General features: G+C 33.0%; 2 protein-coding genes across 2 annotated transcripts in view; one reads left to right on the top strand and one right to left on the bottom strand.

Annotated features, from left to right (window-relative positions):
• The first annotated feature begins 46,080 nt into the window (after window positions 1–46,080).
• Window positions 46,081–53,004, top strand: LOC114368646 (NEDD8 ultimate buster 1-like). The gene is made up of 11 exons (XM_028325861.1): window positions 46,081–46,382; window positions 46,738–46,860; window positions 46,966–47,062; window positions 47,731–47,766; window positions 48,191–48,378; window positions 48,524–48,626; window positions 51,184–51,365; window positions 51,434–51,511; window positions 52,068–52,170; window positions 52,240–52,333; window positions 52,404–53,004. Exons 1-11 carry the CDS (start codon window positions 46,081–46,083, stop codon window positions 52,766–52,768), a joined length of 1,671 nt encoding a protein of 556 aa, XP_028181662.1. The 3' UTR covers window positions 52,769–53,004.
• Window positions 53,005–71,161: 18,157 nt separating this feature from the next.
• The window catches only part of LOC114368186 (protein MAIN-LIKE 1-like), a 2,180-nt gene continuing 1,252 nt past the window's right edge, over window positions 71,162–72,089 (bottom strand). The window contains exons 3-4 of the mRNA XM_028325524.1: window positions 71,556–72,089; window positions 71,162–71,471 (exon numbers count right to left, since the gene is read on the bottom strand). The exon at window positions 71,556–72,089 is cut by the window's right edge and continues 54 nt beyond it. Coding sequence (XP_028181325.1) covers window positions 72,084–72,089 — 6 coding nt within the window. The 3' untranslated portion in view covers window positions 71,162–71,471; window positions 71,556–72,083. The remainder of the gene's footprint in view (window positions 71,472–71,555) is intronic.

Raw genomic sequence — 72,089 nt, 5'->3', positions numbered from 1 at the left:
ACAATGAATTATACTCAAGCTTGCAAGTGAAATCAAATTACTTGACTTAAGTACGCAACACAAAGAATAGTTTACACTAGAATCAGAAGGTATGGTCAAAAGAGTATTCTATATGAAATATATCTCGATACGAGTCCTCAAACAATAGAGTATCAACATTGCTAAGAACAAGAAATCACGAACAACCATACTATCTATGCAATTAAGGCAAAACACCATACTACTAACATACCCAGAATTATAAGGTTCTTATAATAAGTATACAACGTACATATAAGAAGTAAGAATTTAATAGTTAATAAGGATGTATTAAAGAATCACAAACTTCAACTACTACATTCACGACTACACACAAAATAAAGTGAGTTAAGTAGTCATGCGTTTACACATCAAGAAAGTCATACTCATCCAAGACATATATATGGTTCAAAAGGTTTTCACAACACTAATCCACACATCAAGATAGAAATAAGTTTATTAACAACATACACGCAAGAAGATAAGGGCTAATTAAAGATTATCCATTAGTATCAAGGCTTCTTGTATCACCTAACGGCTTGCCATAATGTCGAACCGCACTTCACAAATTATAGAGATGGCCAGTCTCATAACTCATGACTCAACAGTGGATTTATGGTATAGCAAACATTAAGGATGCAAGGCACATACAACAATTTTTTTTGTAAGTCTCATTTGATCATGCAAAGGAAAATAAATTAATAATTCAAGCATGTTCATCAAAACTAGTCATAAGTAACCATACAGAGTGCACACCAGAATATGGCAAGCACATAACACACTGGCCAAAAGGTTCGACCTACTCTGATACCACAAAATGTGACACCCTCTACGCCTCACATATATACTAATAAAGGAATAAAAATTCAAATATTAATTAAAAGTATTTTTAAAACATTTTTAAATACAAGTTTTTCAAAGGGATAAAAGGCTTACATTCACTTTCTTTAACATCATATTCAAACTTGTCCAAATAAATAATAAAGTCATCTCGGCTCAAACAAGGTCGTCCAAGCTTCATAAATTTAATATAGAACCTATATCCTAATGTCACATCCTATCAGAGCATTGTGTTCCCGTGTCCTCTAGCATGAGGTTCTTCATAGTCATTCACCTATCCATCTGCTCCCCCGAACACAAAGTTCAAGATCATCACAGGATCCAAACACAAACAGCAAACCAGGAGTGAGTTATCACATTCCTAACTACTAGAGAGAAACAAGACAACATATAGTACCAAATACAATTTACTTAGCATATCTCACATTATTTCATCACTTTGTCATTCAAAATTCACTTTTCAATCATCAATCACAATACACAAGAATCACACACTCCGATCAAGACATAACAACACATCAATTTCATAATAAACAATTAGCAAGCGTATGCAACAGTTATGCTAAGACTCAAGCCTATATGCAATGTGGTACCATGTCAGTGAAAAACCTTGTCGGGCGCCTAGGAGTACATAACAAAACCAACCACACACCAGGAAGTCAAGTCACTCTCACTAGGTAATATCATAGGGAGACCAGTCAGGGTCACAGTGTTTTGCGAGAATGCTCCAACCATATGGGATCAACATAGGCTTAAAGGAGCACTCAAACCGTGTGACCCCCAAGGCCTATACTCCGAAGAGTCCGTCAGGGCCTCTCCCTCCTGATTCAGGTCCAACCCAGAAAACATTTTAGCACACAGACTCTATCTATGAACTGTACAAAACACACAACTCCTCAATTGTTCTCAAAATAATTTTAACTTGTTGCCCTTTAAGGGTCTTATCATTAACTCGTCGCCCTTAAAGGGACTTAACATTAACTCGTCGCCCAAAAAGGCACTTAGCATCAACTCATCGCCCTAAAAGGGACTTAACATCAACTCGTTGTCCTAAAAGGGACTTAGCATTAACTCGTCGCCCTTGAAGGGACTTATGATCGTGTGATTGTACAATTCATAGTTCACAACTCAATGCACATATATATCTCAATCATATACATACTCAATTTATCACATACACTTAATCTCAATCACAATGGTATAATATCAATTTAACATGTTATCACACCTCATGAATCATATACACTTTACCTATGAACTATGCAATACACACATATACTCAATTGTTTTCAAAATCATTTTAACTCGTTGGGTTCCCACAGTGGATCCCATCACAATACTCGTCACCCTTAAAGGGTCTTACAATTGTGTGATTGCACAGTTCATAATTCACAACTCAATACACACATCTCATCTCAATACACATGTATTTCATCATTCGTCACATGTTCAATTTATCACATACTCACAGTTTGAATCATCATTTCATAACCTCAACATAACAATTTATACAAAAGATTTTATCACAACATGGAATGTAAAACCTCTGAAATAGTTCCTCACAATTGTATCAAAATCATGGGTTAACACAAAGACATCAGCAACACTCAAGTTTATCAATCAATTCTCATCAGGACATCAATTGGTACATAGAACACAATAATATTGTATTCATAATCATAAAGAAAAATTATAATTCAATAAACATCCCAAAATAAACCCAAATTTAGTTCTCTAAGGATTCCTACACATGCTCATTCTAACCCCCCCTTACCTCTTAGCGGACTCACGTGTCTTCAGCTAGCGATAGTAAGATCTCTAGCGGTTCCCTGAGATTCCTTCAGTTATTCCTCCGACTGCTCCGATAGAATTCTCAAACATCAGAGAGACGAAGAAGAGATTGAAGCCTCCACTTGTACTGTCTTCATGCGATTCCTTTTTTTCCCTCCAAAAATATTAGCTTGCAAATCCCAACGGTGAAAGTGTGCGCAATTGAATTTCGAACAACATATCCAAATTTCATGAAAATCCAACGTTTAACGAAACCGGGATCGAAGGGTATTTCTCTTAGCTCTGATATGTTTTTGCAATTCCCAACGGTTAGAATGCTCAAAATTGGGTTGCGAACGTGGTACTCAAATTTCACAAACTTGCTTATTTTACCTGAAATTGAAATGGAAAGGTTATTAAATACACAAAAGTGGGATACTAAGTACTTATTACTTATATTTAACAAAAAGTACTCACAATACTACAAAAAGAACTGTCAATGGAAGGAGTCGAATACAATTTACACAACTTTTTTACACAAAAGTTTGTTGTATTAATCGACTAACAAGGATGGCGGGACACGATGCTCTGATAGGATGTGACATTGGGGTATAGGTTTATATATTAATTGTATGAAGTCTTAGGCGACCTTGTTTGAGCTGAGATGACTTTATTATTTATTTGGACAAGTTTGAATATGATGTAAAAGAAAGTGAATGTGAGCCTTTTACCCTTTTGAATGGCTTGTATTTAAATGTGTTTTAAAAACTTTTAATTAATTATGATTTCTTTCCTTTTATTAGTACATATATGTATGGGATAGAGGGTGTCACAGTGAGCTTTCTATGCACTAAGCCTGCAGTGCAAGTCTGGAGTATGCGTTAAGCGAGTTGTCCAATTCTTCAAACTTTTCTTCAAGGCTTTTTTTTTTCCAATTTTTGTTTCAATTTTTTCTCCAAAGCACTTGAAATCTTCTTCTTTTGAATTCTGCCAATCAAAAATTGCAAAGATGTTAATTTCTTCATTATTTCCTTAAAAACAATAATAAAGTAAAGAAATTACACTCATTTATTAGCCAAAATTGACTATCAAATTAGTTCATATTTCGCAATTATTAGTCACGAGGGCTAAATAATTTTGCTCTTCAATCACTGCCCAATTTCATGTTATCTAACAATGTCAACCAAACGGACAAAAATTCAATGTTAGACACAAATACCTATTGTGTAACACAAAAACGGATAAATAAAAATAACATACATCACAGACCGAGGCTAACCTTGTTTGATTTGAATGTGACTTCTATATTTAATGAGTGTATGATGACTTTTGGCCATTGGAGAAACTGTGAAAAACAAGAACTTGTCCCAACAATAGGAAATTATAAATGCTCAACTACCCAAATTTATGACATACCAAAATAATAAAAGTCAACACTGTAACATCCCATTTTTTTTCGTATATAAAATTTTAGAGAATAATGATGTTTTATAATTAAATAAATAAAAAAAATAGTTATAATAAAATAATTGTTTGAGAGAAAATAAGAAGGGTATTTTATTATTCATTTGATGGAGAATAAAATAGAGTTTCTTTTTTTATAAAATAATAAAAATAAATAAATAAAGTAAATAATAGGTCGTGAATTCACCTAGTTATAAATAACGACATGCTAGGTCAGTTTCGGACTGACTTCTCAGCCTCCTCTGCCTACCAATTTCGTTTTTTCTCTCTTCCTCTCCCAAAACCCTCTCTTTTTCCCGCAGGCCATCAAACCTGTCTCAGAAAAATGATGATCTCCGACTTATTCACCGTTGGATCGTCGTGAAATTTAAACAGCATGTTCGAAACCCATTTCCGAGCATTCTCACCTTTGGGAATTTTGATATCATGTCTGATCTAATAGAAATACCCCTCACATGGTAGCATTTTTCTTTCCCGTAGAAACCCAGAGCTGTCTTGGTAAAACTACGATCCCGGTTTCGTTAACCGTTGGATTGTCGTACAATTTGGATATGTTGTTTGAAATTCAGTTGCGCACGCTTTGACCATTGGGATTTGCGAGATAATGTTCGTGGAGGGAGAAAAAGGAATTGCATGAAGATAGTCCAAATGGAGGCTTTAGTCCTTTCTCCGTTTCTGTGACGTTTGGGAACTCTATCGGAGCAGTCGGAGGAAAAACTGGAGGAATCTTAGGGAACCGTTAGAGATGACGCTATCGCTGTGGGAAGAGATGTGAGTCTGCTTAAAGGTAAGAGATGAGTTATTCACAGTTGGGGATTAGTGAGAACATGTGTAGGGATCCTTAGAGGATTAAATTGGGGTTTTATTTTGGGATGTTTGTTAAATTGCAATTTTTCGTTTATGATTATAAATAAAATATTGATGTCCTAATGAAAATTGCTTGATAAATTGTGCTCTTGATATTTGTATATTTCGACCTATGATTTTGATATAATTGTGTAATATTATTTGAGGGGTTTTAGTCCTCATGTTGTGATAGTCTTTTATATAAATTGTTATATTAAGGATATGAAATGATGATTCAAATTGTGAGTATGTGATGAATTGTAGAATAACATGTTGCTTTGTGATTATAATATTGTTATTGAGATTGAGTATAAGTGTAAAGTTGAACATGTGTTAATTTGTGAGATACGTGTAAACATGTGATGGTGGATTGTGACACTATGAGATGTGAAATTGTGAATGAGTTCTAGTTGTGGATAAGTGTGTAGTTAACACTTGATGTGAAATTACTTGTGTTGTAAGCTATGAATTGTACAATAACCCGACCAGCGTTATCTTGAGAAAAGCGTTGATGCGCAGTGTTAAAGAGAAAATGTAGGTTTCCTATTTAGGAACCAGTGTTAAATCGTAGCGCAATTGTGTTGAACGTGTTTAAAATACAAGTGTAAGGTCGTAGGTATTGTATAATTTATGAGCAGTGTCTGCATGCAAAAATTATTTTAGGGGTTGGACCTGAATCAGGAGGGAGAGGCCCTGACGAACTCTTCGGAGTGTAGGCCTTGGGGGTCACCGAGTTTGAGTGCTCCTTTAAGCCTATGCTGATCCCATATGGTTGGAGCATTCTCGCAAAACATCGTGACCCTGACTGGTCTCCCTATGATCTTACTTAGTGAGAGTGACCTGACAAACTCATGGTGTGGTGTGTCTTGTTATGTACTCCTAAGCGCCCCAGGGTGGTTTTTCACTGACATGGTACCACATTGCATATAGGATTAAGTCTTAGCATAACTATTGCATAGGCTTGCTAATTGATGTGTTATTATATCTTGATCGAAGTGTGGGATTCTTGTGTAATGTGATTGATGATTGAAAAGTAAATTTTGAATGACGAAGTGGTGAAGTTACGTGAGCTATGTTTAAGCAAGTGGTATCTCATTTATATAATATGTATATTTAATTGTCTTGTTTCTCTATTAGCTAGGAATGTGATAACTCATTCCCTGTGTATTGTTGTGTTTGGATCCTGTGATGATCTTGAACTTGTGTTCGGGGGAGCAGATGAATAGGTGGATGACTATGAAGAACCTCATGCTAGAGGATACGGGAACACAACGCTCTGATAGGATGTGACATTAGGATATAGGTTCTATATTAATTGTATGAAGCTTAGACGACCTTGTTTGAGTCGAGAATACTTTATTATTTATTTGGACAAGTTTGAATATGATGTAGAAGAAAATGAATGTGAGCCTTTTTCCCCTTTGAAAGACTTGTAAAAAAAATGTTTTAAAAATACTTTTAATTAATATTTGAATTTTTTTTTTCCTTATTAGTATATATGTGAGGGGTAGAGGGTGTCACAAACATAACCTTATGACAAACAAAATGACAAAACTACTTCAAAGTAAGATAATTTAGGAAAATCATCCAATACCTTTAATATAGTTGCACAACTCAAAAGAGTTTTTTCATTTAAATGTTCACTTTTACAACTTACACTTTTGACTAACAAACCATGAACAGAAAAACCTTAATTATAATCAAAGAGGATTTCTAGATCATCTAATAAAGTAAAAGGCACACTATTAACAATAGAAAATGTTTTAGGAAAATAAAAGACTACAAATGCTAGAAGAATATACAACCTACAAAACTCATGTACATATTTAACTTTTTTCATTCTTTTTTGGTTGAGCCTTTTAACAATATTTTTCACAGTGATGTGTTCACCTTCAAACAAATGTTTCACTTGACACTCTCCATCATCATGTAAAGACACAAGTTTACCATAAATTTGCAAACCTAAGGCAAAACATACATTTGCTAATGTAAAGGGAACAAGATGATGCCTGCTCATAAATGAATTAGGACCCTCTACCCATCAACTCACTAATTCACGCAGTACATTACCAAATATTTGCAAATTTTTCTTTAGGTTAACAACCCATTTGAAAGGTGTGTTGTCAAGTGTTATTCGTTGAAAATGCGTTAAATTTTCATTGATTTGAATTATATGTTCGGTCTCCACAGGGTGCCTTAATCAAACCTTAAAAAAATTCAATCAATAAATTCAATATCAAAAACTTAAAACTAAATATAGGTAAAATATACTTCTTTTTCTTACCACTCTTTTTGTGTTTGACTTTGAACGAGCAATTTAATATATATATTGTATTCCAATCGAGAATATGTGTGTACATGGTAATTGGTTTGTGAAAAAAGTGAACCAATAAAGGTATACAACTCCACATTATCAAAGAAGGAAAAGGTCATTCAACTAGTGGAGATAGGAAAAGTCACATAATTGTAATCATTTAACACGACAACAAATACATATAATAGCTGTAGAAATTTTAAGGTCGCACAATTTTGTTATGGCTTATCAAACATCAATCTTTCTCTTAGAAAACTATAGGTTCAACAGAAATGCCAATTAGAAAAGGGAAAAAACTTTTCATACACCTCAGCTCACACATACTTTACACAAATTCCTTCCAAAATCATTATTCTATTAGTATAAATACACATAGATATCCTAGCTAGCAAAAAACATCAATTTGGTGCATCACAGTTGGAAACTATTATGTATCTCTTTCTATAGTAGAAAAATAGTCTATAAAAAATAAGAGGAAAGATTAATTCACCTTGCAAATGAAGTGTATATTAATTAATTGATTTTGCAAATGAAGTGTATCATTTCAAGAGCTAAAATTGACATAAAATGCAAAGAGTAACCACTGTTTCAATAGGGACACCTCAAAATAACCCCAACTAATTTATCACTTATAGCAACACTTACATAATTATCATAATGAATTAGACACAACTGACTTGTTCAATTCATTTTTTTCTAGTTTAATACATACCCACCATATAGTGAATTGAATATGTGTATCATCTATTCTTAAACAAACTAATGTTTAAACTAGAAGAATATTCACCGATTGTCCAACCTAGAAAATTGTATAATAAAAAACTAAACTACTTTTAGCAAAGCTTATGAAACAAAGGATCTTGTTAGTTGCCCTTCGATATCCAATTTTCAACATAATAGAACCTTGTAGAGAAGTTTTAAGTGACATACATATTGTTAAAGTACTGTTGACTTTATTGTTCTTTATGTAGCTTACACAATATACAATATATCATTATGTAATAACTTATCATTTCATTTTAAATGTGGGAGTAAGAGTTCGAGAAACATGAATATTTTTCTATAGCTATTGATTATTTTTGCTCATGCTATCTCATATATCATGTTCAAGAAATTCCACTTACTATGCAAGTTCATTTAACTTTTACCAGTTAGTATTTTTTAGATCATTCATTTTATCTTTAATCAACATAATATGACTAAAATTGATAAAATTTTGTAATTAATATGATTTTCTTAATTCTTCCATCTATCATAATCTTGGTGTAGGCAATAACATGTGCCGACAAATAACCAAACATAGATGAATAGGGATGGTAAAAGAATACTATGAATAATCCAACATCAAATATTGGCAATAATAACAACAAGGGAACATCGCTCAACACCTACCCAACTAATATTAATGCTAGGAAAGATACAAGTTATGTGATTTTCTCATAAATTGACAGGTTTGTGACAACAAGGAAAACATTATAAACATTGATTAGATGCTCAGGAACCAGAACAAGTCAAACATAAAATCTATGGCACCGAAATCAAATTATAGTACATCGGTACATAATATGCATCAATTCAATCAAACACTCAACACCACACAACAGAGATTTTATGCAACAACTATTGTTTTGAAATTTCACATCAAAAAATACATCATGAAGTAAAAACTTATGACCTTTAATGCAAGAACTAGCAATCATGTCTAACAAACTAACATGCACCAACTCAGGCAATAAGTTTTGTAAACTAAAATCCTTGGGTAGATTAAACACTTTATGTGATTTATTGCAGAAATAATAACTAAAGTATTTGCAAAATAAGATGGGTGAAGAGAATAAATCATTGATTTTTCCAAATTGTTCAAGCAAAGCAAAAGAATGTTTAGAACAAAGTAGAAGGTGTCAGGAAGCGTTTAAATGTTTTTTGTAAGAAAGGTATATATGCGTTTTTCGAATTTAGGTTGGGTAAATTCATTACTATAACATAAAGTTTACACAATTGACAAGAAATACATGCTCAAACAAGAATGTATGCACTGGCTAATTGGTGTACATAAGGCACCAACATATGCAATAAGACAACATAATATTTTTTGACAAGGACGTATGATGATTGAACCTCTATAATATATATCTTCACCAAGCAAAATGCTACGTAATATTTTTTTACAAGGAAATAAGATGACTCTAAATTGTCATGGAGCTTGGTTGCCTATAAATTCTATAGCTACATGTGGTGGTCTTATAAGGAATGAAGAAGGAGAATTCATGGGTGGTTTTGCTTGTAATCTTGGAAACAATTCTATTCTTTAGTCAGAATTATACTAAAGTGATAGAAATTTGTAGAAGCAAAGCTTCATAGTGAATCAAAGGTGATTCAAAGGTGTTTTGATGATAACAATGATGATAACAAAAGATGACGACAAAGGTGATGACAAAAGGCTCAAAGATCAATCAAGAACAATTCAAGAATTCAAGATAAGAATCAAGAAGAATTCAAGACTCAAGAAGAAAGTCTAGAGACAAGAATCAAGATTCAAGGTTCAAGATCTCAAGAATCAAAATCAAGATTCAAGACTCAAGATTCAAGAATGAAGAAAAGACTCAATCAAGATAAGTATTAAAAAGTTTTTTCAAAACTTTGAATAGCACATGAGTTTTTGACAAAACCTTTACCAAAGAGTTTTTACTCTCTGGTAATCGATTACCAAATTGTTGTAATCGATTACCAGTAGCAAAATGAGTTTGAAAAAGTTTTCAAACTGAATTTACAACGTTCCAATTATTTTCAAAAGGCTATAATCGATTACAATGTTTTGGTAATTGATTATCAATGCCCTTGAACGTTGAAATTCAAATTCAAAGGTGAAGAGTCACATCCTTTTACTTAAATGCTTTGTGTAATCGATTACACTAATTTGGTAATCGATTACCAGTGACTGTTTCTGAATAAATCAAAAGATGTAACTCTTCAAAAAGGTTTTGACTTTTTCAAATGGGTTTTAAGTTTTTCTAAAAGTTATAACTCTTCTGAATGGTCTTTTTGACCAGACATGGAGAGTCTATAAAAGCAAGGCTTTGTTTTTCATTTCAACAATCTTGAACACTTTTCCAATCAATCCTTTACAAGCCTTGAAATCTCTTTGAACTTCTTCTTCTTCTTTGTACCAAAAGCTTTCTGAAGTTTTCTAGTTTTCCAAACCTTGAAAACTTGTGCTATTCATCTTTTCATTCTCTTCTCCCTTTGCCAAAAAGAATTCGCCAAGGACTAACCGCCTGAATTCTTTTTGTGTCTCTCTTCTCCCTTTTCCAAAAGAACAAAGGACTAACCGCCTGAATTCTTTTGTGTCTCCCTTCTCCCTTGTCAAAGAATTCAAAACGACACAGTCTGAGGATTCTTTTGATTCTTCCCATTCCCTAATACAAAAGTATTCAAAGGACTAACCGCCTGAGAATTCTTTTGTATCCCCATTCACAAAGTATCAAAGGTTTAACAACCTGAGATCTTTGTCTTAACACATTGGAGGGTACATCCTTTGTGGTACAAGTAGAGAGTACATCTACTTGGGTTTGACTGAGAACAAGAGAGGGTACATCTCTTGTGGATCAGTTCTAGTGGAGGGTACATCCACTAGGTTCAAAGAGAACAAGGGAGGGTACATCCCATGTGGATCTTTGCTTGTAAATGGATTTTTACAAGGTTGAAATAAATCTCAAGGACCGCAGGTCGCTTGGGGACTGGAGGTAGGCACGGGTTGTTGTCGAACCAGTATAAAAACTCTTGTGTGTTTGTTTCCTTCTTCCCTACTCTTTTACTTTCCGCTGTGCATTTAATTTCCGCTTTTACTTTCTGTTAAGATTCTCTTCTACTCCTCATTCTCTTAACAATTTAGTAAAAGCCTTAAAAGAGTAATTTTTTAATTAGTAAAGGTTTAGGAATAATTAATTCAACCCGCCCTTCTTATTTATTCTGAGGCTTCTCGATCCAACAAGTGGTATCAGAGCAGGTTTCTTGTAGAAAGTCTAACAACTTCAAGATTAATGGCCTCTTTAGATTCTTTGTTTTTCAAAAGTATTTTCAGGAACAGGTTATTCCAAGATCATGATGAAGACCAAGTCAACTTTTGTCTCATGACAAAATCTCATGAAAACAACAAAGAAGAATTTGTAAGGAAGAAGTAATACATTGACAGTGGATGTTCCAAGCATATGACGAGAGATGTATCCAAGTTTACAACCATTTTCCCCAAAAGTGGACGTGTTACATACGACGACAACAATATCAGTAAAATCTCAAAAGAGGTAACATCTAAGCCATCTCTATGAATTAAGATATGATTAGTATTTTCAAATAAGTTATTTTTGTGGCAAATAGAAATTAATTGTTAAAATTGTTTGATTGTGTTTACAATGTTTAAATAACTATATTTAGTTTTAATTTTAAATATATATGATTAATTGAATTTTGTTTGAATTGATTAATGCTTGAATTGCTTATGCTTTGTTTGTTTTGACATGATAGAATAATTGAATTAAGTAAATAATTACCATGATATGTGTTGATGATTGTTATTTGATACTTAAAATTTAGTGTTTAATTCTCTAGTAATCGATTACCACTATGTGTAATCGATTACAATAGAATAGACTTAGTTCTATAAATTGAAGATAAGTTCAAAATTATTTGATTATGTTAAAATTTATTATGATTAATTAACTATATTTAGTTTAAATAATTTCAATATACATGATTGATTTTTTGTCTTTGGTAATTGTGTCCAAGTTATTGGAAGTTTCAAAATTAAAATTTGGAAGTTATTGGAAGTTGGAAGTTGAAAAAGGAAGTTACTGGAAGTTGAAATTTAAAATTTAAAATTTAAAATTTAACATTTGAAATTTAAAATTTGAAATTGAAATTGAAATTTTTTTTAAAATTTGATTTTTTTTAAAAAGCATTGTGCTTAAAAGTTATGTTGATTATTTTGATAATATATATTTTTAAAATGATTATGCATGATTTTTTATGTGATATGTAATTAGTCATTTATAAATGGTTATGTATGGCTTTATATCTCTTGTATGATTCTTGCATAATTTTTAAATATGACACGTGTATTACTTGCTTAAGGTTCATTCATAAAGTTTTTCAAAATCCATTATGTTATATTTATTTATTCTTATAAGAATTTTCATATATAAAGTATCTTTTTGATTCTGAAAAATGTGTTATCAAGCATGAGCATGATAAAGATATTGAGCATGTAGGTTTCAGAGAAAATAATGATTACATGATTGACTGAGTTCTTTGAACTTTCTAAGATTTTAAATTATCTTTAAAAAATCTGAATGTTTGATGATGTCTGTGATCTATATCTTTCAATCCTTGTATAATTCTTGTTTGATATATTTGAATTACTTGATTGATTGTTCAAAATATTTTTTATGCTTTTCAAAACTATTATATTTTATTTCAAATAAAATTATTTTGATGTGATGGAACAATCTATGTTAAAAAGAACTCATCTTGGTAAGTGTTGATAGTCAATTAACACTTAGTCTTAGGAAAAAGGTGACTGTGTTTTAAAATTTGTAGATACTAAAAACCAACTTGTAGACATCTTCACAAAACCACTAACTAAAGATTCTTTCTACACCATTAGAAGAGAATTAGGATTTCTAGATGCAAGTAACTTAGACAAATGATTTGTGTTTTGATGACTTATGACTTATTTGTTATTTATGCACATATGCTTCTATTATAATGTGAGGATAATTTATTATCGTGTTTGATTTCTATAAGCTTCTCTTTTCTTGTTTAATGATTATATTTTGTTTTTAAGCCTTGTATTTGGCTATGTTTTTATGACATTTGAATACTTAGTATTTATTTTAATACTTGCTTAGTATGACTGAATATGATGATTATATTGACTTGCTCTTGGTTGTTTATGATTATGTGTTTTAAACTTAATTACTTTAATTATATATGACTAGAGGTATGTACTTTTATTTGGTTATTATGAATGACTTTCTGGATTATATGACATTCTATGAAGTATTATATTTCTAGTGTGATGAATGGTTATGATATCTTGTTTGATTATTTTCTATTCTCGTGTTTTGGCTATATTATTATGGTATTTGAACAATTTACTATTTCCTTATTTGCATGGCATGGTTGAACAAGTATGTTATTTGACTATGTGGATTTCATAGTTAATCTATTTATGATTGTTGCTTCATGGTTCTTACTTCATGATTTGATTGATGGTTTTTCATGAATGTTATATGAATGTTTAGTTATATTTGTATACTTAAATTTTGATACGCACTTTGGCTTTTTGTTGATGCCAAAGGGCGAGAGAAATGAGATTAAATCAAGAACTCACATGAGTAATTAATTTAATTTTAAGATAAGCATAAATTCAAAAACAAAGGGGGAGAATTTATGAGAATAATCGACTAGGAAAAAGTGTGTGTGTGTTTCTTGATTTCAGAAGTTGTCATCATCAAAAAGGGGGAGATTGTAGAAGCAAAGCTTCATGGTGAATCAAAGGTGATTCAAAGGTATTTTGATGATAACAATGATGATAACAAAAGATGACGACAAAGGTGATGACAAAAAGCTCAAAGATCAATCAAGAACAATTCAAGAATTCAAGATAAGAATCAAGAAGAATTCAAGACTCAAGAAGAAAGTCTAGAGACAAGAATCAAGATTCAAGGTTCAAGATCTCAAGAATCAAAATCAAGATTCAAGACTCAAGATTCAAGAATGAAGAAAAGACTCAATCAAGATAAGTATTAAAAAGTTTTTTCAAAACTTTGAATAGCACATGAGTTTTTGACAAAACCTTTACCAAAGAGTTTTTACTCTCTGGTAATCGATTACCAGATTGTTGTAATCGATTACCAGTAGCAAAATGAGTTTGAAAAAGTTTTCAAACTGAATTTACAACGTTCCAATTATTTTCAAAAGGCTATAATCGATTACAATGTTTTGGTAACCGATTACCAGTGCCCTTGAACGTTGAAATTCAAATTCAAAGGTGAAGAGTCACATCCTTTTACTTAAATGCTTTGTGTAATCGATTACACTAATTTGGTAATCGATTACCAGTGACTGTTTCTGAATAAATCAAAAGATGTAACTCTTCAAAAAGGTTTTGACTTTTTCAAATGGGTTTTAAGTTTTTCTAAAAGTTATAACTTTTCTGAATGGTCTTTTTGACCAGACATGGAGAGTCTATAAAAGTAAGGCTTTGTTTTTCATTTCAACAATCTTGAACACTTTTCCAATCAATCCTTTACAAGCCTTGAAATCTCTTTGAACTTCTTCTTCTTCTTTGTACCAAAAGCTTTCTGAAGTTTTCTGGTTTTCCAAACCTTGAAAACTTGTGCTATTCATCTTTTCATTCTCTTCTCCCTTGGCCAAAAAGAATTCGCCAAGGACTAACCGCCTGAATTCTTTTTGTGTCTCTCTTCTCCCTTTTCCAAAAGAACAAAGGACTAACCGCCTGAATTCTTTTGTGTCTCCCTTCTCCCTTGTCAAAGAATTCAAAACGACACAGTCTGAGAATTCTTTTGATTCTTCCCATTTCCTAATACAAAAGTATTCAAAGGACTAACCGCCTGAGAATTCTTTTGTATCCCCATTCACAAAGTATCAAAGGTTTAACAGCGTGAGATCTTTATCTTAACACATTGGAGGATACATCCTTTGTGGTACAAGTAGAAGGTACATCTACTTGGGTTTGACTGAGAACAAGAGAGGGTACATCTCTTGTGGATCAGTTCTACTGGAGGGTACATCCACTAGGTTCAAAGAGAATAAGGGAGGGTACATCCCATGTGGATCTTTGCTTGTAAATGGATTTTTACAAGGTTGAAAGAAATCTCAAGGACCGCAGGTCGCTTGGGGACTGGAGGTAGGCATGGGTTGTTGCCGAACCAGTATAAAAACTCTTGTGTATTTGTTTCCTTCTTCCCTACTCTTTTACTTTCCGCTGTGCATTTAATTTCCGCTTTTACTTTCTGTTAAGATTCTCTTCTACTCCTCATTCTCTTAACAATTTAGTAAAAGCCTTAAAAGAGTAGTTTTTTTAATTAGTAAAGGTTTAGGAATAATTAATTCAACCCCCTCTTCTTAATTATTCTGAGGTCACTCGATCCAAAAAAATTAAATGTTTAAAAGTTCTCATAAATATAAAAAAACCAAGTCTAAAGTTTCTTCTTCTAAACATTTTTTCTTTTAACCTATCAATGAAACATTAGCAAAGAGAAGTTGTAAAAAGGCTAGTAACGACATATAGTTTGCAAAAAGGTGTAGATTGAAACCTTATTGTTATTGTTATGCCAAAAGGTGGAGGTGTGTGATATGCTTTTCAGAATATAATTATTCTTAAGAAAAATGAGTTTGAAAACATAATATACGCATTTACTCATCATGCATTTCTAGAGTCTAGACTTGTATACCTAATGACCTAATTGTTTGGAGTCTTTATATATAGGTATCACATCTAACATGGAGTAGAAGGCCAGATGAAAATCATGTTAAGATAGTCTTGAGTTACACAAAGATTCCACAACCTTCCAACAAGAACCTCCTAATTCACCTATTGTCGAGCACAAGTGCAACACCAATATATCTTCGAATTACAATTTTCCATTTGTGTGTGTGTTAGACCGTATTAATAATATGTAAATTCATTCCTTAAAATTAGTGACTTATATTGCTGGAAGACCACCAAAGTCCTTGTCACCCTATCCAAGCCTTCAAAGTATCCTTTAGTTTCTACCAGTGACTTACTCCTCCTCCATACTAGTCATCAGAATAAGCCTTGCACCTGTAATATAGCATAATGCTAGAACCCATCTGGACTGGATAGATGTATTTGACATGAATAATGTTAGCAGGACACTTTCTAACCTGCAAATAAAATATACATAATCTCGTTAACAAAAGACTACATAATATTTTTTGACAACGAAAAACACATGCTATGACCAAAAATTCAATCCAATCCCCACACTAATAATACCTAAATTTTCATTAAAAAAAACATATGACCTAGATGATACCCACAAACCCAAACAACCAAAGAAGCACAAAAAATAACAATCATACCTTTAGGTCAACATCGTTGGAGCTAACAACACCGATGGGTTTAAAATGAGTGCACTGAGGGTTCAAATAGAGTGCGTCAAGTTGAGGGTTTACAATGAGTGCATTGATGGTTCAAAATGGAGTGTTGATGGAAGGAGAAGTGGTGGCGATGTGATGGCAAAAGCAGAAGCAGTGGCAATGTATGTGGAGGCCTCCAAGAAAGGGAATCCTTTCTTCAATTTTGAGTTATGATTTTCCCATTCCCTCTTCTCTTTCTTTTTGTTTTAAAAATACTAAATTAATAAAGTAATCTAAAAAATATGTCACATTATCATTTTTTAACTAATTGTTGTTATTATTTAGATGTCTAAATATCGAGACTCCTATAAATAAACACTAGCTACTTGGGTTCATCTTTACCAAAAGTTTGAAAATTGTTGAACGTTGCATAAGGTTTTTGTTAATTGTTTTAATTAATTTTCCTTTTTCTTTGTTCAAGTTTTTTTTTATGAAGTGGTAGTTGTATATGTTGCTTATATTGGTTGATTGCATCTCCTTCTACACACATATCAATGTATATTTTCTTTTATAAACCAATTTGTTTTCTAGTTAGGAATTAGTGTTGGTCTCATATCATTAACTTTTTTAATTTCTAGAATTTTATAACCCTCCCAATTTAAAAAACATGTTGAATCTTAATGCATATTTATTTATGGTATTTTTAAAATCCTCAAATTATAAAACTATGTGTTTCCTTTTGACCAATGCTTCTAGATTTTTAGCAAAACGTGTATTCTTATTAGTTTTTCTAAGTTTTTCTAAATTAGTAAGTTATATTTAAAAAAAATAATTTTTATTGATAAATGTGAGGGATGCATAATTGCAACACAAGAATTTGATATAATCATACCATACATTGCTTGCACTACAACTTATTATGAATATAGTCATTCCCCAAAGTCATATTAGTCTTTGACTGATATTACAAAAAATTATTTGGATTGTTGTAGATAATTGATATAATCATTGTTAGTCTTGTCTTGATGATAACTTAAAGTCACCAATACATCCTCATCTTTGATTTTGGAACGCTTACTTTGCTCAATGTGGTTAAGCAAATATTTTTGTTGAAAGCAAGACCTACATAACCCCCATTATGATCCATCATATGTGATTCATGATGTGACTAGTTTTAACACCCATTGCATGCAAGCTATCTACTTGTGCTTATTCCGCATCACACAACCCATGATATGTACAAAATGAGGACACAATTTTAATCACACAATTGATGGTTATGAGACTCATGAAAGTTGATCACTTTCAATCTAAACTTATGTACAATTTAGTTGGACACGAAACCTTTATTCACAATTGCAATAGGTGAAAGGTCTATGATCCATCTTTCTATTAACTCTCAAAAAGTGCTTTTTATCTCTCAAACCTACCTGTTGCATAAAAAATGATGCAAGACAACATTACCATGTTCATTCATTGAAACTTAATCCTTTCTAATATCAAAACCATGACATCTACCATAAATGTAATACCATCTATAACTTTTATATTCACTAAAAAACTCCATTCCACAAACCTCACCTACAATAATTAATCAAAGTTTTGCAATTAAAATCATTGACATGAACATCTACATCATTTTCTCCATTAGCAACATCTTCATCATTTTTGTTTTCACTTTCATCCCAAACAATCAACATCCACATCATGTTCCTTGGTTAAATCATATTCATCACATTCACTAATACTTAAATATATGGCTCTACGTTACTAAAATCAACATCATTGTCATCATCCAAATGAATGTATGATTCCTCATTAATTATAACCATCTACAATGTAGTCACAAAATCACCCAATCATTAACATTACATTAAAAAAACTCCTAATACATCACAAACTCAAAAACATTTAAAATTGACCACACTACATATCCAACTACAATGCAATCACAAATATCAAATCTGTCTCCTATACTATCAACTTACAATGAATGCAAACCAACACACAAAAAAAAAGACTCATAAAGACAAGTAGTACCAACCCAGTAGCACAATGAATAAAAACCACCACCAACAACACCATTAATCATAATAAAGAGCCAAATAAAAAGAAATACAATAAGCACCAAATACAAAAAATAGCAATGTGATGTTATTTTATAATATTTTTATTATTTGCTACGTAGTTTGCTAGTAGTGAAGTATCTTCATAAAAAATGTATCTATTTTTTTATTAAAAAAAGCATTAATCTTGGAACACTAAATAAATCTTTAGGAAAATCACACTTGTAGAGATGAACCATTTACAAACAATAAAATTAAAAAAAAACTACATAATTCGATCATTGTTTATTGTTCGCTGTTCTCGGCAAGTGCACTGAGTCGCTCAAGTAGTATATAAAACGGTAAGACCGATTATCGTATCCACATGGAATTTGTTTCACTCAGAACTGTACATTCAGTGAGCAAACATTTGTTTACACCGAAAGCAAGTAAATATCAAGTTAGGTTTTTGTTCTAAGATTCAATTTAACTATAAACTAAATATCTACGGATGAGAAGTAAAAACAGTCAAGTAAAAAGCATTGGGTCATTCTACCGAATTTTCCTTGATGTTTTTATATATTTTTCTCTATTTAATATTAGTCTAGTGTTCTTATGCTGAGAAATTACTCAAACCAAGATCCCTCGAGTGAATGAGCCTAACTCTCTTTAAACCTCGTCCTTGATCCCTCAACAAACTCAACCTAAAAGAGTTGCATTAAGTCTACAACATAAAATGGACTAGGTCGCTGCACTTCATCCCTAGACATACAATTTTCTAGCTTGCTCTATCAAGTTCTAAGGCTTTAAAGCACTTCCCAGTGCTAAAAATCCTAACTATACATACAAATGGGTGATTAAGCCACAAGCATGTAAAAATAAGCATAGATAGAAATAATGAACACATAATAACAACATTAAATAGATAGTGAAAGAGTTTTACATCAAGGGTTCAGCAGAACTTCCCAACCAAGAGGTTTAGCCTTCCATTACAAGAGATAAACTCACAATACAAGGAAGAATAGAGTTTGAGTGAAGGAAAATGGATAAGGAAGGTTGAGGATGTCTCTTCCAACCTCTAAAACTCCTCTAACCTAAACTCTCTTGGTGGCTCAGTTTCTGTCGCTTCATCTCTTCCCTTGGCTCTGTTTTTCGACTCCTTTCTTTCTCTCCGCCAACTTCAGTGTTTTACAGGCTCCTTGACGTTTCAACTTCTAAAGGCTCGCTTAGCGAGATTGGCTCGTTAAGCGAGAGTAAGTGAATTTTGGCTTAGCGAGCTAAGCGCACTAAGCGCGAGAAGGGACAAACGACTCGCTGGGCGTGCTAGCGGTGCGTTGGGTGCGTGCATCTCTGACTGATCCTCTTTTAGGGTTTTCCAACATGCTAAGAGAGTTGCATGTCTCGCTTAGCGGATGTCACTCGCTAAGCGCATAGGCCTCGCTTAGCGAGATATCAGCTGCTAGAACCTTATCTTCTTTTGGCCAGAAACTGAAGTGGTTTCAACATTAATTCACAAAATGAGAGTATCCACTATATAAAATCATAATAAACATGAAGATATGTACAATTCCTACAAAATGAACTATAAATTGGAGGAAAAATGCTAATTTTATGTAACTATTCAATACAAAAGTTAGTCGTAATTAACAACTAACAAACTCCCCCAAATTTACAGTTTTGTTTGTCCACAAGCAAAGAAATAACAATTTACTTGTCCTCAAGTGACAAAATTCACAGTGGTTATCCAAAAATATGTTTATTCCAAAGCATTCAATCACATGAATATAAGTGGCAAGCAATACTTCAACCAACAACCCTTCATAAAGATATGCAGAATTTCAAAGATATGAACATGATCATTAAGCAACACCAGTGAAATAAGCTAGCAAGCAAGACAGGTATCAAGGAAGGTTCATTAAGCCTAATCCTCACGGTCACTGTTTCTCTCACAAGCACAAGTGTTTAAGGTAATTTTTCAAATCAACAACCAACACAAGTCTCAACTTTTGCATTTCATCTCATGTTATACAATCACAAACACACAAATTGAATCTGAATGACTTTCTTGGCTTGTAATGAGGTTGGGCTACAAACAGTTCATGGTTTTTCTAAGATGCAAAACATAGGCTCTAGGAGAGCATTCATCCTTAGATAAACTCTTTTCCTTTTATTCCCAGCTTCTATTGAAATGCCACAATCATATAAGGCACTTCACTTAAGCAACAACACACACAAACTTGCTTATTCTTGAAACTTGCTTATTCAAAAAACAGAGAGGAAATTGCGCTTAGCGAATGCGACTCGCTTAGTGCATGAACAATTTTTTTAGAACACTAAATCGCCTTGGGCTTAGTGAGACAGACTCGCTTAGCCCAGGCTTATTCACACATCAGAGGCATGGTGGCTTAGCGAGCATGGCTCGCTTAGCCGCAAACAGAATACCAAAAGCCTCATAGACTCTGACCTAAGTAAACTAACTCGCTTAGCATGGCATGCCGGCTTAGTGAGTTTATACGAACTCAAAAATTAAAAGGTGCAGAGAAATCAAACTCACCAGTATAGTCAAGACCTTCTGACATGCATCCTGAAATGGAAAAACATCAATGCCACCCTCATATAATGGAAAAAGGGAAATCATTCGTAACAAAAGAGAAATTGAACTCACCAACATAGTCATGCCCTAGAGTTTAAAAAAGACTCAACCCTTGTTGATGTCTCAACAATAATTGGGAATGTAAGGTCTACTTTTAAAAAAAACTAGTGGCGCAAAAAAGTAAAAAAAAATAGAGAAAATAAAATTTTAAAATGAGTTACTAAAATTTTCGAAACTATTATGGTTAGTCAACAAAAGAATCTGATGTGTAAAACATGTCACGTGGTGAATTGTCATTAGCCAATCAACAGAGGGCATTGATACATGTAACAACTCTGGATGTCATTACATGAAACACTAAGGTTTTAATGCGAAAAGATTCACTTTTAGTCTTTTTAAAACTCTTGAATTAGTTTAATTAATGAAAATACATATAAATTTCCTAAATATAAGCATGTCATATAAACATCACAAACAAAAGGTCCTTAAATCCTAAACCATAAGGTACTTGTGCCCTAAGGCACTACATCATCAAAAACACCATAAGCAAATCTCCGAAGAAACCACATAAGGTCCCATTATAATAATAAATACAACATAGGCCCATGAACATACTAAACCCTAAGTTGGTCTCCACTAAGACAAAACATAAAAAACTAAGGATTAGATCTCACCCCCAAGTCCTCTACTGGGTCGACATCAACCATGGGTGACATTCTCTTTAGAAGCTACATCAAAATATGCTCTGGTATCAAAGATATGATCATCATAGTTCAACAGAAAATGCAAGGGTAAGCTCATTTTAAAATAAACACGTAAAATTGAAAATAGTATAAGTTCACCATCTGAAAAGAGATATAGAAATCCTTCACTTTGTCCAATGACCATGTACTTAGACAACACATAAAGTAACATGTTGTTCTCAATTCAAAATTTATCAATCAACATGTCTGACTATCATGTTATGCTATGCTAACTCTCTACTCCCAAAAGATTTCACTTTGAGTGATTAACCTAAGTACATCCCTTAACATTGTCACACCTTGAGCATTCAGGGAAACTCGAATAAACCTTACTAATGAAGTGTGATTTTTATCAAAAATGGATGAGCATGGGTAGTAGCTTACCTCGGTAATGCTTGCAAAGATCTTAACCTATCTAGAGATTTTCCCACTCATTCATTCTTTAGGCTCATTCATGTTAACCATCACCACCAACCTCCAGCACTAGGTTGAGGGCCCACCAAGAACCCTCAGCTTGCATGCCTACTCACATGCAATGACATTCATTAATGCATGTATGTTATGATACATTATATCATATCATCATTACATTCATCCATCATCATCAATATAATTCATTCCATCAACAATTTAATCCATTCTTGATAATTCAATCTATCATCAACTGATCATGTCTATCTCATTCAACATATCATCAATTCATCATTCACATCTTGTTCATTTCATCATCAATTCACCATTCTTGTCATTCTCACCAATCATGAACTCTCACATAGTTTATCTAAACATCATGAGACTTTTTACACAAGTTCTCATAAGTCAAACACCAATCTCAACATATGAATGTGAATTACATGAGAATAACAAGATATATAAGCTCCATTCATTCCATTTAAGGTTCACATACACCTCAAGAAACATTTAAGATTGAATTTCAATTAAAATGCATCAAAGGCAACTTGACAAACAACTATGCTTAAGACTAAAAAAACTAAGTCTATGACTTCTCTCCTTCTCTTTGTTCACACTCCATGACTTCCTAAACTCACCCCTATTCCTATCACTTAAGACCCATCCATCTCAGCCCAAACACTCTAGAACTTGTTATTCACACCTAAAACAAGCTTTTTTGCACATGTAATAATCATATATACAAGCACTACACACCATCACCTCATAATTAATTACTTAATTATAAATACTTCAATTAAATTTAGTTCCTCTTGTAATGCAATTAAATCACTTGTAAAACAATTAGGAAAAGCATAATGTTACAATATTCCCCAACAAGAAAATTCACTTACTAGGGAATAGACTTAGATATTGCTCATGCATCTTGTCTTTAAGCTCCCACCTCATATCTCTTGTAGTGTTGCTTCACACCACCTTGACCAAACAGATGATCTTGCCTTTAAGTTGTTGGATTCTTTAATCCTCTATCCTTGTGGGTAAACTCTCATAGGTCAAATCCTCATGCACTTGCATCGTGTCCAATTCAAAGACATGCGTAGGGTCCAAATTATATTTCCTCAATTGTAAAACATAAAACACATTGTGTAGGTTGGCTAAGAAAGGTGGCAAATCCATCTCATAAGCCACATGACCTACACACCTAAGAATTTGATAAGGTCCAAGGAACTTAGGGGTAAGCTTCTTAGACTTAATCGCCCTTCCTACACTCATGGTAGGCATAACCTTCAAGAACACATGCTCACCCATTTCAAACTCTAGTCATCTTTGTTGCTTATCCATATAAGACTTGTACCTACTCTGTGATGCCTTCATTCTTTCTTGAATTAACTTGAACTTCTATGTAGTCTATTGTAAGAACTCTGGTCCCACAGTTATGTTCACACCATTTGGATACCAACAAAGAAGTGTCCTACACCTTTTACCATACAAAGCTTCAAACAACGCCATACCAATGCTAGCATGATAACTATTGCTGTAGGTGAGTTCTACAAAAGGTAGAACATCATCCCAATTCCCAAGATGATCAAATACACAAGCTTTCAACAAATCCTCTAATGAATGGATTGTCCTCTCTAATTGTCCATTTGTCTATGGGTGATAAGCTGAACTAAGCCTTAACTTAATTCCCAAAGCCTCTTGCAAATTCCACCAAAACCTTGAGGTAAACTTTGGATTTTGATATAAAAAAATAATGCAAGAATGCACTCCATGCAACTGTACTATCTCTTTGATGTACAACTAAGTCATCTTATCTAATCAGTAACTCATGTTAATAGGTAAGAAGTGAGCACACTTTGTTAAGCTGTCAACAATCACTCATAGAGCATCACAACCCCTAGTTGATCTAGGCAAGTGTGTGACAAAGTCCATAATGATACTTTCCCACTCCCACTCATGGATCTCCATGGTTTACAACAAACCACCAAGACTATGATGCTCCACCTTAGCTTTTTGACAAGTCGAACAAGTTGCCACATAGTTTGTTACATCTCTCTTCATGTTAGACCACCAAAACATCCTTTTTAACCTATTAGCCAAATGAACACCACCATGAGCAATGAAACCGTTGAACCAAACCCATTCCACCAAACCTATAAGCCAAATGAACAATTATAGGTTTTAGAAACCAAATGGAATTACCCCCAACCAAGCATCAATGATCCAATGCACAAAATCACCTGAACCAACTCCATATCAGTAATAATAACATTAAATCAAGATATATTTTAAAAATGGAAGTAGAAGTGTATAATTTTCTTAAACCTTGAGAGATGATTGTGTTGGTTTTAAAAAAAGGTAAGCATGTGTAATTTTTTTAAACCTCAAGGGAGGTTTGTGTAGTTTGCTTAAAAATCAATATATATTGAGTCAACTAGTTCAATTAGTGACCCACCGATTTGACCATTGACCCATTGACCTAGTACCTTGACCAAATCAATGGTTGGGTCAATTTTTACAACATTGCTATTATTTACGGTATTCTCAAAGCCAAATATTTTCCCAAAGGGGACTTAGATGCTAAGGTTGGTTTAAACCCTAGCTATACTGGGCATAATATTTGTGCATCTTAAGTAGTGGTTCGTCAAGGTTGTAGATGGCAGATAGGGAATGGCTTCAACGTTAATGTCTAGGATGATCCTTGGCTCTGTGATAATAATGTTTTTCTCACAACAACAGCTAATGTGGCATACAAGGATAGGAAAGTGAATGCCCTCATCGACCAAAGTGGTAAGTACTGGAACTAGGAGATGATTATGTCTATGTTCAATGAGATATATGTAGCTACTATCATGAGTATCCCAATTTTGCATATGGAAAATGAGGACACGCAAGTTTGGAATTGGAATAAAGAAGGAATATACACAATCTGATTTGTGTACTAGGAGATTGGAATGGAAACTTAGTGTTTGTCCAAAGGTCAAAGTTTTTCTTTGGAGGAACTGCACAAATTGCCTGGCAACTTGTGCTCAGCTACAATCACGAGGAGTTCCATGCAATTTAGTGTAACATCCTAAAATTTTAATATAATAATTGTTATTAGTTTTGGTTTAAAATTTAATAGTATAAGAATTTAATTAAGTTAATTATGACAATATGTGTGTGTGTGTGGAATGCTTGTATAATGATATATTAAATATCACTAAAATAATTGAATAAAAATGGTGTTTGTTTAAATTATTTTATCTAAAATTGATCGAGTTAAATAATTATTTTATCAATAAAAAGATTAGGTGGTTGATATAAGATTGTTAAAATTATTTCATAATTATAAAAGAAGGTGTGACAATTCCATATCCTAATTAATAAGATTAAAAGATTATTACTATTGTAAATATATTATTATAGTAATAATATAGCATTGTATAGCTGGTTTGGATAAGATATTCGAATTTGTGACAATTTAGAATAATTTAAATCTTATCATGTTTTATCTTAATATATCTTGAAAAAAATATTAGATGATGTTAATAATTAGATAAATCTAGATAATAGAGTATAAAAAAGATTAAAAAAAAAAGATTTGATAAGCTAAATCTATTGAGAATATATCTCATGTGACTAAATCTTAAATCATATACTCTTGTATCATATAAGGGTAGATAATTCTCTTCTTCTAGAATTTTATAGATGATCTCTCTCAACAAATAAAAAATTAGTAGATCATATACGATTGAGAAGAAAGAAGAAACAAAGAGAATCTTGTTGACCCACTAAATGAAGAAGAGAAATAATAAGCGAAGAATGCATGAATTACTATGTGCTTCAAGAGATGAGTAAAACAACCTTCTTCAAAACTTCCTTGGTATAATTCTTTTAAATTTCTAAAGGGGCCCTAATTGGAAACTCACATGTATTATAGCTTTCACCTTAAAATCATGTATTGTTCATATAAGGATATAAATCCGGTTGCATTTGGTCTAATGTTTTAATATAATTATAAATTAAAGTGCATAATAATAATGAGGGAAAATTCGAGTACAAGTAATTATACACGTGAACATTAATTCAAATTGAAATTACCTTGCGATATTTCTTTCCCATGTCTTATATTTTAATGATTAAGTTATTAATATTTCTTTAATCTTGCACCTTTAGGAAGTTGATATTTGAATGGTAATCTACATAATTGAGACGAGAAATACATATATTAATTGCATGTACAAATATGAGAATTAGTTATGAGTGTGCTTTTGTAGCTTTGCACGTGAATGATTACATTGATATATGGATATTTGTGTGTCTATTTAAGTGTAATTGTCAATGTTGTATTGTTCATATCATAAATTGATAATTTTGAATTATATGATAGATACCTCCATCTGAGATGGAGATGAAATTATTATAAATATCTCCATTTGTAGAAGTAAGCTTCATGATGATGATGAATCAAGATTGATTCAAGTTGTTTTGATGATAACAAAGATGATGACAAAAAGCCCAAGAGAATGATTTCAAGATGGAGTCAAGAACAATTCCCAAGAGAATGATTTCAAGATTGAGTCAAGAACAATTCAAGAATCAAGAGAAATTTGATTTCAAGAATCAAGTTTCAAGATTCAAGACTCAAGATTCAAGAATCGAGAGAAGACTCAATCAAGATAAGTACTAAAAAGTTTTTTCAAAACATTGAGTAGCACATGAAGTTTTCACAAAAGCTTTTACCAAAGAGTTTTTACTCTCTGGTAATCGATTACCAGTAGCAAAGTTTGTTTTCAAAAGCTTTCAAACTGAATTTACAACGTTCCAATTAATTTCAAAATGGTGTAATCGATTACAAGATTTTGGTAATCGATTACCAGTGTGTTTGAACGTTGAAATTCAAATTCAATTATGAAGAGTCACATCCTTTCACAAAAATGCTTTGTGTAATCGATTACAATGATTTGGTAATCGATTACCAGTGATAAGTTTTGAATAAAAATCAAAAGATGTAACTCTTCCAATGGTTTTCAAGTTTTCCTAAAGGTTATAACTCTTCTAATGGTTTTCTTGACCAGACATGAAGAGTCTATAAAAGCAAGACCTTAACTTGCATTTTAAAAGAAAAATTATTACAATCCTTTACAACTTTTGAATCTCTTTGATCATCTTCTTGAATTTCTTCTTCTTCTTCCTTTGCCAAAAGCTTTCTAAAGTTTTCTGGTTTTCTAAACCTTGAAAACAAAAGTGTGCTATTCATCTTTTTCATTCCCTTCTCCCTTTGCCAAAAAGAATTCGCCAAGGACTAACCGCCTGAATTCTTTTTGTGTCTCTCTTCTCCCTTTTCAAAAAGAACGAAGGACTAACCGCCTGAATTCTTTTGTGTCTCCCTTGTCAAAGAATTCAAAACGACACAGTCTGAGAACTCTTTTGATTCTTCCCTTTCCCATAAACAAAAGATTTCAAAGGACTAACCGCCTGAGAATTCTTTTGTTTCCTCATTCATAAAGTTTCAAAGGACTAACCGCCTGAGAACTTTGTCTTAACACATTGGAGGGTACATCCTTTGTGGTACAAGTAGATGGTACATCAACTTGGGTTGTTGTAACTGAGAACAAGAGATGGTACATCTCTTGTGGATCAGTTCTAGTGAAGGGTACATCCACTAGGTTGTTCAAAGAGAACAAGGTAGGGTACATCCCTTGTAGATCTTTGCTTGTAAAGGATTTTACAAGATTGAAAAGAAATCTCAAGGACCACAGGTTGCTTGGGGACTGGATGTAGGCACGAGTTGTTGTCGAACCAGTATAAAACTCTTGTGTTTGTCTTCTTCTTCCCTACACTCTTTAATTTCCGCTGTGCACTTTAATTATCGCTTTTACTTTTGGTTAAGTTTCTATTTCTGTTCTTTACTTTCTTAACATTTTAGTAAAAGCCTTAGAAGGGCAGATTTTTAATTAGTAAAGGTTTGTTAATAATTAATTCAACCCCCCTTCTTAATTATTTCGAGGCCACTTGATCCAACAAGTGGTATCAGAGCAGATATCTTGTAGAAAGTTTAACCACTTCAAGATTCATGGCCTCTTCAAATTCTTTGTTTCCTGAAGGAAATTCCACCCATTGGCCACCTATCTTCAATGGTGAGGGTTACCACTATTGGAAAACCCGTATGCAGATTTTCATTGAAGCCATAGATTTAAACATTTGGGAAGCAATAGAAATAGGACCTTACATACCCACTATACTAGATGTAAGCACAAGTACCACAACACAAAAACCTAGAGATAAGTGGACAGAAGAAGATAAAAGAAGAATCCAGTATGATCTTAAAGCCAAAAACATTATTACTTCAACCCTAGGAATAGATGAGTATTTTAGAGTGTGAAACTGCACAAATGCCAAGGAGATGTGGGATACTCTCCAACTTACACATGAAGACACCACTGATGTAAAAAGATCTAGAGTCAATACCCTTACACATGAATATGAATTGTTTAGGATGAACCTTAATGAAAACATTCATAGCATGCAGAAAAGATTTACACATATAGTTAACCATCTTGCCTCTTTAGGAAAAATCTTCCCTAATGAAGATTTAATTAATAAAGTTTTAAGATGCTTAAGTAGGGAATGGCAGCCCAAGGTAACTGCTATTTCTAAAAGTAAAGATCTCTCTTCTATGTCTCTTGCTACTTTATTTGGAAAATTGCAGGAACATGAAATAGAACTCCAACGTCTTAATCAAAATGAAGAAACTAACAAAAAGAAAAGAAGTATAGCACTTAAAGCCTCATCATCAATGCAAGAAGAAAATGAAGAAGAAGATTCAGATGATGAAGAAGACTTCTCACTCTTTGTGAAGAAGTTTCAAAAATTTGTCAAGAAAAGAAGAATCGAGAGGCGTCAAAACTTTAACAATGGAAGAAGATTACAAGAAGACTCTCAAGTTCTTAGATGCTCAAATGCAACCAACTTGGTCACATCAAAGCTAATTGTCCTTCAAATGAGGAATGGCCTGAGAAAAGTGATAAGAAAAGGTATGATGAAAGAAGAACCAAGAAGGCCTACATTGCATGGGATGACAATGACTCATCCGATGGTTCAGAAAAGGAGATCAACCTTCTAACCAAGGATTATGAGAGTGATGAGAACATTTCTCAAGAAGATTAAGCAAAAAGCAAAAAGTATGAATTTCATCTTTGAAGATCTAGATACCTTTAATCATGAAAAAGGTAACCTCAAAACCTTTCTCTTTTGAAAGTTTATTTTGGTTGAAATTTTCCTTTCAATTAATTTTATTATGATGACTAACAAAATTTTTATTTGTTTTTCTTGATTGATTGAAATTGTGAGTATGTGTTTATATGTTCTTGATTGAGTTAATTTTCTTTCTCAAAGCATGAAGTCTCCTTTAAATATTTTGATAATATTTATGATCTTTATTCTTCAATACTTGAGTTGATTATTGTGATATAATTGAATATATATATATATATATATATATATATATATATATATATATATATATATATATATATATATATATATATATGTTTCCTTTAAATGATTATGCATGATTTTGAATATGATATGTGAATTACTTGATTAAGATTCATTCATAAAGTATTTTTAATATATATTTTCTTTAAGAAAGTATTATGATATTCATTCAAATCCTTTTTTCCTTAAAAGTCAGTCAGCTTTTATTTTTGGTTAAAATGCTCTCTGGTAATCGATTACCATATTAGTGTAATTGATTACAGGCAGTTAAAGTAAGGTGTAATCGATTACCAAATTTTGTAATCGATTACAACACGTCCCTGGCCCTATATATTCAAAATTCAAAATCGGAAATCTGCATCTTCTCTCTTTTTCGAAAACCCTCGTTCCCAATTCTCCCTTCTGCCATATCTCACTCATTTCTTGCCCAAATCACTTCCCACAAAGCCCAAACTTCATCTTTTTTTCATTCTCTTTCATTTGAACCAATTGAAACTTCAAATAGCCTCTTCAAATGGTGGAACCATCAAAGAAGCGAAAGGGTTCTTCGAGTCGAAGCCAACGACATTCCGAGACTCAAGAAACTCAGATTCCTTCCTCCATTTCCTCTTCCTCATTGTTCTCATCCGAAGAACAACAGATACGGTACACAAATCTTTTCTCTTCTCGTTCCATTATTGATCCAAAATTCATTGATATGGATTTCTTTTCAAATGAGAGTTTTGAATGCATTCAGGCATTTGAAAACTCCAATCTTATTCCTTTCGTGTCTTTAAAATTGCATGTTTACTCTTATTTAGTTAAAGCCTTCTATTCAAACCTAGAAATCCAAGAAGGCATTTTAATTTCTAAAGTTTATGGGATTAAAATGGTCATTGACCAATCCCTATTCTATGACTTGACCCAATTATCCACTGAAGGTGTACCATTTGAAGGTACACTGATTGATGATTGGAAATATGATTTCTCTGTGCATGATGCCCGCCAGTTGGTTTGCACCAACCAAGCGGATATGACCGGAAGGCTTCTTGCCGGTTCATTGGCTTTTGAGATCCGCATCCTTCATTATCTCATTGTGCGTATCTTGCTTCCAAGATCTTCAAACCTTGCACAAGTTTCTGAAGAAGATCATATTGTTATGTGGGCTTTTCATAAAGGCCGACAAATTGATTGGGCACACTTAGTCCGATATCGCATGCATAAGGCATTGCGATTAAATGCTTCATTGCCATATCCACACCTAGTCACTCTCTTCCTTCAACACTTCAACATTCCTCTTGATTCTGAACCTTATGTTCCAATCAAGAGATCCTTTCTAATAGGCGCTGCTGTGATTGCATCCTTTGGTTACCGTAAAGAGCATGATGGCTCTTGGGTGAAAAAAGGTGCTCAACCCATTGGTGAAGAAGGACATTTACATGGTGGAGAAGATTCCTCTCTTCTTCAAAAGATTTTGGACAGGTTCGATGGTCTTCAAACCTTTGTTGGTGAAAGGTTTGATACTTTGGAGTTACAAGTGGACATGCGATTCAATGAGATGGAGTCAAGGATCACCAAGGTCGAAGAAGATGTTTCTTACATTCGTACAAACTTTGATCTACCACCACCACCGCCACCATCATCTTAGTTTTATATTATTTTTAATATTATTAGTACTTTGATTTCTAGCCGTGTATTTGGCTATATTATTATGACATTTGAACAATTTAGTATTTCTTTTATTTGCATGGTATGATTGAACAATTATGAATTATGTTATATGACTATGTGGTTTTTATATATTTGATCTATTCATGTTTCTTGCTTCATGATTGGTTTATACTCTTTAATGAATGTCTTGTGAATGATTAGTAATGTATGTATGTTTTTTACTTGTTACGCACTTTGGCTTTTTGTTGATGCCAAAGGGGGAGAGAAATAGGAATTAAATCAAGAACTCACATAAGTAATTAACTTAATTTCAAGTGAAGCTTAAACTCAAAAACAAAGGGGGAGAATATGGAAAATTAAGTGAGTGATCGACTAGGAAAAAATGTGTGTATGTGTTTCTTGATTTCAGGGTTGTCATCATCAAAAAAGGGGAGATTTTAGAAGTAAGCTTCATGATGATGATGAATCAAGATTGATTCAAGTTGTTTTGATGATAACAAAGATGATGACAAAAAGCCCAAGAGAATGATTTCAAGATTGAGTCAAGAACAATTCCCAAGAGAATGATTTCAAGATTGAGTCAAGAACAATTCAAGAATCAAGAGAAATTTGATTTCAAGAATCAAGTTTCAAGATTCAAGACTCAAGATTCAAGAATCGAGAGAAGACTCAATCAAGATAAGTACTAAAAAGTTTTTCAAAACATTGAGTAGCACATGAAGTTTTCACAAAAGCTTTTACCAAAGAGTTTTTACTCTCTGATAATCGATTACCAGTAGCAAAGTTTGTTTTCAAAAGCTTTCAAACTGAATTTACAACGTTCCAATTAATTTCAAAATGGTGTAATCGATTACAAGATTTTGGTAATCGATTACCAGTGTGTTTGAACGTTGAAATTCAAATTCAATTGTGAAGAGTCACATCCTTTCACAAAATGCTTTGTGTAATCGATTACAATGATTTGGTAATCGATTACCAATGATAAGTTTTGAATAAAAATCAAAAGATGTTACTCTTCCAATGGTTTTCAAGTTTTCCTAAAGGTTATAACTCTTCTAATGATTTTCTTGACCAGACATGAAGAGTCTATAAAAGCAAGACCTTAACTTGCATTTTAAAAGAACAATTATTACAATCCTTTACAACCTTTGAATCTCTTTGATCATCTTCTTGAATTTCTTCTTCTTCTTCCTTTGCCAAAAGCTTTCTAAAGTTTTCTGGTTTTCTAAACCTTGAAAACAAAAGTGTGCTATTAATGTTTTTCATTCCCTTCTCCCTTTGCCAAAAAGAATTCGCCAAGGACTAACCGCCTGAATTATTTTTGTGTCTCTCTTCTCCCTTTTCCAAAAGAACGAAGGACTAACCGCCTGAATTCTTTTGTGTCTCCCTTCTCCCTTGTCAAAGAATTCAAAACGACACAGTCTGAGAACTCTTTTGATTCTTCCCTTTCCCATAAACAAAATATTTCAAAGGACTAACCGCCTGAGAATTCTTTTGTTTCCCCATTCACAAAGTTTCAAAGGACTAATCGCCTGAGAACTTTGTCTTAACACATTGGAGGGTACATCCTTTGTGGTACAAGTAGAGGGTACATCTACTTGGGTTGTTGTAACTGAGAACAAGAGAGAGTACATCTCTTGTGGATCAGTTCTAGTGGAGGGTACATCCACTAGGTTGTTCAAAGAGAACAAGGTAGGGTGCATCCCTTGTGGATCTTTGCTTGTAAAGGATTTTACAAGGTTGAAAAGAAATCTCAAGAACCACAGGTCGCTTGGGGACTGGATGTAGGCACGGGTTGTTGCCGAACCAGTATAAAACTCTTGTGTTTGTCTTCTTCTTCCCTACACTCTTTAATTTTCGTTGTGCACTTTAATTATCGCTTTTACTTTTGGTTAAGTTTCTATTTTTGTTCTTTACTTTCTTAACATTTTAGTAAAAGCCTAAGAAGGGTAGATTTTTAATTAGTAAAGGTTTGTTAATAATTAATTCAACCCCCCTTCTTAATTATTTCGAGGCCACTTGATCCAACACCATTTAGGATGGGGAAGAGATTCTTGATACCTTTATCTATGATGGGGAAGGCAGTGGGACACCATTGCATAGATCTTTTGAAGAATCTGAGATCCACACCTGTTCTGGGAACCTAAGAGTTGAATCAAGTAATTTTGGGAATGACTAAGTTAGGTTTGTGATAATTGTTTGTTCAAGAATTGAATGCAATGAAGTGTCAGTGTTTATTTACTGGAATGTTCTTTTGTTGTGTGAATAAATTTGTAGTTGTTTTATAAGTGTGCATGTGTGTGTATGTATGTATGTATGCATTTAACTCAATTTTGTGGATACCATGATTGGATTTTCCGGTTACCGTGCTGGTTGAGAACAACACTATTTGTGAACTCTTTTACAACTTGTTTTATTCACTAGAATTATTATTTTATTAAAAGTGTTATTTTTCTGAGTTCGAGGAAGAAGCTTTTAAGAAATGGGAGAATTCAAGACTTACTTTATTGTTAGTTCTGTAGATGCAATTGGCTTTGATGTTTTGATGATGATCATGATTATGTGTTGCAATTAATGCAAAGGGGCTTTTCAAGATTAAAATTCAAGACAATACTTCAAGATTACAAGGCACAACATCAAGATGATCACTAGAATATTAGGAAGGGAATTCCTAATTGAATTAGCAAAGGTTTGGCCAAGTGATTTAAAATAAAAAGTGTTTTTCAAAGGTTTTACTCTCTGGTAATCGATTACCAGAGGATGTAATCGATTACCAGTGGCCAAATACATTTTATAACAGCTATAAAAATTTGAATTCGAAATTTTAGACTGTGTAATCGATTACACAATTTTGGTAATCGATTACCAGCAGTTAGTAAACGTTTTAATTCAAATTTTAAAAGCTGTAATCGATTACACAATTACTGTAATCGATTACCAGACAGGAATTTCAGAAAAATAATTTCAAGAGTCACAACTTTTCAAAGGCTTTACTCATGACCACCAATGGTCTATATATATGTGACTTAAACACGAAATTGCTTAGAGATTTTCAGAACAACAAAGTGTTTATCCTCTCAAAAAGCAATTTCATTTTATCCTCTTAAGAATTCCTTGGCCAATTCAATTGCAATTCATTAAGGAATTAATTGAGTGCTCAATTTGTAAAATCCATCTCTTTCTAGAGAGATTTGTTCCTCTTCTTCTTCTCATTCTCTAAGGGATTAAGAGACTGTGAGTCTCTTGTTGTAAAGAATCTCTAAACACAAAGGAAGGGTTGTCCTTGTGTGTTTAGAACTTGTAAAAGGAATTTACAAGTTAGTGGAACTCTCAAGCGGGTTGCTTGGGGACTGGACGTAGGCACAAGGGTGTGGCCGAACCAGTATAAAACTGAGTTTGCATTTTCTCTTCCCTTAATCTCCTTTATTTATTATTGCTTTATATTCATAATTCAAGTTGCTTCATTTGAATTAATATTTAAGAAGATTGTCATTAAGGGAATTCATAACTTAAGTAAAAAGTAAGATAGATTTTTAATTAGGAGAAAAGTTTGGAATATCTTAATTCAACCCCCCCTTCTTAAGATATCTGAGGCCACTTGTCTAACAAGTGGTATCAGAGCTTCATTCTTGTACAAAGTTTAGAAGCTTCAAGAAAAAGATGGCCTCAGCAAATTCCTTATTTCCAGAAGGGAATTCTATCAATAGACCTCCAATCTTTAATGGAGAGGGTTACCACTACTGGAAAACCCGAATGCAAATTTTTATCGAGGCAATAGATCTAAATATCTGGGAAGCCATTGAAATAGGGCCTTATATACCCACCACAGTAGAAAGAGTTTCAATAGATGGTAGTTCATCAAGTGAAAGCATAACCATAGAAAAACCTAGAGATAGATGGTCTGAAGAGGATAGAAAACGAGTACAATACAACCTAAAAGCCAAAAACATAATAACATCTGCCCTAGGAATGGATGAATATTTCAGAGTTTCAAATTGCAAGAGTGCTAAGGAAATGTGGGACACTCTTCGATTAACACATGAAGGAACTACAGATGTTAAAAGATCTAGGATAAATGCACTAACTCATGAGTATGAATTATTTAGAATGAATACAAATGAAAATATTCAGAGTATGCAAAAGAGATTTACACATATAGTAAATCATCTAGCAGCCTTAGGCAAAGAATTTCAAAATGAAGATCTTATAAACAAGGTGCTAAGATGTTTAAGTAGAGAATGGCAACCCAAAGTAACGGCTATTTCTGAATCAAGAGATTTGTCTAACATGTCTCTTGCCACTTTATTTGGTAAGTTGCAGGAACACGAGATGGAACTATTGAGATTGCACCAAAATGAAGAAAATGACAAGAAAAAGAAAGGAATTGCTCTTAAAGCATCATCCTCAATTCAAGAAGAAAGTGATCAGGATAATGATGCAGATGATGATGATGATCTAAGTTTCTTTGTAAAAAGGTTCAACAAATTTCTTAAAGTAAGAGGAAATCAGAGGCGACCAAATTTTAAATCAAAGAGAAGGACAGAAAATTCATCCTCTACTCTAAAATGCTTTGAATGCAATCAACCTGGACATCTGAGGGTTGATTGTCCCATCTTCAAGAAAAAGATGGAAAAATCTGAAAAGAAAAATCATAGTGAGAAGAAACTAAAGAAAGCATACATCACATGGGATGAAAATGATTTGGAATCCTCTGATGATTCTGAAAATGAAGAGATAAATCTTTGCCTTATGGCAAAAAGTTACGAAAGTGATGAAGAGGTAACATCTTCAAACAACTTATCTATTTCTTTTGATGAATTGCAAGATGCATTTGCTGATTTGCATAAAGAATCAATTAAACTTGCAAAATTAGTTTCATCATCAAAGAAAACAATTTCAAATTTAGAAAATGAAATTTCAAAATTAAACAAAGAATTAGATCTTCTTAGAAATGAAGTTTCAATCTCTAAAACAAATGAAAAAGTTAATATCTCCACTATAAATGACAAGAAAATAACAGATTCTTGTAGTTGTTGTGATAAATATGTAAAAGAAATTAAAGAGTTAAAAAATTCACTTGCAAAATTTTCATATAGTAGAAATAATTTAGATGTTATATTAAGTAAACAAAGATATGTGTCTAATAAAAATGGACTAGGGTATAAATCTGAAAAACTACAAAAGGTTCATAAAAACTTTTCCACTTCCACACAAAAATGTAATTCTAATTCTATCACTTGTTTTTACTGTGGAAGAAGAGGACATGGCATATCAACTTGCTACTTCAAGAAAAATTACAGTAATATTAAAATGATATGGGTCCCAAAAGGATCCTCAGTTAATACTAACATGCAAGGACCCAATAAAATTTGGGTACCTAAGTCAAAAACTTGATTATGCAGGTATCTTTGAGAAAGAAGTGGTACATAGATAGCGGATGCTCAAAACATATGACTGGAGATGCATCAAATTTTACACACATATCTCCAAAGAAAAGCGGGCATGTAACATATGGTGATAACAACAAAGGTAGAATTCTTGGAGTGGGTAAAATAGGTACAAATTCTTCAAACTCCATTGAAAATGTTCTACTTGTTGAAGGCCTTAAGCATAGCCTACTTAGCGTTAGTCAACTATGTGACAAAGGCTATCTAGTATCATTTGATTCTCAGAAATGTCTTATAGAACATAAGCATGACATTAATATAAAGCATGTAGGACATAGAGTCAATAATGTTTACATGATAGACTTAAGCATAAAACAAGAAAACAATCATTGCTTTCTTAGTAAAGATGATGATCCATGGTTATGGCATAAAAGAATTGCTCACATAAACATGGATCACTTAAATAAATTAATTTCAAAAGATTTAGTAGTTGGTTTGCCTAAATTGAAATTTGAAAAAGATAAATTATGCGATGCATGTCAAAAGGGCAAACAAACAAGAGTCTCATTCAAATCTAAAAATGTTGTTTCAACCACTCGACCATTACAGTTATTGCATATGGATCTATTTGGTCCATCTAGAATCATGAGTTTTGGAGGAAATTACTATGCTTTAGTTATAGTTGATGATTTCTCTAGATATACTTGGACATTATTTATTACACATAAAAGTGATTCATTCCATGCATTTAGGAAACTTGCTAAAGTCATACAAAACAAGAAAAATCTCAAGATTGCATCCATTAGAAGTGATCATGGGGGTGAATTTGAAAATAAAGATTTTGAATTATTTTGTGATGAACATGGTATTGAACATAATTTTTCTGCACCAAGAACTCCTCAACAAAATGGAGTTGTTGAGAGGAAAAATAGGTCATTGGAAGAAATTGCAAGAACTTTATTAAATGATACTTCTTTTCCAAAGTATTTTTGGGCTGAAGCTGTCAATACTGCATGTTACATCATGAATAGAGCCTTGATAAGACCTATTTTAAAGAAAACCCCATATGAGTTATTTAACGGTAGAAAACCTAATATTTCTCATCTACATGTTTTTGGGTGCAAGTGCTTTGTACTTAATAATGGTAAAGATAATCTAGGAAAATTCGATGCAAAATCTGATGAAGGCATTTTTCTTGGATATTCTTTACAAAGCAAAGCATATAGAATATATAATAAGAGAACTATGAATATAGAGGAATCCATTCATGTTACCTTTGATGAATCTAATGCTATATTGTCAACAAAGAATATGCTAGATGACATTGCAGATTCTTTAGAACATATGAACATTCATGAACAAGATTCCAAAGGAAATGACAAAGGAAACAATGAAGATCCTCCAGAAGAAGGCAAATCCAATGATGTACTCCCAAGAGAATGGAAAACTTCAAGAGATCATCCCCTCGACAACATAATTGGTGATATCTCAAAAGGGGTAACAACTAGACATTCTCTTAAAGATTTATGCAATAATATGGCTTTTGTATCTATGATTGAACCTAAAAATATAAAAGAAGCCATAGTAGATGATAATTGGATCATTGCCATGCAAGAAGAACTAAACCAATTTGAAAGAAACAATGTATGGAAACTAGTAGAAAAACCTGAAAATTATCCTGTCATTGGAACAAAATGGGTTTTTAGAAATAAATTAGATGAACATGGTATAATTATTAGAAATAAAGCCAGGTTAGTAGCAAAAGGGTATAATCAAGAAGAGGGAATAGACTATGAAGAAACATATGCTCCTGTTGCAAGATTAGAAGCCATTAGAATGCTTTTGGCATATGCATCCATAATGAACTTTAAACTTTATCAAATGGATGTTAAGAGTGCCTTTCTAAATGGCTTAATTCAAGAAGAGGTATATGTTGAACAACCCCCTGGTTTTGAAATTTCTGATAAACCAAACCATGTTTATAAATTACAAAAGGCTCTTTATGGTTTGAAACAAGCCCCTAGGGCATGGTATGAACGATTAAGTAATTTTCTTCTTGAAAAAGAATTCTCCAGAGGTAAAGTGGATACCACATTATTCATAAAGAGAAAGCATAATGATATTTTGTTGGTTCAAATATATGTTGATGATATAATTTTTGGATCCACTAATGATTCATTGTGCAAGGAGTTTTCCCTTGATATGCAAAGTGAATTTGAAATGTCAATGATGGGAGAACTAAAGTACTTTCTGGGATTACAAATCAAGCAAACTCAAGAAGGTATATTCATCAATCAATCCAAATACTGCAAGGAATTGATCAAAAGATTTGGGATGGATAGTGCAAAACACATGTCTACACCGATGAGCACTAATTGTTACTTAGATAAAGATGAATCTGGTCAGTCTATAGACATAAAACAATATCGAGGTATGATCGGATCTCTTCTTTATTTATCTGCTAGTAGACCTGACATTATGTTTAGTGTATGCATGTGTGCTAGGTTTCAATCCAACCCCAAACAATCACATCTAAGTGCAGTAAAGAGAATCATGAGATATCTATTAGGAACAATCAATATAGGATTATGGTATCCTAAGAATTCAACATGTAACTTAATAGGATATTCTGATTCTGATTTTGCCGGATCTAAAACTGATAGAAAAAGTACAAGTGGAACTTGTCAATTTATTGGATCGGCTCTTGTCTCATGGCATAGTAAGAAACAAAACAGTGTTGCTTTATCTACTGCTGAAGCGGAGTATATCTCTGCAGGTAGTTGTTGTGCACAAATTTTATGGATGAAGCAACAATTATCTGACTATGGCATCATTCTTGATCGCATACCTATTAAGTGTGATAATACTAGTGCCATAAATCTATCCAAAAACCCAGTTCAACATTCAAGAACTAAACATATAGAGATTAGACACCACTTTCTTAGAGATCATGTCTTAAAGGGAGATTGTGTATTAGAATTTGTTGATACTAAGAATCAACTTGCTGATATTTTCACTAAACCTCTCCCCAAGGAAGTGTTTTTCTCTATTAGAAGAGAATTAGGTCTCTTAGATGTAAGAGATTTAGAAAAATAGGAATTGATTAGTTGATTGATTGGTTGATTGATTGGTTGATTTACTTTTTACCTTTTGATTGTAGATTATTTTGTTTGATCTTGTTTGAATTCTTGTTTTTTATGATAGAATTTATGATCTCTTGTATATATAGTAATTGAATGATTGAATTTAGTGTATTAGTAGTGAAAATTAGTCATATAAGATGTATTTGAGCATAAATATAGATATTCTCTTAGAAACTAGCCTAGGATAGGCTCTGGTAATCGATTACCACTCAATGTAATCGATTACACTTGAACAAGCAGCCTGTAATCGATTACAACATCCTGTAATCGATTACCAGAAGGCTTATTGGGCCTGTAATCGATTACCAATACCTGTAATCGATTACAATGCGTCATCTTCTATAAATACTCACGAAATCGGAGCTCGTGCGCAGCCAAAGCTTCCTCCACGTTTTCCTCCATACCTAGACCTTCAAACCTTCGATTCTCACTCGATTCTTCACCAAATCACGTCCCGTAAAGCCCAATCTTCCTCTTTTTCACTCCTCTTTCATTTCCACCGATCGAAATCCAGAAAAACTTCATCAAATGGCAGAGCCATCAAAGAAGAGAAAAGGATCATCCTCCACCGCTACCGCTGCTGCCCATCGCCGTCACGGCCCATCCGGAGCACCCACAGCACCTATTCCTCCTTATTTGTCATCTCCAAGATCATCAACACTGTTTTCATCCGATGATCAATGTCTACGGTACCTTTCTCAGTTTTCTTCTAGAATAATCTTAGACCCTAAGTACCTAGACGTAGAGTTCTTTAATGATGAAACGTTTGATTGCTATCAAGTGTTTCAAAATTCTGGTCTTGTTGATTTCATGTCATTTAAATTGCCATATTATCCTGAACTTGTAAAGGTCTTCTACTGCAATTTAAAAATTCAGGATGGTATTATTATGTCTGAGGTGCATGGTACTTCTATGGTCATTGATCAGTCACTTTTCTTTTCTTTGACTCATTTACCCAGTCAAGGTGCACCTTTTGAGGGCACCATTGTTGATGACTGGAAATTCGATTATTCGAGTCATGATGCTCGTCGCATGGTCTGCAATGATCAAGCTGACATGACCGGTAGATTGTTGGCCGGGTCATTAACTTTTGATAATCGCATCATGCATTATATCATTGTTAGAATTTTGCTTCCTCGGTCTTCAAATTTAGCACAAGCCTCTGAGGAGGATTTGATTCTTATGTGGGCTTTTCTAACCGGTCGTCAGATCGACTGGGCCCATTTGGTTCGGTACCGAATGCATAAGGCATTACGGGCCAATGCACCTCTTCCTTATCCACATTTGATTACTCTGTTTTTGCGTCATTTTCAAATTCCGCTTGATGATGAACCCTTTGTTCAAGTCAAGCGTTCCTTTGCAATTGGTGCTGGAGCAGTGACCTCCTTTGGGTATCGTAAAGATCGGAATGGACAATGGCTGAAGAAGGATGCACTCCCTCCTCAAGATGAACGTACTCCTTCACCTCCTCCTCAACGTGAGGATTCCGCTCTCATGAATGAAGTCCTCTCCGAATTACGGGGTCTTCGTTCGTATGTTGGTGACCGCTTTGACTCGTTAGATTCACGCTTTGCCGGTATGGACATTCGTCTTACACAGCTTGAAGAGGATGTCGGATACATTCGTCAGAGTTTCGATCTTCCACCACCTCCTCCGTCTTCTTAGCTTTTAGATTCTGATTATTTATCTTTTATAAGCCGTGTATTTTGGCTTTTAGTTTCTTAGAATTTACATTATTATGCTAAGTACTTTGCTTATTTATCTTGTGGATTTTAAATTTCAGTCTTGGATGTTTTGTGGTTGTTGACATTTTCAGTTATTTGGATTCTGGTTTGATTATTTCTTGTTTGTGAGTTTGGCTTATTGTATTTAATACTCTGATGCTTATATCTTGCTACTCCATTGTTATAACTGTGTTGATTTCCGGGTTCTTTGGCTTTTTGATGTTGCCAAAGGGGGAGAAAAAGGTTGTAGCAAAAGCTTAAGAAAAAGCTTAACAAACTTAGAAATCAAGTGATCATGTATTCCGAAATATAGGGGGAGAAAACGGATGCACCTTTTATCTATATACAATATACAATTGTTTGTTGCTTGCTTGAATCTTGATTTCAGGTATTGTATTGTCATCATCAAAAAGGGGGAGATTGTAGATGCAATTGGCTTTGATGTTTTGATGATGATCATGATTATGTGTTGCAATTAATGCAAAGGGGCTTTTCAAGATTAAAATTCAAGACAATACTTCAAGATTACAAGGCACAACATCAAGATGATCACTAGAATATTAGGAAGGGAATTCCTAATTGAATTAGCAAAGGTTTGGCCAAGTGATTTAAAATAAAAAGTGTTTTTCAAAGGTTTTACTCTCTGGTAATCGATTACCAGAGGATGTAATCGATTACCAGTGGCCAAATACATTTTATAACAGCTATAAAAATTTGAATTCGAAATTTTAGACTGTGTAATCGATTACACAATTTTGGTAATCGATTACCAGCAGTTAGTAAACGTTTTAATTCAAATTTTAAAAGCTGTAATCGATTACACAATTACTGTAATCGATTACCAGACAGGAATTTCAGAAAAATAATTTCAAGAGTCACAACTTTTCAAAGGCTTTACTCATGACCACCAATGGTCTATATATATGTGACTTAAACACGAAATTGCTTAGAGATTTTCAGAACAACAAAGTGTTTATCCTCTCAAAAAGCAATTTCATTTTATCCTCTTAAGAATTCCTTGGCCAATTCAATTGCAATTCATTAAGGAATTAATTGAGTGCTCAATTTGTAAAATCCATCTCTTTCTAGAGAGATTTGTTCCTCTTCTTCTTCTCATTCTCTAAGGGATTAAGAGACTGTGAGTCTCTTGTTGTAAAGAATCTCTAAACACAAAGGAAGGGTTGTCCTTGTGTGTTTAGAACTTGTAAAAGGAATTTACAAGTTAGTGGAACTCTCAAGCGGGTTGCTTGGGGACTGGACGTAGGCACAAGGGTGTGGCCGAACCAGTATAAAACTGAGTTTGCATTTTCTCTTCCCTTAATCTCCTTTATTTATTATTGCTTTATATTCATAATTCAAGTTGCTTCATTTGAATTAATATTTAAGAAGATTGTCATTAAGGGAATTCATAACTTAAGTAAAAAGTAAGATAGATTTTTAATTAGGAGAAAAGTTTGGAATATCTTAATTCAACCCCCCCTTCTTAAGATATCTGAGGCCACTTGTCTAACAAGTTCAACTTTGTAGATGCCTATATTTGAGAATAAAGTTATTTGTTTATGTAAGGACTCATTTATTTATAATATTTGATGTATTTTGAATCATTGAAATTTCTAAATTCTTCTTTTGTGGACATTTTAAAGTATATTTTTATTATGAGTTGTTATTGTAACGAAGGGCATTACACTTAACTTGTGTTTTTTGTGATATTGACGTTGAAAACTAATGGCATACATTTTAAAATTGTGCCTATACTCAGAGTGTGTGGATTGTTGCAGGGTTGTGGAATACCATATATTCAAACATGGAGGAAGAAAAAGGTTTTTCTTAATTTATTTTTGCATCATGCAAGGCAATTGATCAACAACAATGGGCAACAATTGCTATGACCCCATGGAATATGTGAAAAAGTCAAAACACAAAGCTTTAGGAAGACATTCCTATTAGTGCCACTCGTGTAGCACATAAAGCATACGAAACTTTGAGGAGCTAGCCAAAAGGAAGAGGACCTACATATAGGGAGATGAATGAGACCCCATTAAACCAATAGATAGTTTGGAGACCACCCCTTGAAGGCACATTTAAATGTAATGTTGATGTTGCTTTCTTTAAAAATGATCTGAGTTTTGGAGTTGGTTTTTGCTTAAGGGATGATGAAGGTCAATTTATACAAGTTCTTATTTATTGGGATGATAAAGGTGAAGCACTGGGTTTGCTGACATTTGTAACACCCCCGATCAAATCACACCAGAATGAGAAGGATTCGAAGTTGTGTAGGTTTAGGACTACACAAATTAGAATAACCTAAAGGAATTAATTGGTACTACCTATACCAACTAGATGCATATACTTTTTGGTAGCCCATCACTAAAGAACTTGACAGTTAAGTGTGCTTGACTTGGAGAAATTATTGGATGAGTAACCTTTCCGGAAGTTTGCGTGCTTGACTTTGAACAATTATGGGATGAGTAACCTTTTGAGAAGTTTCCTGAAAAGTATATGAGTGAGGACAAAGCACACTGAAAACCTCATTGTTGGTTTTTGGGGGATAATTATTGATCTTGGAAGCAGTCAGAGTTTATTGTCAAGGTTTGGAAAAGGCTACCTATAGAAGGTTCTAAACGGTGGAGGGTTCTAACCAACAAGGATGTTGAGTAAAATGTCATAATGTGTGAGCCATCAAGAAGTCGGCAATCAATTACAACATCAAACAATTGGTTGAAGAGCATTGCAATTGAGCATGCAATCATAGAACTAGATTGCAACCAAGTAGTGCACGACCTGCATTGTGCTAAGGAATATGTTTATGAGCTAGGAGTCATCAAAAACTGTGTAGGCAACATCTTAGTTCTATGCCAAACTTACAAGTTGGTTGTGTAAAGAGGCAACCGAATTTAGTTGCCCACTTGCTAGCAAGAGTATCTAAATTATATGTTGGCCCTTACTGTTTCAACAATGCCTCACATTGTATTGTTAAGCAATTTTTGAAAGAAATAATATGAATATCTTTCATTAAAAAAAAACATTGACTTGGTGATTGGGTAAAGAGTTTAAGGGTTGAAAGATGGAGGAGGAGGGAAGAGGTCGTGAGTTCGAATCCCCCACTAACATTCTTACCAAAACTAACAACTAGCATTGGCAATCTTTCCATGAATTCTTCTTCCTCGTGCCTCCTATCTTCCTTACATTCACTTTCATTTATGTTAGTTTTAATTTATATGAAAGAGGTAGCAAATGATTTTGGATTAATATGAAATTTTGCATATGTGATCTACATGAAAGGAACTTTCAATATAACGTTGAGTTTTAAGAAAACATTATCTAGTTAAAAGTTATAGAAAGATGCAATAGTTGTCAAAGTTACACCGGTGTATTTTGATCCCTTCTCATATATATGTGTGTGTTCTTCAAAATTTAAAGAGAAAAAAGGAGTATACACTGACAGTTTTAAAAAAAAAGTTTTACACACCATGTATAGTAATGTTGTTGACTTTTATGGTAATTACTTAAGTCATATCAACGATGATTTGTGATTAGATGGCGATATAAAACTATTTTACACCATTTATGCATCACCATTAAACTCAAATTCAAATATGCTCCTAACATGCATACAATATATCATCTAATACTTTTAATATATCAATTGAGTGGTTTAATTTTTTTTATCACTTTTAATCTATCATTTCAATATCTTTATGTTTAACATGAATTTGAAATTTTTAAATAAATTACAAATAGTGAAAATATCTATTTGTTGTAAATTATAAACTTTAGTTGTATGAAATAAATATTTATTTTGTGTAATGTATACGCTAACATACATTTGTATGAAAGAAAATGTTCATATTCAAGTTAGAAAAAAAAATATAGATAGAATAATATAAGAAGTTAAGTTAGGATTTGTTTGGATTTACTTAAACACACTTTTATACTGTTCATTCTTTTTTGTTAAATTGAATCATTTAGTTGATATTAATACTTAAAATAATTATTAATCATCTTATAAGGAAAATATTAAATTAATTTTTGTTCCTTTAATTTATTATTTAGGTTTAATTTGATTCTCTAATTTTTAAAATTGATTTAATTTGATTTTTTTTATTTTTTTTTGTTCAATTTGATCTTTTAATTTTTAAAGTTGATTTATTTATTTGAAAATTGTGGATTTTGTGACGGTTTAAAATCACTTAACATTTTGAATAACAACAACAAAGTATAATTTCTTATTATTTATACTAAAGAACCAAATTGAATCAATATAAAAAAAATTAAAGAATCAAATTAAACAAAAAAAAATTAAAAAAACAAAATAAAACTAAAAAAATTAGAAGAATAAACAAACTAATTTAACCTAAAGAAAATTACACCAATCATCTGAAGCTACTTGAGAAGTAAGTTTGACCTACTCGAACATAAAACTCAAAAAAGAATATCCTAAATCATTTCCTCGTTGAGGAATAGGAAAACACGCTATTCCGTTTCCACCTTCCCGTTAACTTTCAGAAACCGAGTGTGCGAACTGCGATGGCGAGATTGAAGATAGGAGGGACATGGGCAGGGGTGCTGGAAGAGGTGGACCTCCAGGCGTGGACCCTGGCTACGCTCCGCGACCTCGTCGCCGCCCGATCGAACTCCCCCTCCTCCGACTCCATCAACCTCATCTGCGCCGGCAAGATTCTCAAAGACGACGCCGTTCCGCCCCAAACTCTTGCCCAACTCGGCGTCAAGAACAATGCGAAGATCCTCGCCACGCGCACCTCCACTCCTCAGCAAGGACACTCCTTCCTCGCCCAGGAAGAACGCTCCTCCAGACTCGCGCGTATAAGGTTACATCACGCACCTTCACACAATTTTAATTTGGAAATTATAAGCGTCGCCATCGTTTTTGGGTGTGTTGAACGTAATTGTAGAGGAAACTCAGTTTCGTGACATGTTTGGTTACCCTCGAAGGTAGGTTTGCACACTGAGGTTTTGCCTTTATCAGTGTTGGGAGAGCAAGTGTACTTTTGAGAGTAATCAAACATGTCACACAATTGAGTTATTATCCAAAAGTACGTTCAGCGGCAGTGCCCAGAAGTACTGTACTTTTTGAACGGTTAACCAAACACGCATTAACTCAAACTTAAGTTTGCAAACTTTAATCCAAACATGTGCTTAGTTGGTTGTGTTTGTTGTGAACAGGGCGGCTGCGAATGCGATGGCGGACAGGCATGCGGATGGGGCATTGCCAGTTGAAGACTTCAATATTGAAGTTGAGGATCAGAGTGGACAGAAAGTGAGATTAGGCTCTGAGACTGATCAGAGGTATGTTATATGCACATGTGTATATGTAAAGTTCTGTTTTTTGTTTTGACATTTTAGTGTGGAATTGGAGTGTTGGAATGTGATGATCAAGATTCTGCTTTGCAGGGCAGTGATGATGGGACTGATGCTTCACGCGAAGGGGAAGCGACTTATCAGACAGGGGAATTACAAAGATGCACTGGAAGTGCTTAGCATGGGAGAGGTTAGTTTCTGATCAGTTTATGTAATGGTTCAAATGAACCAATTACACTCACATTGACACCCCTTGTTGTTTCTTCCAAATTCACATGATGCACCTGCATTTACCGTTAGGACTTGAGCACGAGTGAGAGCCTGGCAGACCTTTTTTTATCCCGACTTTCAATGAAAGCACCAATAAGAAGAGTGTCAAATGCAATAGACTAGTCCATTAGGCAGGAGCACCTCATGCCTTAAGTACCACATTAATTAGTTTAGTTTATTCCACTAAACGAGGAATTCCTAACCGTAACCCCATTACAATGCATTTTGAAGAAACCATAAGTGTAATTCGTTGAGAAGGTCCTAAACTGCAATAATGCTGTCGGTGTAACTCAACATTGTGCTCAAGCTCAATGTAATGTGATGAATAGGCACTCTGACTTACGACCATTGCCTTTATTAGGGTATAGGGCAAGGGTTTTTTGGATGTAGTTTCTTTGACATCTTTACCCTCTTTCTTTAACCTTGACATTTTGATTAGGACTTTTGCTAGATTATTATTATTTTGGGTGACTATGGCTTATAATTCATGAAGTTGCACACATGGTCTCTCTCCTGTCTTGCTATGCATAGTTTTTTGTTATATTTTCACTATTAATTCAAGAATTCAAATTTAATTTATTTTTGCAGGAGTCATTCTCTCTTTGTGATCCAAAAGTCATTGAGGTGAGAGATCTGATTCTAATCTACATCCTCATTTCCTTTTGTTTTTTTCCAAATCTAATTGACATTAGAAATAGCCCATTTTCCCTCTGAAGTGAGTGTTGTGTGCATGCATTTTGTAAAGAAGCAAATGAAGCAGTTGGATTACATAGAAAAAAATTGAGTCTTTACAAGGAATATAGGATTGGGATCCTCTAAGGTGAGAGTTGCATTTTAAAAAGAAAGTATGTAGGCATTTTAATAAATCTTGATTGAAATGTAAGGTATTTTAACAACATATTTTGTTATACATTTCATCACAAAAACAGTTTGTTTTTTATTTAATAAATGGTTATAACTCTACATTTTTTTTTCCTTCTATACTTCATCCATCACATTAGAGAGGAGTCAAACCAGTCCGAGTTTAATACAATTTCTTTCCTTTCAGCTCATTGACAATGTTCCAATACTACAAATAGACATGGTATGGTGCTATTTTATGATACGAGACATCAGATGGCTCTCAGATGCAGGAAAGCGTCTTGAAATGGCTCGGGAAGGTATTGAACGTGCTCATGGAAAGGATTCTTTTCGCCTCAGACTCTTACAAGTAGGTCGATATCCAGAACTCGCATTGTGAGTTGTTCATTCCCGGATCTTGTATATATATTTTTTTCCTTTAAAATTCTCAACATTGTTGGGATGAAATTCAAAGTAGATTAATTTTCATTACTTATTTCTTCAACTTAGAATAATTAATTTAATTTGGTTTTATGTACAGGCATTTGAGACTAGAGCTACTTGAAGGGGTAGTGGCATATCATATTGGCCAATTGGAGAAATCCAAAAAAACATTAGCCTCAGCAAGGACAAAGTTTATCCAGGTTTGTTAAAGTATCATAGCTTATTGTTATAACTGCTCACATGAAAAAAGTGTATTTTGAAGTGAGCTCTATTAAGTGATGAAACCTTTTATGCAACCTTGTTATTCCATAGTATCATGTTAGGCTTTTTCTTTTGTTGAGCTAATGTTCGCCTAAAATGTCAATTAAGAGAAACAATTCATTTGTCATGCTATTACAAATATTTTCAATCCCTATAACAATATCTTTTAATGAGAAATTAAGATATAATTTAATTTTGGCTATCTTATGCCATAGTTAACTATTTTGTTTGTAAAACTTAAGATACATAGAAGATATATTTTTTTTTTTTTTATCTCAAATCGATTTTGTAAATCAAAACTACACACACAAAGGTCACCCAATATGTCGATGATATTGAGCCAATGCATCAAATTGCAACCTCCAGTGACCCATTCTGCTCTGGCTACACACTCTACTCCCAACATACTCGTTTTCTTCCTTCGTGTTTTCTTCTTTCTTTGTTTCCTCAACTGTTTTCTTTTATTCTTTTCGCCTTTTTCCTTTCAAATGTTCTTCATTATGTTTGTTTTATGTTGGTGCTGAAATTCCCTTTTCAGAACTGTTCTATGTTTCTTTTTTTTTTTAATTTCAGAGTTTCAATTCTGTTTTTGGGTTCAATTAGGTCCTCTAATTTTTAGAAAGAGTCCAATTTGGTCCTTCTGTCCAATCCATCAAAATCGATAACGGTAAAGTCCACATAGGTGACGTACTAACGTGTCTTTTGGTGAATGTGGGACTACCATTGGATCTAATGGTTTTTAAATGGATGGTTAGATTTTTTTTTCTTTTTTCTTTTCATTCCTAAAACCGTGTTCACTCCTAAAACCTACGTAGAGCTGTGTTGTTGGTTTGTTTTCTGATTTTTTGGAGGTTTGGGTTAAGAGTTGGGGTGCGGTGGTTCAAAGCATTGTTGTCTTGCCATCCTCCTCTGATGTCTGCTACTCGCTCTTGGTCTCTGATGCGGCGCTGGAGTTGTGTGGGTTCGCCCTTTCCGTGTCGGTGGGTTCTCGCTGAGGGTCTCGTCACCCTCCCCTGATGTCTGCTACTCGCTCACGATCTCCTCGACGGGTTGAGATTGATGTGGTTATAATTAACGATTTAAGGTTTTTGGTGATGAAGCCGTGAGTGACCATGACAGAAGCGACGGAGGGAACAAAACACCGTCGGAACAATGCAACGCCACCACTGGGAATGTCACTGGTGGCATATGGTTGTCTGTGACTGTGGGAAAAGAGGGATAAAACCGGAAAAAGATAAATAGAATAAAAAAAGAATAATCTCAGTCATTAGTTAAGAAAGAGAAGGATCTAACGGCTGTAAAGTCATTTCCCACGGTGGGAGACCTTTTAAGGTTTCACAGACTTAGCGGTGTTAGGTGAAATAGATGGAGGACCAATTTGAACCTTTTTTATAAATTAGCTGTAAAGTCATTCCCTTTTTTTCTACTGCTTTTATATATATAAATATATATGTCTCTGTCATAGACCGCCACATCATCTGCCATATTGATATGGCGCATAAAGGTGTTCACCGCCATCTGCTGTAAAACGCTATTGATAACTTGTCAGGCACTCACATTATCAGAACCTTGTTTCGCATCCCAGGTTGGAGTAGCGGTGGTCACCCCACATGAAATCGCAATTTAGCACGGGAAGAGACGACTTGTTTCTGGCCTATTTTTTAATAAATGGGAAAATCATATAAACGGTTTTTACTATTTAACCCATGTTGTCACCATATATTTTATATAAACATATTTTATCAAAATTTTATATATTATATTCCTTTATAAAATATTATGTTAACCATTTTTACAATCTCAGGAGGAACACAACTATATGGGAATTAAAAGACATTTTCAACATTACAAGTATAGACTTTTATAGGGTGCTGTCATATGCCTTTGATGAAATCGAAGGAGATATATCATCCGTCTCTCCATGTAAATACATTATATGTTTGTGAGCAAATTTCATGTGATCTCATTTTTGTACCCAAGTCATAAACTACTTGTATTGGGTTCAGACAATGGTAATTCAATAAAATATATGTTATTTAAAATCAAAATTAAATTTGTCTTATTCTATCATTTAATTTACCTTATACTAGTTTACAAGTATCTAATCATTCCTAAGTTTGTAAACTACTATCTTAATTTTTGAATTCTAATTATTTCTAGTTATTTAATTTAGTTTTTAAATGTTACACTTGCATCAATGTTTGTTAGCTGTGACATATATCATATTATTCTTAAAGGATGTACATTAAATTAGATAAATAGCAGCTGAAGCTCAAGCTTCTATAGCATTAAGAGTTCAACATTACTAATTTAAAATTTTGAACGTACTAGTAGATATTGATTGATATAGCCAGATTTGTTTGTTTTTGTAAGCCCCTTGCCCCGTTTTTCTCTTTCAAAGAAGAATAAAAAGAACATATACTCCTGCCAAAGAATTTAGCATAACATACATTACTTTTTTACTCTTCTTGTAAGCAATGTCCTTTTTTGTTGCAGCTGCAAGTGCCAGATGAAGCCTTATCACTTGTTATGAGCATGGGCTTTGTTGAACGCGATGCAAAGCGAGCATTGCGAATGAACAATCAAGATGTTGGGGGTGCCATTGATTTCCTTGCTGAGGAGAAGGCAAAGAAATTGCAAAAGAGGGAGGAAGATATTCGGAGGAGAAATGAAATTAAGTGAGTGACACTTATGTTTATCGACTTTATTTTCTTTGGTTTCTCTTTCTAAATTAGCTTGCTTCCAGGGAACAAAAGCAGTATGGGATGACACCCTTAAAGAAAGCTGTGGATCTAGAGAGATTGAAGGAATTGGTCTCTATTGGGTTAGTGTTATCTTTATGCTGTATTGTAAATATTGATATTTGGTACCGTAAAGAGGCTACTTCTTTTACATATTGGAAGTACCTAGGCTTATGACACTTACAATTTCTCTATTCATGCGTGGCATCTATCATTGCATACATGCAATTCTAACATGAACAGATTATTATATTTCTTATTGTGAGTCTATTTGCTAATCATACTAGTATTGATTAAACCATCTATTTGGTCCACAAGTAATATCCTTTCTCCTATGTAATTCTTAGAGTAATAAAATTATACAAGTAATTGCTCAAATATTAAATATATATTAGTTTTGTCCTTAAGTTGATATATTTTACTAACTCAAGTTGAAGGGTTTTTCAATATTTGGGGATTACTTAGCTTAATTTCTAATATTTGAGGGATTACTTATATAATTCTTTAATGTCAGGGACCAATTATGATAGAGGGTCATACTTCAGGAATGAAATTAAGGGTTTATTATACTAGTATTATAATTATAAAGCTGCTTCACATAAGCATACACTAGTCAGACTGACACTGCTATTCTGGCAGATTTGACAAGGAGCTTGCTGCTGAAGCCCTTAGAAGAAATGAAAATGACACTCAGAAAGCATTGGATGATTTGACGAATCCAGAAACTAATTCTGCTTTGCAGGTTACTATTTGTCTTGATAAAATTCTGTTACTTTAAACAATATTCCTTCTTACTCTCATCAACATGAAGGTCAATATCGAGTCAAGGAAAAGGAAGAGACAGAAACAAGCACGAGATTCTGAAATTAGAAACGTTGTGCAAATGGGTTTCGAAAGATCAAGAGGTACAAAAAGTTATCTTGATTCAAGGCACAACAATGTTCTATGGTGATACCTAATACTGCTTCTTTGCAGTGGTTGCTGCTTTTGAGGCCGGAGGTAGTTTAGAAGAAGTATTGCAAAGACTAACAGCACAACCTGGGACTGACCCCACACAACCTCAAGAAAATTCAGCTTCTGCTTCCCATGGTGGTGCAAGTTCATCTGCTCCTTTGCCAGACAATGTTGATTCTGATATAGCGATGAACGAGGTTGAAGATCCCAGTATAACAGAACAACGCGATGTAGAGATGGAAGATGAGCTCTCTGCAGATATAGCGAAAGCAGATGCCTTGGCTGATTATGACATCGAAGTTAACGTCGAAGGGGAAGCCATAACCGAGTACCTTTCCCTGGTTGAGTCGGCAGGCAGTTGTGGGAAAACTGCTCCTTCCCAGTAAGAAAAAAATGATTGAATAATATCGACCAGTTTATGTAAATAGCAGGATGTGATATAAATAATGAACGTATTTCTGCTCTTCCTTGCGGGAGCTTATGTAAATAGCATGATGAGTACAACATATGAATATGTGCTCATTCCCTGGAGTTTTTACGATGGTAAATTCATTCAGCATTATTTAAATACTTGATTTGCTTTTGAAATTCCCAAATATAACAAGGGAAAATTTACACAAAAGTTATGCCTCGCAAGTGTTAAAGAAAGTAACTATTGTATAACATTATTGAGGCATGCAGGATGCTATAATTTCTTACTTTCTCTAAAGGCCCGAATCTTCAGCTCATAGATCATGAATTTTGACACATCTTTTGTTTGTTGTTTGGGTTGAAATAAAGAAAATAGAGAAGAGAAAGATAAATATCAATTTTTTACCGTTTGTTGAACAAAAAAAATAAAGAGAGAAGTTATTTTCGTAAAACTTACTAGCAAATATTTATTTCAAAATTGACATGAAATTGGAGAGAAATGATTTTCTTTTCATTTTTTGTTTTAATTGCTTACAAATAAATGTTCTAAAAAAATTATTTTTAAGAAAAAACAATGAGTTAGTTTTTTTTTTTACCAAAAATAAAAATATCTTCCATGTAATTTATTGTTTCTTTTTCACTCATCCAGATAAAACAGATAAAGTTCTTCACTTCTATTTTTCTATTTCTTTTTCTTATTTATTTCTAATCCCATCAAAACATTAAGGTTCAAAAACAAAAAAAGTATACTTTAAAGGCGCAATTGTAGAAATAATTTATAATAATCTATTATAATTTTAATCATCGAGTTATAATTAAAAAAAATGTAATTTTATAGTATTTCTTTTGAAGTACATTTCAAAAAAATCAATTTCATTATTTGGCATAATGTCACTCCAAAATATATATTTAACAAGTATTTTAACATGTGTATTATACAAGATAGGCTAAATTGTAATTTTGGTCTATCTACAATTTCAAATCCATAATTTTGATCTCTTTATTTCTAAATCAAAATATTTAGTCTCCTTTTTTCATAATAAGTAATTTTAGTCATTTCATCAGTTGCTCATCTAAAATTAAACGTTGATTTTGATATGACATATTGATGTTGGCGTAAAACTTATATAGGTAGTTGAAATGATGTTTATGTGGAAAAATATTAAATGAAGTGAAAAATAAAAAATTTCCTAATAGGAATTAAATTCATAACCCTTTATTCATAGATAAAGCAATAAACCACTAAAATACTTCCTTTTTTTAATTAAATATATTAATATTATTTTCTATGTATCATTAGTCAAGAGTTATTAATTTTTTTTTTAAATTATCAAAATTTATAAATTAAAAACATTTAATATATAAATATTTAAAATTAAATTTCATAAATTAATATGTAATTATTGACATAAATTTTTTTGTAAATTGATTTTAATATACAGATTATTTTTACTCTAATTATTTACGTAAAATTAAAAATATTTATATATTATTTTTTTAATTTATAAATTTTGATAATTTTAAAAAAAAAATAACTCTTGACTAATGATACATAGAAAGTAAATGCAAATATAGTTAACTAAACAAAGCAAGTGTCTAAGTGATTTATTGCTTTGTCTATGAATAAAGGTTTATGAGTTCAATTCCTATTAAAATATTTTTAATTTTTCACTTTATTTAATCTTTTTCCACATAAGTATCATATCAACGGCTTATATAAACTCCACGTCAGCACTAATATGACACATCAAAGTCAACATTTGACTTTGGATAGTCAATTGATGGAGGACCAAAATTGTTTATTCTGAAAAATATGGGGACTAAATGCTTTAATTAATAAATAGGAAGACCTATATTACAATTTAACCTACAAGATAATGTTTATTTTTATATAATTAAAATTAATAAATTCAACTAGTATTTTTAACATATAATCATATTTTAGATTTATAATAAATAATTTTAATTGTGATACAATATTCTTTTTTAAATTGGAAGGGATAAATAATTAAGAAAATCAATTATATGATATAGATAAAAAGAAGGTAAATAAAGATGGTTGAAAGAACTAACAAGGTGTGACATGATTGACAAATAACTTTGTCCCATAAACATGTGGTCATGGGTTTGATCCTTTATCTGTGTGTATGAAAAAATACTTATTGAAAGATATCAACTCTTTAAATGGATATTGGTACATCGAGGGATTAGTCCTTAACTTTTAACTCAGGAGTATCCTATATCACACAAGAAAAAATGGTTCAGAGATACTTTGGCTAAGACAATTGCTTTCTATATTTATTTTTTTCTAATTCTTGCACCCTATAGGAAACACCGAATGGACTAATATGTCATTTCCCACTTACCCAGCCAACCTAGCCTTCCCTTTGCATACTTCTTTGCCTTGCACCATCACATCTTCTTCCCCCAAGTTCATGGATTCCATTTTCTCTATTGTGCATGCAACCTAATGACATACAACAACATTGGCGAAACCCTTACCATCGCCACCGCCAATCCTGTGTTGCCTCCATCGTCAAACCTCCCCCAGTTAACGGAGTTTCCGAAGCTAGAGCACCATTTCCTGAGGGTCCTTTTTGAGCACTACAAGAAAACCCTCAGTGCCAACCTCTATATTGTTGAGAAAGAGATGTTTGTTGTCATCTTCAACATCATCGAAGTTGTCACCATTAGGGTGCTCATGATTTAAGTATTTACTTAAGTTGGTATTATAAGTATAACCATAACTAATTTTAAAAATATGGATATAATTTGATATAACTAGTTATGGATGAATAAAAATAAATTATTTGAAATAATCATTTCTATAAAATAGTTATAATTTTAACTATATCTATTTTTTAAATAAAAATTGGTTATAATTTTATATCTATTTTTTAATAAAGCATAATACATTGTGTCTTCATCCATTAATTTTCTAGACTTACTAAAAGGGGAGTCAATCATATTCATGACAGATATTTTGGTAAAATAAAATGCTACTGCAGAAAAGACTATGCAAGAAGAAAGTGATAACAAATTTTTCTCTCTAAGACTGTTGGAAAATAAAATAAAAAATGAAAGAAAATAAATATGAAGAAGATGCACAGTCTTGAATTAAATAACAAAATAGCAGTAGCAAATTAAATTTAATTGACAGCACATGAATAATGCATTATAACATACAATAAGCACAAGAAAAAAAAATTAAGGGAAGAAAAATATAGCCTGGGTTGAAGTGCGTAAACGCTATCCTTAGAGAGAAAACGTTCCCACTGCACGGGTAAGAAATTCTGATTGCGCTCCTCTCCCAATATACGACAACCCGTTGGTTCCGATCGTGTGCAGCGAAAGGATCCCCGAACCTTATGAACACCAATGCTCTTGCTCTCACAAAAATTAAGTTTTGTATAGGAAAAGAAAGAGATAAATTTTTGGCAGAAAGAAACCAGAGCTCTCAGTCTGTCATTTCTAGAAAAGAGGAAAGAGATATATATAGGCATTTTGCAACAACAAAATATGACCGTTGGAAAACCAACCTACAGTTGTCACAACAAATATAACAAACTAGTTTGACTCATTAAAACAAAATCTTAAGAGAATCTAAAATAAATATTATTTTATAAGATGGAATTAATATATATTTATAAATTTTAAATTAAAACACAAATATTTATCAACATTCCCCCACATAATTTAAAATTTTAAAATATATTTTCTAAAAGATAATTTGTATAAAAACATAAGAGCATGTGATATTGTATTTCGGTATAAGGAACCTTCCGGGTTTGAGCCTTATACCTAGTGTTTATGAACTTCCATCCGAGAAAAATGTAGTGACTTGATTGTCTTGAACTACATATTCTTTAATCGGACTTTAGTACACAACCCCTACAATATTGGCGTTCAATTAGGTTCTAATCAGTGGTAGCACGTTACACGACCTTGCGCTTGTATCTTGTTTCGTGAGTGTCCTTTAGAGATTAGCTCATATCTCACAGTGGCGGCCCCACCACCACACTCACTAGGTGAATCCGCAAAGAGTGAGTTGTGACCCTCACCCCTACAATAATTGTCATCGGATTCATTAAGATGTATTTTGTTTTTTTTTTTACCAAAAATACACATATATAAATACCTCAACCTTAATATTGCCACAATTTATAATACACCTCATCATAGGAATGAGAAACGGAACAGCTCCGTCAAATTTCATTTTGGTGTACTTTAGTCAACAAACAATTTCGTTGTTACCCGTTGAACTCCATTCATGGGATCACCAATCACACGGAGACGGGTGTCCATTGTTGTAACTAAATAATGGGCTTTAATCCCATTCCCCTCGACGACTCAAGTACTTGTTGACGCGTCAACCTTTTTGTAAGCGGATCCACAATATTATTTTCTGACCTGACAAAGTCAAGAGAAATGACACCATGAGAAATCAAATTTCTGATAGACTTATGTCTCACTCTTAAGTGTCTTCTTTTTTCATTAAAATTTTGTTAGTCACTTTAGATATAGCAATTTGACTATCACAATGCATTGGAATTGGAGGTATAAGCTTATTCAACAATGGTAGATCACATAACAAATTTTTAAGAAACTCAGCCTCACTAGTAGCAGTATCTAAATCAATAATTTCTGCTTCCATAGTAGAACGTGAAATAATAGTTTGTTTAGCAGATTTCCATGATACTGCACCACCAGCTAAAGTAAAAACATAACCACTTGCTGATTTTGTTTCATCAGAATCAGAAATCCAATTTGCATCACTAAACCCCTCAATTACTGAAGGAAAACATGTATAATGAATGCCATAATTGATGGTTCCTTTTAAGTATCTAAAAACTCTTTCTAATGCAATCCAATGAGAATGATCAGGATTATTAGTATACCTTCCTAATCTACCAACTGCATATGCAATGTCAGGCCTAGAGAAGTTTGTCAAATGCAATAAAGAATCAATACTTTGAGAATATTTATGTGAAGAAAATCATTTACTCAAATTTTTCTTTAACTTGATGGATGAGTCATAAGGAGTAGAAACATGTTTCACATCAAAATAATTAAACTTCTTTAATATATAGCTTTTCAACATAATAAGATTGGGTAAAAAATCATACCATCATTTTTCTCTATAAGCTTAATACCCAAAATCACATCTACACAACCAAGGTCTTTCATATCAAAATTTCTAGACAAGAAAAACTTCACATCATTTATGAAATTCATTTTACTACCAAATATCAATATGTTATCCAGATATAAACATAAAATGACACGTTCATTATTATTAAATTGTTTCACATACACACATTTATCACTATCATTAATTTGAAAATCATACAAAAGAATAACTTAATCAAACTTTTGTGTCAATGCTTTGGAGCTTGTTTCAAACCATACAAAGATTTAACAATTTATTTTTCAAGAAAAAATATTTTCAAAGAAAGTCACATCTATAGACTCCATAATAGTACCATTAGAAATTTTAAATACTTCTGAATTAATAACTAAGAATCTATAAGTAGTATTATGTAAAAAATATCCAACAAAATATAATTAATATTTTTTTTTTCAATTTTTCCTTTTCTTATTAATAGGGATATTAACCTTTACTAGACACCCCCACACTTTAAGATATTTCAAATTTGGTTCTCTTTTTCTCCATAGCTCATAAAGATTTATTTTATTTTTTTGTTTATAAGGTACTCTTTTAAGAATACGACATGCAAAATATAAAGTTTCACCAAAGTGCTTATTTTATTATTTTTGTGTGTTATATTTTCACAGGCTTATCTTTTATCAATGAGTTATAAATAAAGAGATAATCAGTCAACATGTAGCAACAAAATACTTGCAGTAGTAATAATAACGTTAAACAATAAAAATTAAAAGCCAAACAACAAATGTCCTGATTTTAAAGACTTGTGTTCACAGGATCATTTGACCAAGTAAAAGATAGTTTTCTAATCATATAGGAATGAAATTAGAAATATGCTTTTAGTTTTTCACATAAACTAATTCTAAAAGCATTTTCTCTTCAAAACCATCATTAATGAAGAAAATATATTTTAAATTTCAAATTATAAGAAAATATTTTTCAGCAATCTCTCACTTATGTAAAATTTAAGGAAATGAAATAATATAATAAAACATTTTTAATAAAGCATAATACATTGTGTCTTCATCCATTAATTTTCTAGACTTACTAAAAGGGGAGTCAATCATATTCATGACAGATATTTTGGTAAAATAAAATGCTACTGCAGAAAAGACTATGCAAGAAGAAAGTGATAACAAATTTTTCTCTCTAAGACTGTTGGAAAATAAAATAAAAAATGAAAGAAAATAAATATGAAGAAGATGCACAGTCTTGAATTAAATAACAAAATAGCAGTAGCAAATTAAATTTAATTGACAGCACATGAATAATGCATTATAACATACAATAAGCACAAGAAAAAAAAATTAAGGGAAGAAAAATATAGCCTGAGTTGAAGTGCGTAAACGCTATCCTTAGAGAGAAAACGTCCCCACTGCACGGGTAAGAAATTCTGATTGCGCTCCTCTCCCAAGATACGACAACCCGTTGGTTCCGATCGTGTGCAGCGAAAGGATCCCCGAACCTTATGAACACCAATGCTCTTGCTCTCACAAAAATTAAGTTTTGTATAGGAAAAGAAAGAGATAAATTTTTGGCAGAAAGAAACCAGAGCTCTCAGTCTGTCATTTCTTGAAAAGAGGAAAGAGATATATATAGGCATTTTGCAACAACAAAATATGACCGTTGGAAAATCAACCTACAGTTGTCACAACAAATATAACAAACTAGTTTGACTCATTAAAACAAAATCTTAAGAGAATCTAAAATAAATATTATTTTATAAGATGGAATTAATATATATTTATAAATTTTAAATTAAAACACAAATATTTATCAACATTTCAAAATAGAGGGAGGGGTAACATGGAAATTTTCAAATATTGGGGGTGCAGGAAGCAATAGGGGGTTCAGAAAGCAATTGCCTTCCACTAGTTAAAGAAATTATTATGTGTGAAAAGGCACCTCTCAATGAAAAAAAAAAAAGATTAATAGGCCGCGAGTAGTGAGCGAGAGTCTCATTTTTTAAGTTGTGAATCTTAATGGAGAAAAAAAAAAGATTATGTACTGAAGTTATAAAATTGACAATATAATTTTTTTGGTTCCAAGGTGAAAGATTAACTGTGTCCTTTTATAACCTAACGGGTCAAAGACTAATTCCGATGGTTATTATTGGCCAAAGAGAACTTTGTATATTTGTATATTGTAAGAATCAAATACTAATTTTCTCATTAAATAGATTGTTCTAACTCGTGTAAACAAGATAGAGCCTTATATTGCTACGCCAGTGCATGACCCTTAAACTCATTCTAATTTATAGATTAAAATACCAGCCACACATTCGTAACTCCAAATACCCCGAATCGTTTTAGTCCCTCTAGTGATAAAGTGTTCTGAATAATTATTTTGATTTAGAAGTGCATTTTTTTTAACTGTCATATAATTAATATATTTTCTAAACTATTGTTATATACGTATTAATATTATAGCCATTATATAGATTCCTATTTTTAACCAAGTGATTGAGCACAAATGATTAATGTGTTAAAATTAAGGTTGAATCATTCAACTATTACTTGAATTTGATTCTTGACGGAAACAATCATTGATCATGCTCTTACCTTCTGACAAAACTTCAAATTAATCAAAGTCTCTTTCCCCTAATAAACGGGAGGATTCAGACAAAAAAACAATCATTTTTATATATTTTGTATTTATATATTACATATATTAATTGTGCAAAACCTTTACATTTAAATATATTATATTGAAAATATTAATTATTTTTTTACCAATATTCTTATTTACAAATATCTTACATAAATATTTAAATAAATTTCAAATTATGTATAATGCGTTTACATAAGAATGAACAGTTTTTTTCCTCCTATAATCATAAAAAAATGGTTTCTCTTAGTACCAGTAAGTTACTCAAGGATTAGCAAAAATGAAGAAAAATGAGAAATTATGTTGATACAATTGATAGAAAAGAATAAATATAACGAAAAAGTCAAATTACTTATTTCAAGAGATGAGTAAAATAACTTTTCTAAACCCTTCATCATACATTTATAAAAGATATGATTTTCTATATTTGATTGTTCACACGAACCAATATAATGTTGAAATAATTGAAATTTGTTTTATTTTTCATCTAATACTATATACTGCGCTTTTTCTTAGTTCTGGGAGAAGCTTATGAAATTTTCACAACGGCATTTTAGTACTTTTCAACACGAGATGTTGAATATGTTTGTCGGATATTGAATTGGCAAGCATTTCACGGTTTAGTTTATTCACGTGACTGTTAGTATTTAGCAATGGCAAGTAGATTTATCCAGCGGTGGTTAATCATTCATTTGGCATAGAGGAAGAATTCTGCTATTTGACACCATGGAAGGAAGTTATGTACAGACTCAAGGCCAATTCACTTACGAGATCGTGCATTTTTATTGTTTATTATATTAGAGTTTGAGAATTAAACGTAGGATATTTGGAATGACATGTTATTATTAATTGAGAGAGTTCGTTACCTTCCGAGGAAGAATAATGGGATACATTATATTTCAAAAATAGGATGAAAAATATTATAATCTGACATGAAATAAGTTATTAAAATATCCACGTTTTGGACGGGATATTTAATTAACAAAAATATTTAAATTTGGGATGAAATATTAGATATCATCTAGAATGAGAAATATAATGGGATGTTATTGCATGAATATGAGAAGATAAACCTTAATGAATCTAAGATTCACAATGGATATGAGATTCAAAAAGTGTGATTTTGAGAATTACTGAGTTGTGTTTTGATATTTATTTGAGTGCTTTGAGATATTAATGTTATTTATTGAAATATTTATTGAATTGTGGCCGCTTTAATATCTTAATTTTTCTGCGGGCACCATTGTGGGATTTTTTAAAATTATATTGTCGACTCAGAACAACATTATTTACAAACTTTATAAGATTGTTTTATTCACTAGGATTATCATTTCATTAAAAATTTGTTTTCAGAGCATGAGGAATAAACGGTTGGAAGTGAGTAGGCTTGAAGACTTATATATCTTTACATACCTTTTTTTAGCTTTATTAGTACTCAAAATAAATGCCATATGTGGTTGATTATGTTATACTTTTAGTGTTAATTATTTTTTGAACTTGATATTTGAGGATAAAGTTTTTATTTAAGATTCATTTATTTGACTTTATTTATTATACATGAGGTATTCTCATATTATTGTGAACAGAGAATTTATATTATTTCTAATATGTTTTATTACGAGTAGTTATTATAACAAAGGACATTGTGGACAACAAATTCATTTTGACAATTAATAGGAATAGGAAGAATAGCAGTGTTATTAGGAGTACTAAGGGTGACAGGGCACCACATATCGACATCAGAGTGAGTAGACTCAAAAATAAGGAACAGACTCATAATGAGACATCAACAGAAATGAAATATTGTTGAAGAGTAGGAGAAAAACAATTATATCATTTATGCATGCGATGGTAGCCCAAGAAAATACATATGAGAGACTTTGTTGATAGTTTGTCAACTCCAAGACTCAAATTATGAACAAAGTAGGTAGAGCCAAAAACTCAAGGAGGAAGTATGTGAAGAAGTAACTTGGGATATAGGACAAAGTGGGGGATTTGATAATTTAGGACAGAAGATGGCATGTGGTTAATGAGGCAACAGGCTATGAGAACAACATCACCCCAAAAATGCGAGGGAACATTATCATGGAGAAGAATCTGGGTTGTTTCAATAAGGTGTGTATTCTTGCGCTAAACAACCTCATTTTGTTAAGGAGTATGAGCACAAGATGTTTGATGAAGGATGCTTTTGGATGCCATAAATTGTTGAAATTGATTTGAGAGGTATTCTCTGGCATTATCGCTACGAAAATAACAGATAGGTATACCAAATTGGAGTTTTATTTCATCATAAAAATTTTCAAAGATGGAAAATAATTTAGACCTATTTTTCATTAACTAGACTCACTGCAAATTGAAAAATTGTCTATAAAAATGAAAAAAAATACTTAAAACATGTTATATGTAACATTGGACTTGGTTGGCACAATCCAAAATATAACCTTTGTCCTAAAAATGTGATGCAATCCTACCTCCCAACGACATTGGATAGAAGACTCCAAGAAGATTGTACCAGAAATGCAAGAGAAGGTCCTAGGGTTCTCATGAGCCTTATGGTAGATTTTGGGACCTTGAACTAAGTATGAGTCCACTTATCTTTGTAGAAATTAGATTAGAGTTTCATTGTTTTTTGGTCTTGTATTTAGGGTTCCATAGTATAGGGAGGATACCCTAGTAATGTAGGATTTTTCAGCCCTTGTATTTTAGGGCACCTACACTAGTTTTTGTATTAAGAGTAATTTTGTAATTTTACATGCATTAAGTGCATTATTTGGTGTGTGTGTGTGTGTGTGTGTGTGTTGGGAGAATTCCAATCCAATTAAATTTTGGACTAGCCTTAGAAGGAGGTTAGAATTTGCTTACTATACTCCATTATCACATCATATACTCACATTTTGTGTATGTCCTTCATGCTTTAGATGTCTCATGATGCCTAAGCACACTTAGTGAAGAATCTTAGACTTGATCTTGGATTAGTAAGCTGAACCATAGTTGAAATTTACTAATCATAATTAGTGAAATTTTGGCTCCACAAATTCAAATTCAAGTGAAATTTGGATAAAAATTCAAATTTCCCTCCAATTTTGTGTGACACTTAGCTATAAATAGAGACCTTGTGTGTGCATTTTTTTTCAACTTTAATCATTTGAGAAATTAGACTTCAAAGTTCAGATCTCATTTTAGGCATAAATTTCGTGCCCCCCTTCTCTCCCTCTCTCTCCACTCATCTTCTCCTACCTTCAAGCTCTTATCCATGGCTTCCTATGGTGATGAGCTTATTCTTGACTCATCTTCTCCTTGAAGTGATGTCTCCAATCACCTTTCCTCCTTCTCCATTCCGCCGCCATTGATCTTCAAGAAACAAAGGACTCCATTGATGAAAAAGCTCAAAGGCCTACGAGCTCTACATGGAGTTACATCAAAATGCCCTAGGTCTAATTCATTAAACTCGAACCCGTCAAAAGTCCTTTCGAGTTGGGACAGGCAAATGGGTTGAACCGGGCCATAAACACCCTTACTTTGTCTTACTTCTATCTAAGTGAAAAACCCATTTTGTTTCTAAAGTTTGATTGTAAAGCTCCAGTTTAAAATAAACTATTCTTAAAGTTCACTTGGTACAAAGAAAAGAAATAGGGTGGATGAAAATAGAAAAGGTGAACGAAAATAAGTGAAAAGTAAAGTGAAATTAAAGGTATGTGGTTTAAAATAAATAAATTTTAAATTTGTTAATAATTCTTATCATTTTTTCAAAATCACCATTAAAATTATTAGGACTCATCATCTCACTTTTTTCACTTGTTTGCTATATACCAAATTATTAGTCTTCTTCTCCAATCCTAATATGAGAGAGAAAATGAATTTATCTTATTAATATATAACATTTATTATAAAATGATTAAGGATATTTTGATAAAAAAAAATATACAAAGGTCAAATGGCAAAGAGTCTTATGCTGACCTCCATGTAAAATCATGCTAGTAAACTTATTGAATGATACAAGGACGCCTATTTAATAGTCTTATTGTAAAATGGAGTTCAAAATAAGTTAGAACAATAAGCAAATTAAACCTTAAAAATATATTTATATCATATAAACAAATTATACATCACTCTTATAAAACTCAACCTACCTATTTTCAATTGTCTCGTGACTTGAGTAACAAATATTTTAGCCTATAATTTGTTTAACAGGTAATTTGTCTAGAAATCCAACATTCATGATCAGAAAGCATAGTGATGGGAGTTGCTACGTGCACCCAGCAAAATTGCTGTGGCACCCAGCAAACAGTGAATGGGCAATTATGCCCCTCTGAGAAGACTATTTTCGGAAGACTGTGTTTCCGGAAAACTTCCGGAACAACGTTCTTCCGGAAGAAGAAGGAAGACTTCCGGAAGAACTCCAGAAAAACTTCCGGAAGAAGTGTCTTCCGGAAGATTTCCGGAAAAGCAGTCTTCCGGAATACTTCATTCTTCTTTCGGAAGAAGGTTATTCCGAAAGTTTTACTTTTTATTTTTGGTTTGTTTAAAATGTTGTATTTTCCTAATTATTTGATTTTAATAAATAAATTAAGTTATAAAATAAATAATATTATTATACATAAATTATTATTAGTGAACATAATTATGACTAATATTATTAAACATAAATAATAATTTGTGTGACAATTTAGTATAATTTAAAGCATAAAAATTAATTAATTCGTATATTTTGTAAAAAAAATAATTATAATTTGTATTACAAAACTTAATATATAATAAAAAATTAATTATAATTTTATAAAAAGGTGAAGTAAAATAAATTTCATTTTATAATAATAACTAAAAATAAAATAATATTTAATGTATATGTAATGACAATTTTACCCCTGGTTGTTTTCTTTAAATTTGTTGTGCTTTCACCTTCATCTCCGTCTTCTTGCTATTGTTATCCTTTTCCGTAAAAAGCCTTTGTGGTGGTCCCGTGAAGTAGAAGTTTTGTAACAAGCGATTTGGTAGTCCCGTGAAGCAGTTGTTCCGTGTTTGAAGTTTTGGTCGTTGCTGTTCGTATTTCGTCGGAGGTACGCATTTATCGGTTTTTTTTCGCGTTTTCTGACGAGTTTTAGAGAAGATGAACAGTAAAAAACTATTTTCGGAATTACTTTTTACTACTGAAGGAAGTATTTCCGGAATGAGAATGTTGAATTTCCGGAAGAAGATCTTCCGGAAGTTCAGTTTATTAACAAAATTTTTTAATTCTGCTTTAAAATATATATATATATATATATATATATATATATGAATATTATCATTTATAATATCTGTATTGTGGATATAATTGGTTTAATTAGATATAATGATTTTGGTATAATATTAAATGATTTAGGTAACATAATTGTATTTTATTGTAGTAAAAAAATGTTTTATTAGTAGTTTAATATAGTGTTAAGTTTAGTTTAACTAAATAATGTAGTTATAAATTTAGAATATATTTGTATTAGTTGTTAATATGTTTGTTAGTTAATATGTAGTAAATTTTTGGATGTGGTTATATGATAATTTGAATGCACTTGTGTATGATGCATATGTCCTTAAGATGGACGAAGATCAATGGAGGTATGACTATACGATGTCACAGGAAGTTCATATGGATTATGATTATGATAATGAAGAAGAATGTGGGGTGAATGAAGCACATGTGGATTGTTCAAATGCTTTTAATACGTCTCAGGTAATCATAGATAATGAGTCATTTGGTTGAATTGATGTTTTGTAAAAAAAATTAATATGTTTGGGTTGCGTTGTAGGTATTTGGTACTCGAGATGATGTTTTGTAATGGGCTCAAACAGTTGCCCATGAAAATGGATTTGTTGCAGTGATTATGAGGTCTGACACAGATACCGGTAGCAGAGGAAGAAGTTCATTTGTCTTAATTGGGTGTGAAAGGAGTGGTACGTACAAGTGCAGGAATAAAGAATTCGTTAGAAAAGACACTGGGAGTAGGAAGTGTGGTTGTCCCTTCAGGCTTCGTGAGAAACCAGTGCATGGAGGGGAAGGTTGGATGGTGAAGTTGATCTGTGGGATTCACAATCATGAATTGGCCAAGTCCTTAGTTGGACATCCATACGCTGGGCGATTGACTAAGGATGAAAAGAAAATTATTGCTGATATGACAAAGTCGATGGTGAAACCAAAAAACATCTTGCTAACGTTGAAGGAACACAATGCCAACAGTTGCACCACGATAAAGCAAATTTACAATGCAAGAAGTGCATATTGTTCTTCAATAAAAGGAGCTGATACCAAAATGCAGCATCTGATGAAGCTTCTCGAACGTGATCAATACATTCATTGGCATAGATTGAAGGATGAAGTTGTGGTGCGTGATCTGTTTTGGTGTCACCCAGATGCAGTAAAGTTATGCAATGCATGTCATCTGGTTTTTTTATAGACAGTACCTACAAAACAAACAAGTACAGACTCCCACTACTTAACTTTGTTGGAGTGACACCAACGGCGATGACATTCTCTGCTGGGTTTGCATATCTGGAGGCTGAGCGTGTTAATAATATTGTATGGGCTTTGGAACGATTTCGAGGCCTATTTTTAAGAAACGATCGCCTCCCTGTTGTTATTGTCACTGACAGAGACCTAGCACTGATGAATGTAGTGAAAACTGTGTTCCCCGAGTCTACTAATTTGTTGTGCAGGTTTCATATCGATAAGAATGTGAAGGCGAAGTACAAATCTTTAATCGGTGAAAAAAATGCGTGGGACTATGTAATGGATAATTGGGGTACTTTGGTTGATTGTCCGTTCGAACACCAGTTCCATGAGTCACTTCAGAAGTTTCAAGTTGCTTGTTCGCCTTGGCCGATGTTCACTGACTATGTTAACGACACATGGATTATCCCCCACAAGGAAAAATTTATTACAGCATGGACGAATAAGGTCATGCACCTAGGCAACACAACAACAAACAGGTATTAATAACTGATTTTATTTGTTAGTAAGGATTAGTAATAAATGGTATTTAATTATTGTATATTTTAATGTTTGTTGTGTATTTTAAATGTAGGGTTGAATCAGCTCATTGGGCTCTCAAAAGAGTACTACAAAATAGCGTTGAAGACTTATGTAGTGTTTGGGATGCCATGAACAACATGATCACGCTGCAACACGTCGAAATTAAAGCATCCTTTGAAACCAGTACGCATGTGGTTGGGTATGTATATATAAAAACCTTATACAAGAGGCTTCTTGGGATGGTTTCAAGGGACGCTTTAAATCAGATTGCTTCTGAGGTTGACCGTCTATGTTATCTCGGCAACAATCCCTCTTCTTGTGGTTGTGTGATGAGAAGCACACACGGTCTTCCTTGTGCATGTGAGCTTTCTAGGTATACTGCTGGCAGCATCCCATTGGAGTCAGTCCATATGTTCTAGAGGAGACTTTGCTTTTCAGACCAAGGGTTATGTGAGACGGAAGTCAGCATCAAGGAAGAGATAGAGACCATATCTAAAAGGTTTGATAAACTTGATGTGCCTGGCAAAGTAACTCTGAAGAGTAAACTCCGAGAAATTGCATACCCTGATCATAACTCTATGCACCCTCCTCCGTCAAAGGTCAACACTAAAGGTGCACCGAAGAAACCGATGAAAAGAAGTCAAAGATCCACAAAGCGTGATCCGTCTTACTGGGAGTATGTTGATGTTTTTCATTCTGTTCAAAGCAGTAACTCTCCAGTCAAACGCAGTGCATCATGTTCTGAACCGCCTCAGCCAACAAGGATCATCCCGATGTTGGATCAATTTGCGCCATTCATTCAAGGTTTCATTCGTGACGTTGTGGATGTGAAAGCGAACGGTAACTGTGGATATCGGTCCATTGCCGCTTTATTAGGTATGGGGGAAGATTCGTGGCCGTTAGTGCGTAATGAATTGATTAAAGAACTTGGCAGGTGGTCGCATGAGTACATGAACCTCTTCGGTGGCACAGAGAGATTTGAACAATTAAAGTTGTCCCTACATGTTGATGGGTTTTCGAAGGTATGTTTTTAGGTTAAATTTTTTAATAACAAACTTTAAATTACTTACATGTGTATGTTTGGTTGATTCAGGTTAGTGTGGACAAGTGGATGGATATAACGGAGATGGGATATGTGATTGCATCACGGTATAACGTAATCCTTGTATCGTTGTCCCGAGAACAAAACATGACATTTTTTCCTCTTAGAAGTCAATCACCACCTGATTCTTCTGGGAACCGCATAATATGTGTCGGTCACGTGTTTAGAAATCATTTTGTTCAGGTACATTGAATATAGTTAGTATAAAAATTATGCAATGACTTCGCTGGTTCATTTGACACGGTCGCCGCATGATATAATCTTTGTTCATGTACAACAGGTTTATTTGAAAGATCATTGTCCCTTACCGCCTCCAGCGTTGTTGTGGTCAAGCAATTGTTATTCTCAGGCAAAGCAATAGACAATTCCATATATTAGTAGAATGCAGCAATACACAAGTTTGATGTCATTCAAAAGACACTATGTCGACCTAAATGAAGACTAAACATGCATTGTTTATGTAATTGTATTCATTATGCTATATAATTTGTTGTAACCCATTACTAACCAATTAATATTATTAAGTACTCGTTTGGTTAAGCAAGAAAATTGTTGGTCCAACAAAAATCATTTACGCGTGTAGCATACATCATTGTCATAATTGACAACACATAATGACATGCATGCGTATTAAAGTTTGAGCGCGATAACACATTGACTGACTTGCCTACACATTCTGAAGGAAACATAAACACGAAACATGTTCACGCATGTCTATTTTTTTGTAAACAAAGTTAAGCAATCGCTCGGTCACAACCATCTATATATATAGCAGACACGGCTAATAAATCACACATTATCTTGCTTTCAAATAGTCTCCCAATTCATACACAAAGTATGACATTTTTAGGAGAAACTAGCAGTCAGACGATTGTCAACTCAAGGTTGGCTTTCATTTTTCCAAATGGATCAATTATTCACAATGATACTAGCGTTTACTTCCAAACTTCAACTTCGGTGCCCATTCAAGTACCAAATAGCTGTGATTTTGCAAGCCTAAAAACCAGAATACACAATACCCTTCAGCTATCCGACAAACAATTTTTGGATGAAATTTACTACCGGAAGCCATTCACCGATACAAGTAATCAAATTCGCTTTCAGTGTATGAAATTGATAAATGATGACGATGTCAACACAATGTTAATGTGTAATGATCAATTTTCATGTGTTGGTCCAATTGAGTTATTATGCACCGTTGAAAGAACACCATATGGAATAATAAACTTACTTGAACGCACTATGCCCCGTACTCATGACGCGATCCTGTATTACAACGGGAAATGGAACATGCCACCGTAGAACAAATTTGTTGGATGTGCGTTCACAGGAAAAAATCCTAAGAAATTTCAAATTCCTTCAACATGTACCATCGATGAACTGAAGAATTTTAATAAAGCAAGTTGCACCTAAAGGGATTCCCCCTCTTGGAATTCACGAATCACAAACAGTAAGACGATTATTTTTCCGCCAACCAGGTCACTTTGAGTATTCAGATACGCTTATAAAATATGAAATAAATGAGCTGAGGACCAACGAAGAACTACTGAAGGTGTTAGTACAATCTAACTACTGGAAAAAATATGGACCAATAGAAATTTTAGCTGTCTTTACTAAATATGTTGTGAAAATCAAAGACGAGGTCACTGGACATCGCTAAACAACTGAATGCGATGTTTATTTTTTGCTTTTTCATTGATGTAACCTTCATCTGTTTACAACGTGTTTAATTTTCATAATAAAGTTGAATGTGTTGTTTCAATGGTCCAAAAAATTAATTGTTAGAAGAGTCGGATTCTTATTTTTTTTTATTTTGTGGCTTTGTTTTTAGGTGTTATTTGATGGAACCGGGGAACGAGAATAATTTTTTTGGGTTCTTTGACGACCAAACATGAGAAATAGCCGCCCTTTATTGTCTCACGACACTGGTACACCCATGGAAAAAAATCCCAAACATGGGTACTTGAACATGAAAAAAGGTCGGATTCCTATTTTTTTGGATTTTCTGGTTTTGTTTTTACGTGTTATTTGACGGAACCGGGGAACGGGAATAATTTTTTTGGGTTCTTTGACGTCCAAACATGAGAAATAGCCACCCTCCATTGTCTCACGGCACTGACACACCCACGGAAAAAAATCTCAAACATGGATACTTGAACATGAATTTTTTTTAAAGTGATCTTTGTAGTATCTTATATGGTGATTTCATTGTCATGTATTTTTTCTTTTTAATATTTTTTTTTGGTACGACCTTATTATTTTTTATATATAAAAAAAATATATTAGTAGTGTAAATTATGATCAAATCATAATTTATTATATATGATAATTACTTTAAATATCTTACTAACACATAATTATGAATTATGAATGATTTTAAAAACATTTATTTTTAATGTAATTCTTACGAACAAAACTCATGATTTTAGGTTCACTTCTTTTAAAAATAAATTTAAAACACTCGAAAACTTTGCTTAAGGACCACGATCAGAATCAGAATCCATACGTCAGTTAATATCATAAAATAATAAATTGTGCAAAACAAGTCAACTATATTAAACAAAAAACTGTAATAATTACAAATATTCATGTCAACTACAAGACAAAATAAATACAATAATCAATGGTTCATGCGGCGTCTCTGACCAGCTCTGACACTTCCATCAGCACTGGCTCCCCCTCTGGCGATCGTCAGGCAGTCATGCATAATCTCATATAACTCTGTGCCTGCAGTGACCATCCTAAGGTTGAGCACACGCTCCAACCTCTGTGCAATCGCCTCATATCCGTCGTAATCATCTTGTCACAGTCATTAAAAACATTTATTATAAAATTTAAAATAAATAACAACTCATCAAACATTAAACGTGCAAAAAATCTTACCACATGTGGAGGGGGGTCAAATGCCACTGGAACCTTGGGGCTGGGCGGCTGTATCTAGTCCTCAGGGTCTGCAGCTGGTGCATCTCTCGGCTGGTCACCTGCCTGGGTCGGTATCATGAATGAGTGAGATATGCGGAAAAACCACTCCATGTAATTCGCAGATACCTGCCCAGGCACTAGACAAAGCTGACCCGCAAGTAGTACGTGCTCCGCAAAATGCATCCACCTGTCATCTATATCATCGTGTGACAATCGAGCACTAACAGGCGACGAAGGGATGCTTTGGATGTAACCAAACCGTCGTACCACCCTCTCCGGTCGAGCTGTGACCACCATAGGACCCCATCTCCGCTAACCTTGAAATGATGAAATCACCTCAAAGGCCCTAACCCCCCGATGCTCCGTGTACGGCAACCAAGACACATCTGTGACGGTCAAAGCATCACAACGTGTCCTGTAAGGTGCTCCAGTGATTCCCTTCATGTGCGTCTTCGACGTCAACCACCAGGAAGCACGTAGGGATGTCTCCTAGTA

This window comes from Glycine soja, chromosome 9 (assembly GCF_004193775.1).
Source record: "Glycine soja cultivar W05 chromosome 9, ASM419377v2, whole genome shotgun sequence".
Taxonomy (NCBI): domain Eukaryota; kingdom Viridiplantae; phylum Streptophyta; class Magnoliopsida; order Fabales; family Fabaceae; genus Glycine; species Glycine soja.
The sequence above is the reverse complement of the archived record's forward strand: the minus strand, read 5'-3'. Positions and strand labels throughout refer to the sequence as shown.

Coding starts and splice junctions, on each gene's coding strand:
- LOC114368646 (XM_028325861.1), top strand. CDS start 46,081: ATGGCGAGATTGAAGATAGGAGGGACATGGGCAGGGGTGCTGGAAGAG. Junction 46,383..46,737: donor TCCAGACTCGCGCGTATAAG/GTTACATCACGC, acceptor TGTTGTGAACAG/GGCGGCTGCGAATGCGATGG. Junction 48,379..48,523: donor CGATATCCAGAACTCGCATT/GTGAGTTGTTCA, acceptor TTTTATGTACAG/GCATTTGAGACTAGAGCTAC.